The sequence below is a fragment of the Tachysurus fulvidraco genome, chromosome 21 (assembly GCF_022655615.1).
Source record: "Tachysurus fulvidraco isolate hzauxx_2018 chromosome 21, HZAU_PFXX_2.0, whole genome shotgun sequence".
In the NCBI taxonomy this organism is placed as follows: Eukaryota; Metazoa; Chordata; class Actinopteri; order Siluriformes; family Bagridae; genus Tachysurus; species Tachysurus fulvidraco.
The window spans coordinates 17890524-17951471 of NC_062538.1; the positions used below are offsets into that span (position 1 = coordinate 17890524).

Genomic DNA, 60948 nt, shown 5'->3' on the forward strand with positions numbered 1-60948 from the left:
GAACAGCTGTGGACCAGATGATCTACTGTGGTGACCATGAACAGGAAAGAGCTAAATGAAGAACATTTTCCTATAACCGTCATGTTTGATTTTTTACCGTAACGACGGATACGGACATATTTCTGCACACTTTTGACACAGTTACTATCCCAAGGTTTAAGGCATGTGTTGTAGACTGACTGACGTGCGCCTTCGATCCAAATGATAGAACTTGTAGAGTTTCTAGACGATTTGTAATATAGATCATATAAATTTGGATGACATTGTGTCTAGTTTGCTACATCAAGCCATACAGAGACCAAACGGAAACGGAAGAACTGTCAGATGTCCGAGCATAGTGAAAATTACGGAGCACCATTTGATCCCAATTAATTTCGCTACACTTCGAAAATCTTTACTTTTTTAACCTTCATGACTTTTATGTTAAGAGATGTTTTTTTTTTCAAGAAAACTTAAAATGAAGTGTTCAATACTTACAAAAGAAGAGAATAGACTGGTCTCTAGAATTGAGTTCATGTAAAATATTCTTTATAACAATTAAACTTTTCCCATATATTATCTTTGTCCCAGTTACCAACCCTTGTATTTTAGATCCTTAGTCAAATCCTAATATTTTATTTATTTATGAAATAATTATTAATTACTTAAATATTATTATAATTATATATATATTTTTTTACAATCTGAGGAGAGGCTGCATTGTAACACAGTGATTTGCTTAGAAAGATGATCAACGATTTCGTTAAAATGTCAATTTTCTTCCTTCTCACAGTAGTGAAAATTGTACACAGAGAAAACAATTGAAAAGAGTGGTCAGTTTTTCATGCAGTCTCTTTTGTTTTATCCTAAAATATAACAGAGTAGAAATGAGTAACACTTAACTGAATATTTGAATATGTTGGGAAAAAAAAAAACACCAGAAGGAGGTTTTGCTATAATGAGAGAAAATAACAGTAAAGTAATTGTACAACTGATTTTACATACATGATTTAAACACACACACACACACACACACACACACACACACACACACACACACACGCACACACGCACACACACGCACACACACAGAAAATCAGAATTAAATCCTATTTAAAAAAGTGCCATTTTGTGCTTCAACTTGGAAAAAAATAAACAGACAAACAAACAAACAAACAAACAAAAAGGAACAGTTTAAGGGTCTGAAGAACTGATACATATTTTAAAATACTGGAGAATCACCGTTTTACACAGCAGTCACAGGATAAGGCCTCTGGGAATTTATGTTGAATCTTCATCAATTGTGGAGTCATTGAAGAAAAAAAAACATGTACAAAAAATTCTGCGTTCACAAACATCCGCGTTTCATTCCAGCTATAGAAACATCATCTGTTTTGTTCCCGAGACTCTCACAAACACATGCAGGAACTCGTGATGCACCTGATCTACAAAATGCCGATAGAAATTTATATATATATATATATATATATATATATATATATATATATATATATATATATATATATTTTTTTTTTTTTTTTTTAATTACATTGATAACATTATCAAGTAATTGTAAGGAATTTATATTTTAGTTCCAGAAATATTTTTATTCCATTTAAATAAAGGAAGTTGAAAAAATTCATGATGGACTACATAAACATATCTGGATAATGGAATAACAACGAATGGCTTCGTAAAATCTTCAAGAAGGAAAATATGCTTGTAGTCGATACGCAGCAGAGGTGCCAACATTTCTAACAGGACAATCGGAAGAGTCAGCTCTGTTTTAAATCTCACCTGTAAGCAACTGGTTCCTGGATTCTGGTTTGAATCATGAATTCATAAGTCAGAGTAAATAAAGTCAGCGTGAAGCGAAGATATTCTCTCCAGTAGGAAATACACATCTTTCGCACCCCGTGTCCTTTCCCCTTCAGCGTACCTGCTTTGATTTGTGTTTGTTTTCACCTAAAATAAATGCGTAAATTCTACGCTTTTGCTAGTAACCGAATCAAAACATTCAGGAAATTGATTGAGGAAAACTTTTTCAAAAAAATCTGCAAAATTTTTTTAATTGCAGCTAAAATAATCCAAAGGACAATAATAACAATAATTTAAATGATAAGATATTTTTATCATCATGGTGGTAAAAACATTTTTTTTTAATCTTGTTTAACGTTTATATTTAAACACAGCTATTTTATATTTAAACATTTTATAATTCCTTTGTTTTTTGTTTTTTTTACTGTAAGCCCTGACTAAGCGTAGACTCGGCGCAGTACTCAGTGCTCGTGTAAGTGAACTGCACTTTCTCTGCATGCTCCTTTCACACTCATTGACAATTCTATGCAGACTCGTGGATTAAAGATAATGTTTATACACAAAGTCTGTGGTGTGAAAACTTACAAATATGTAATATGAACGATGTTTAACAGAACTACCTGCAATGCCTTGTTCACTGAGCGCTTTCAGCAGCCGTGTCTATGCTTTCTGTTATAATGTGGAATTGATAAAATGCATTCATATTCATATCTGGGACTAGTGTTTGAACTAGTTTATGATGAAAGTAATAAATAAAATTACTTTTAGTGAGTGCTGTTGCTATGGTAATGGTAAAACAATAGATGTTGGCACCTCTGAAGCGGGGTTTTAACGTAACATAACAGTTAACATACTTCTCCTTCCTCTTGCCGAATGCCTTCAATACCAATACTACTACTACTACTACTACTACTAATACTACTAAGCTACTTTATATTTATATACATTAGGAAAAGAAATTCAGTGACTGCACAGACTCGGATCAGTATGCAAGCTTTAAAAAAAAAAAAAAAAAAAAGTTCTTATGTATGTTTTTCGAAACTGTGCTGATCAAATTCTAACGAGTCCTCCTGAGGAGGGCCTGAGGAAATGTTCACAGATCAACATCAGATTGACCACAGGGCTTTCAAAAACTTGCTCTGATGTCACATAGCCTGTCTTTTGGGACAAGCATCACAGAAGGCCAGCCTTGGCTAACCATTGTATTGTCCTTTGTATTGTATAACGTTTGTCACCGCATCACAGATGCAGGTTTAGAGTTCAGGAGTGTGTCCATGATTAGGCACTGATCCAGAAACCCTTCCTCCAAACCAAGGAGTGAGGAATATCGTTTCTATACATCGTGTGGAAAAAATGGACAAGATACCTTTAAATACGTTTGGTCATGTTTAGGGAGGACGGCAATGCCTGGAGTGTCCAGCAGGGGGAAGGTGAAGATTAACTGACAGGCATATTACAGTGTTGTCATCTACGTCATGCTGGTGTTGAAGCTGGAGTTGGTACTGCTACAGCTTTCTTCATATGTAGGAGGTGGTTCTGAGTATGACAGAGAAGATAAAAGGAAATACTTTTATAAAAGTCAGAAATGTTTACTAGCTGGAAAAGTATTTCTTGTTATTGCTCATTTATTTGGGCGATTGGAGAAATGGCTTCAGGATTAGACGAATCAATACGAACTACTCGGGAGACTGCCTTTCACTGATGTGCATGATTCTCTTAAGTGCAATCTGAGCAGTAGATTTAGCAGAAGCGGTTTGGTCATGTCGTTTGTGAGATGTTATTCGGGCTGACTCGAACAGGAACAAAGTAACTGTCTAATTTGTTCAGATCGTCATTAGCCTAAGATGCATGACATCATAAAGCAACAGGCATGAAATCAACAAATATCAACATATACATTACTAAATAATCCGTCTGTTTTTGTTTTGTTATCTAAATAATTTTTATCTATTTAAATTATATCTATTTCATATCTGGGACGTAATTTGCATTAAAAATAAATCACAAAAATGAACTTTTAGTGAAGGCTGTTGCTATAGTAACGGTTTAACCGTTAATTTCGTTGGGTTTTAAATGTAGCAAGGTGCCAATGAGCCGAAACGGTTTTAAGTTTTTTTTGTCTATGTTTGTCTGTTTAGTATATTTATTTATTCATTAATGTTTATAACTTCCATGTATGTGGTTAACTAAACGATAAAAAATAAAGTTTAAAATGTAAATTTATATAAACATTAAGCCCTATTTATCCCTATTGAGTAGGTAAGTTCCTAAAAAAAATGACAAAGTTGATTAAAACACCATCTCATTGTGTAAAATGTTAATTAAGATGATGTCCTTGTGTAAAACGAACCACCTGCAAATAAAGGCTACTGTTTGATGCGCAATTGTGTTTTCACTGTGTAAATCAGATCAGCAGGTCGTGGTGTTGTCACTCACCGTGCGGATATTCCCAGCTGCTATAATCTGGAGGCAGAATGAGAGGGCAGTTTGTGGGCACAGGTGTGGCATTTCCGTCAGTGAAAAAGGGAATGGTGGCTCCCGTGGAGACACAGAAAAGCGGCGCCGAGCTTTCGGCTGACTGGCCTGGCTGACCCTGAGGAAGAGCTTGGGCCGGGGCGTGACTAAAGGCACCAGGCGACATGGCGATGGCCTGGCCCGAGTAGTCCTGCTGGGAGTGACTCTTGGTAGGAATTTCCTCGCTGCTTAGAGCTCCTGCACCCTGCACCTCATCCTCGTCGTCCTCAGCCGGAGGCGCGCTCGGTACCACCGGTCCAGGGCTGACGCTCGGTGCGGCGGCCATCGCAGCTCCGTGCTGAAGGGGGTTTGGCTGAGGCGGTCTCGTAGGGGTCAGGTTAACGGCAATGTTTCCGATGTAGATGGGCAGCGTCACCACCGTCTCAGGAGACTTTAGGGAAACCTTTCAGAATAAAAGAATGATAAAATAACAATTAAGTTATAACTCGGTCAGAATATGAGGCAGGCAGGAAGTGTGTGATTTCTGGAAAAACAATTATGTGGCTGAGGAAGTTTGGCATGTCGCCTGAGAAACTTCTACAGCTGCATCATCGAGAGTGACCTGACCAACTGCATCACTGTGTGGTATTGCAGCACTACTGTCATGGACCGCAAACGTCTGCAGAGAGTGGTGAAGTGGCGCAGAAAATTATCAGGACTTCACTGCCCTATCTGCAGAGCATCTACCACCACAGAGTCCACAGGAGAGCTGCTTCCATTCTCAAAGACCCCTTTCTCAAAGATTCTCAAAGGATTGTTCACACTTCTACCCTCAGGACGGAGGTACAGAAGTGTGAAATGTAGGACCTCTAGACTGAAGAACTCTTTCTTCCCCTCTGCCATCAGACTCCTAAACAGCTGATAGGAGTTTGCAATTATGGACATAACTGCTTAACTGTTTACATGGACATAACTGTTTACATTGAACTACATTTTTTGCACATTCATTTTCTCAGAACTGCACTACCTCACCAAGAACTGCTCTACCTCACTTTATTGCCTTATTCGGCACTGCACCTCTTATTGCCTTTATTAAGAACTTTATTTCTTTTATTGCTCTTTTTTATTCTATTTTATTCATTTTTCATTCACACATTTTTATTTTTACTTTACTGTATGACATTTAGTGTGGACAGCAAAGTAAGACTTTCATTGTGCAGGGAAACATGCTTTCTGTCTGTGCATATGACAATAAACACTTTGAATTGAATTGAATGTTCTGCAGTTTGACCAATATACTGGACTTTCCCAAATAGATTCAAGCCATGTTTATATGTGCTTTCCTGAGCAGTTAAATGATTTCAAAGCTTTCGATAAAAAATAATACTTAATGCAATAGAGTACTTTATAGTTATACTGATTTGAGCATGAAACCATTCCTGAAGTGACTTTCAAGTTGTCAAGCTGTGTAAATTCACAAATCTATTTGCATATCCACATTTATTTGCACTTTTAGGTGCAACTCCCAAACTGCATAGTCATCAAGGTACACATGCAAAACTGGATCGTTTGCTCTTTCGAAAGACGAAATCATCGACAGATCCTGTGGCTCTTTACAGAAAGACAAGAATTGGCAAGAAGGCTAAAAGAAACAATAAAATGAGTTCAATTTCAATTACAAAGGGGCACGGTGGCTTAGTGGTTAGCATGTTCGCCTCACACCTCCAGGTTTGGGGGTTCGATTCCCGCCTCCGCCTTGTGTGTGTGGAGTTTGCATGTTCTCCTCGTGCCTCCGGGGTTTCCTCCGGGTACTCCGGTTTCCTCCCCCGGTCCAAAGACATGCATGGTAGGTTGATTGGCATCTCTGGAAAATTGTCCATAGTGTGTGAGTGTGTGAGTGAATGAGTGTGTGTGTGTGCCCTGCGATGGGTTGGCACTCCGTCCAGGGTGTATCCTGCCTTGATGCCCGATGACGCCTGAGATAGGCACAGGCTCCCCGCGACCCGAGAAGTTCGGATAAGCGGTAGAGAATGAGTGAGTGAGTGAGTTCAATTTCAGGTGAAACGTATTTATAGTTTATTCTTCTCACACAACTCAGATGGCCCAGACTCTCTTAAAGCGAGGTGTGAGGAAGAGTTGAACTTACCTGGACAAAGTACTCGACATCTATGAGGCTGCAGCCAGCGAGGGCAGACTGAGGGAGAGGAGGAACGATGATCTGCTCTTTCCACTCTGCATGTTTCCCCGCTTTGACACCTGCCCCCTCTACCTCCGCTATGGTCCTCAAATCGAACAACGGCCTTTTCATCTTATAGGTCACTTTCTGTATAGGACAAAGCCAATCAGATAGGACAAGAAGCTGCACACTGATGTAAAGGCCATCTTCGATACAACATCCTCAAGACAAAACTATATCTACCTGTATGAGACTAGCCAGGATGTAGCCTGTGTCTTTGCCTGATTTGTTGTGGATCTCGGTGGAGAGTTTGATGATCTGGCCTGGAGTGTATCCTCTCAGGTCGCTGTGAGCCTTCAGCATGAGGGTTCCCGTCTTCACCAGGAAGTACGTGAACTTCTTAGTTGTGACAGCGCAGCTTGGTTGCTGGCAGAAGACAGCATCAGAAAACAGGACTGTGACTCAAAATAAACATTCCTTGTGCCTTTGACAGTGTATAATTATTATGTACAGGCTTGCATAAATATTCCCTCCCTTTGAACGTTTCCATATTTTGTAGTCTAGTGATTGTTCGGTTGCTTCAAGCTTCTTCGCTTTTGTACTGGTCATGACATACTACCGATAGTGCTGTTAAAATGAAGATTGTTCGCTGCAAACTCACAAGAGAATAAACTATGGTGAGCCATCAGTGGAACATGACAGAAAAGCGACAATAGTGTTTAGCATGTTAGTGAAACTTATGAAGCACGGAATGTGTCGCTGTAGTTCCTACTAATCAATCACAGGCTTTGCTGCAAACCATGTTTAAGAACAAATTTTGGCCGTCTGCCTTATGCATAAAACAGACAGTTCCTCTAGGATTTTCAGCTATTTATTTATTTTTGATAAATTTTGCTGCAGAATTAAAAAATTTGTGATGCAACTTGCTGAGTTTTTTTTTTTCTGCTTTTTTAAACTTGAATTGGTGAAATTGGAAGCACATTGGAAGGATTTTTCTTCTAAGCTCCTACAAGTGAAGACACATATATAATTACTTCTTGCAATAACTCACGTACATACTCACGTTCGACGCACGTGTATCAAAGACACCACTAGCTACATCCTGGCTAGTGATTTAATGGAACGATCCCATCAATGAGCAAAGACTTTTCATGACATTCCTTTGCTCTACCAGCCAAACGTTATCTCGGCGTGGAAAATTTAGGATCGCTAGTTTCAGTTGTTAGCCTCATCAAAATAAATAAATAAATGCATGCGATGACGCTTTACACCCTTACTGGATGCTCGAAGTTTGCTTTAAATAACCAATGCCTGATTGATATGTCCTGAGAATGTTCCTGGTTCCTCAGGATGTTTTGTTCCGGTATTCCAACAAGTGCTGTACTTATATTAAAATCACATAAATTGTTGAATGACTTCTAACGGCGAAGGATTAGAGCTGATTTAGACGATTAACACCAATGAGGGTTAATAGTTTTGCAAGCCAAACCCGATGTAGTAAATGCTTTAGAATTATACAGATAGGCTATAGCATGACGATTGTAGCAGAATAAAGGGTATAGGGGGTGAATACTTATGCAAGCCACTCTGTAATTTAAGAACCAGATGTGCGTCATGTAAAAAAGGAGCTTCTTATCTGTATGTATAGATCAAAGAGGTGACAGCTGTGCATACTAGTTATAACAAGAAGACTTAAGTTAAGACTTCTCACCTCTATATCAGGCAACTCATTGAGGTTCAAGACATTGAGTAGGTAAAAGGGTTTCTGAGACTTGTAGTCCTTAGAGAAGCGTGGCGTGTCTATTACAGCCCTGATTCTGTAAACGACCTTCCCGAACGGACCCTCGAATGAAGTTGGAGCGTGTGCTAAGAAGGGTACAGTTATTTAATTAGGACATAATTTGAAAAAATAATAAGATAAAACACAAACTCAATAATAAAAAAAAAATAACATTCTGACTTTCTCCTGTAAAAGCTATGTGTATAAATTAATCCCATATGAATATAGTCACTTAATACAGACATCTGCTGCCTAGGTCTATTTACTGGATTCATGAATTAAAAGAGATGGTTGCTGTTGAAGACTAGGCTCAGACTAGGACTAATTAGCCAGAGCTCTAAATAGCACTGTCACTGGATGAGATCTGTGTGATTTAAAAGCTTGTTCCTCTAGCATGGCAGGACAGTGACTAGCAGGGGCTCATTTAGTAGGGCTAATAATGGAAGCGGATGACAGAGACAGACAAGAAGACGAAAAGCAAAAAATCACAATAAGAGACACTGAACGGTGAGACACATCATACTTAATCCTGGATTCCTTTCTTTCTTTCTTTCTTTCTTTCTTTCTTTCTTTCTTTCTTTCTTTCTTTCTTTTTGCAGAGAAATTAAAGAAGAGTACAATGATGAAATGCCTTTTGTGCGAATACGAACAACATTAAAGGAAAGAAAGAAAGAAAGAAAGAAAGAAAGAAAGACAATGTTCACATGGCTTCCTATCTAGATTAGATTTATCATCATTTATAGGACTGACAAAATCTTTATATCAATTTTCAATACAAACCAAATACATACCAAATATATCAAATGTAATTAGATTCTAAGGTTGAAAAATATTGGAAATGCTCCCAAAATTAAGTTAGAACTTGTAGCAAATGCCTCAAAATACACAAGTCGCTTCAAGTTACTTGTCAGTACATTTTAGATATGAGAGAGGGGGAGGGGGGGAGAGAGAGAGCTGTATTGACAAGAAAGAAAGAAAGAGAAAGATAGAGAACCATGCAGAAAAGAGAGAGTGAGAAAGAGATAAAGAGAGAGAGAGAGAAACTGTGCTGACAAGAAAGAATGAAAGAAAGAAAGAACTGTGCAGAAAAGAGAGAGTGAGAAAGAGATAAACAGAGGGAGAGATAGATAGAGAGAGATAGAAACTGAGAGAGAGAGAGGTGTTGCCAAGAAAGAAAGAAAGAAAGAAAGAAAGAAAGAAAGAAAGAAAGAACTGTGCAGAAAAGAGAGAGTGAGAAAGAGATAAACAGAGGGAGAGATAGATAGAGAGAGAGATAGAAACTGAGAGAGAGAGAGAGAGAGAGAGAGGTGTTGCCAAGAAAGAAAGAAAGAAAGAAAGAAAGAAAGAAAGAAAGAAAGAAAGAAAGAAAGAGAACTGCAGAAAAGTGAGAGTGAGAAAGAGAGAGATATAGAGACAGGGAGGGAGAGAGAGAGAGAGAGAGAGAGAGAGAGAGGGAGAGAAAGACAAACCACGCTAAATGAACCAAATGATCTTCAATTCAGTTATGTTGTGTCCCCTTTACCTACTGATCAACTCTAATGACTAAAGTCCTACTAGCTTAAATCAATACAATCCATTCAATACACTTGAGCTTAGCAAAGGAAAGAAAGAGAAGCATATAGATACTTATAGCCATGGCATTTACCCTTTTCCCCCAAAATGCCTGATGCCCCGATGCCCAAAGCAAACCCTATAGAAAGGGCTATTGTTGGAACTGTAACCTAAGTGCTGATAATGAGCTAGACACAGAGTGGCCCGTCAGCCAGAATCACCATCAAGCCTTCACTGTGGCCAAACATCGCTCTCTGATACAGTCTGAATGTTTAGGGTTAGCTTTATCAGACCTCCAGAGGTCACACAAGAATAGAACAAGTGATAGAACAAGCGATAGAACGTTTCCAATGCCATGTCAATCATAAGAATAATCTTCTAATTTCGGCATTATGGTATAGAAATTCTTGAAATGTCTTTTCGATTAATCGGAAAATTCTACATTACAGTTCACACTCGTTCGGCCGTCCTACTGGAACATATTCACCCCTCTGAGATATATGGTATGGTCCACAAGTCATAACAGAAAGCTGCTTCATCTACAGTACATTTCCTGAAGATCCCGAGAAGAAGAAAAGCAAGTCCTTTTTTAGTCTTCTTTCTTTCGGCATATACAGTGATGTCGACTGATGAGGTCTCTTTGAAAAGACAACCCTGTTATTAATCCTGTTATTTATTTAGAAAGTAAATTATTCATTTCAGAAATGCCTGAAGAAATGAGGAAGTAAATCATTAAAATGTTCTTAATGCCCATAAGTGTTACATATTTAAGACTAACATATTGGCATTTTAATGGTTAAATTTTAATTTATTTGTTTTTGATAAGATGCATTAATTAATAAAAAAATTATTAAAAAAGTATTAATTAATAAAAAAAAAAGTATTGCTTCATGAGTTGCTTTCAGGTATCGCAGTAACTCAAACAACAATGAAATCAATAACACTGATTATTCTAAAAGAGCGATTTATCAAGATTCAAGTTCAAGATTTGGCTCACGCATGTCCATACTAATTTCTCCTAAAACCTTTCTGAATTTGTCAAAATTATACCAACACTCGGACAGCAGAGGGCAGAAAATGACATCAACAAACACTATCATCTTCCAGAATTGTAGAAGCTCAGATTTATTGTTATTGCCCTGCTCTGATACACTCAATGGGCTTGTTATTGGTATACTGTAAAATCACAGGAAGTGACTAACCATTAATAACACAGGGTGTGTTTAAAATCTGCCCATGATTCCAAAAATACTAAATGACTATCTACAGAGCAAAGGTAACCAAATTAGATAATGGGTGAGATTGGATTTACTGGAACGCCGAAACGTAATCTTTCTGGAAAGCACATAGAAACGACTATTACGTCAACAGCATAGCACTTAATCAACTTCCGTCTGACGAACGAACATGTTAGCAAACACAGAGTCTAAAGGTTGAAGGAAGAAATATGATAAAAAATAAAATAAATAAACATTATTAGATGTTATTAGTAGTAATATTAACTATAGTCTTAGAACAAATGGATTTTGTAGGTGAAAAAAAAATATATATATAAACATACTATGAACTCTTTAAATATATATAAACTGGTCCAAAATGTTTTTTTGTATTTAGTTTGGACTACTGTCAGTCATTTTTATAGACACGCCCACAAAGTCAAACGCGATAACGATTTCATAATGATCTGATATTTTCTTTAAAAATGACTAAAATGAAAATATAAGAAAGTATTTAATCAGTACAAATACTTGAGTATAAATAGCATAAAAATTCTGTAAATTAAAATTCCAAGATTTAGTTATTTGAAACCAAAGATATATAAGAATATCCATTTTTTTTTACATGCTCATATTAGTCCATAGTGATATTTTGATAATATTTTATTTTAATTATTTTGATGTAATTGTATTTTTCTGTAGTAAAATTGTATTTTGTCATTCACATCTATATATTTTTTTAAGATGCTCTTCACATCAAATGCAACTCAATGTGCTTTATAAGTAAAGTAAGACAATAAAAGAGAAAATGATCAAAAAGTATGAATAAATAAGAGAGTTTAGAAACAGCAGGGGGGGGGAAAGAAAGTCAAATTAGAGATTAAATTGTGTATTATAAAAATTATAAAACAAATAAAATTATATTGTATATATAGAAAGAGAGAGAGAAAGAGAGAGAGAGAGAGAGAGAGAGAGAGAGAGAGAGAGAGAGAGAGAGAGAGAGATTATTCAATTTTTAGGTGCACGAAAGCATATGGTTGTTTGCCACTTGATACTTTACACATAATTGGCCACTAATGTTGTGTAATGCGTTGTTCCCAGGACTGGTGTAATTTAATGCTCTCAAAAGCATGTGTCATAAAGGTCATAAAGGTCTAACTCGTCTGATATCCGTCAAATGACAGAACAAACTCAAGAAGAACAAGTTTCTTTGTGTCTATCACTGTCTTTATACCTAAACTTTCTCGTTTGGACACATTTGTCTTCGTTGTACCTAAGGAAGGTTTTGTTTATCCAGGAAATAATGCTCGATATAAAGTTGGCTATGGAAAGCTCTTTAGTGTTTGTATAGTAATGTTAATGATTTAATGTTTAGTAAATGATGTAATGTTAAGGGTGCAGAATGTTTCAAAAATGCTTCAGAAAACTGAGTCAGGCCGACTAACAAAACAAACATGTAGCCAATTAGCAGAAAGGGGTGTGTCTTCTCAATATGCGGCGGAGAGAGTGTTATGTGCGCACGTCTGACATTAGCCTCTGCCGTTACCTCTGCCTCGGGTTCTAGGGGTTGAACGTAATCTTCCGCGTGAAACGGAGTTAAACCTTTCACGCTACAACACACATTACTAAAAAAAACACATGTGACCTGTATTACCATAGTATTCCTCATTGAGTTCATTTACTGATAAAAATATCCCCTCGGCCAGCTGCCCCAGCAGGTTCCGCCTTAATAGTTGCCTGGGTTACATATGTATGTGTGAGGCGGAGCTATCAAAACAGGGGTGGGACCCATTTGGGCCAGGGGCGTGTTTGTTTTGGTGATTTCAAATGTCAACATTGGCTTTCAGAGATCGTGCACCTCGCCTTTAAAGATTGAACCCAGTGTAATGAAACCAGGATGTAAAAAGAAAACAGAAGAGGGCCGAGTACGGATCCCTGTGGAACACCACGTACGGAATATCATGTAATTTGGTAGCATAATCTAAGCAGAATGATAAGATTTTTTAATCTTTGATGCAGTGTTGTCTCTAATAAGGAGAATAAATCAGCAGATATGTTTGTCCCCTACATTAGCATTCAGGAACAAACATTCTGAACTAATGTGATAATTGGTGCATTCACTGGACTTCCACTAAAATGTCAGAATTCAGAATTCCAAATATTAAAATAACTGGCTAAACTGCCAAATATCCCCTGCTATACAAAAAGAATTATAGTGACAAACTCCCATCATGGCTGCTGGAACGAGTAATCAAAAACAGGAAGAAGTTTTCCAGGATACTGTTTGAGGATAAGAGATGCAACCTTCCTTTCCTTCCTAGACTCACAGCATACATCTGAGCTTACACCCAGACTATGATAAGCCACTTAATGTTCAAACACCCATTCTCAAGAGACCACTAGTACTCTTGAGCTTCCTAATATACTCCAACTTATTAAACAGGATGGAAAGCAAAGGAATGGGATGTTTCCCTACTAACAGACCACTAATAAATAACTTTAGACACGCTGATGCTGTAAACTGTCATTAAATCATTACCCAAATTTACAAATCGTGTGAACATCCACTAGCATCATTTGCTCTAAGGGCTAATTAACACCAACAGGTCTATCCATCTAATTCAGTTATAGCACAATTAGCATAATTAACAGTGTGACACTTGAGCTTACTTGGTATAAGAAACTGAAAAGGGAAGCAGTGCTCTCCGGCTGGAAGGGTTCCTGCAAAACAAGAGAAGAAGTGCGGTTTAAACGGAATTATATTTTTCTTTTTTTTTCCCCGCAAAATGTTTCTATTAAAGAACTATTTAAAAGCGAGGCAGAGTCCAGTCCAAACGACATAATCTGGGGTTTAGCATTAATTTAATAAACATACAAACAGGGAAATTGGTTTATAATTATAAATTATAAAATACACTGAGAATCAAATTGATTACATTTATAATTACTTTTTATTATTATTTATTTATTTAATTTTTTTCTCACTTGACGGATACAAATTCATCAACTCACCAACATCTCTTTTTTCTTTCTTGAAGTTAATGATGTTATAAATAAATGACCCCCAAAACCTCCTTAGCACTCAGAAGTAAGAATTAAGCAGTGCTTAATTAAAGTTCTTAAAAAAAAGTTCCTACAAGTGAAGCTGCCACCCTTAGGCCCTTAAGCACGGTCCTTAACCCTCATTGCTAAAGAGTCACTATATCATAGCTGACACTGTGACACTATGACCCCAACCTCCAAAGTAATGTATATTTGACAAAATAAAGGCTTCTTTTCTATACTGAGAACTGACTTGGTTTTGCATTAATTTCTGCAATCAGAAAAGAGCAAAATGCAGGAGGAAGTGTCAGTCTGGTTAAAATGCTTAAATCTAATTGGTCATTTTATAATTAATTGCTATTTTCAAAACTGCAATCCTGCTCACTGTGTGTGTGTGTGGTTCATGCCATGTATTATACTAACACATGCTCTCGACTTCAACAGGAAGTTCAGGTCAAGAGATAAGACAATGACTATTCAAGTGAAAAATGACTAACTTCTCCATCTAGCCCTGACATGTTACCTATCCTATAAAACTTTCTAAAAGCTTTCTGTTTCTAAGAAGCAACATGTATGTGATGTGTTTTAGGTGTATGAAATCCCAGCTGTGCGGAGCAGCTCAGGATTTCAAAACGATCACTGCGGCTTAAGAATTACGGCGTATTTCTCTTATTGTTTACATGAAGCTGCCTCACAGACAGGAAGAGGTCTGTTAGAGGAAATGATGAAAAGGAGCGGCTCTGAAAGCACAGTTGCTGCAATCTGCTGGCTCTTAAAACCCCAGAGCAAAGTAGAAGAATATGTTTTAAGTATTTGTTAGTATGAAAAAGACAGACATTGTTGTTCCTATCAGTCTGTCAGCTGTGACTGTTTAGGTTATCTCAAAATCAGGGGAATTTAAACTATTAAAAGACAACAGTGTGTACTCCAAGCATTTAAACAATCAGATAATAGAGATAAGGTCTAAATAAGACAAACAGAGTATCAGAGAATCCTCCAGAATGCTGACGGTGTGCTTCTTGAGCTATGTTTCAGTTTTCTTGCCATGAAAATACGGCATTCTGGATTGGCGTTTGTATACAAAAATTCACCAATGCATATGTGCGTCATATCATACAATCTTCACTCTCATTGGCAGTCGCTGTATCAAGTCACCCCAAATTTTTCGCAAGTCACCAGCTTTCATTAAAAACGAATGATCTACAGTCCAAACAAATCATTACCCAGGGTTCAGAGTAGAAAGTGACAAAGCGATCGGTGTCTGTTCATTTTCTATGTAAATAAAATAATAGAATATAAATAATAATTTTTAAAAAAGCATTTCTTTATACTAATTTAAAATTTTAATTATTGAAAGTTCAATAATTTGCCATTGGAGGGACACTGTTCTTGTTTGTCAGATCCCACCAGCAAATTTTATGACGTCATCAATTGATAATGAGTTAAAATCATGACTAACTGGTAACCACTTTAATAATAGCACCTTCTCCAGTTTAACCAGTCCAGCTCAAATAAAGCTCTACCTGTAACACTCCCTACCAATCGTTTTTTCCAATACTTCCGCTGAAGCACTGGAAAATCCAGTTCAGTGAGCTGATAAGATCTTTGTCAAAACAAGCCTATTAGTTAATGCCTTTCAGAGTGTATTACCTTGTGTAAGGAATCAAACATGACAGGGCGTGCCTGTCCGGGATCTATCAGAAGTTTATGATGTTCTAATGACAGCATATAACGAAGGGTTTTCGTTTCTTCTAACATACCATAGCATCATTTCCTCTCTTTCAAATGTAATGACAAATTACGTGAAGCGTCCTTCATACAGATCCCTGTGTATGAGGGTGTTAATGAAAACACTGAAAAACTATGTACGGAAAATACAGCCGCTCAACCATCACTCAATTCTAATCAGAATTACGACATCAGTGATGTATAACAATTTATTACCACAGACATGCTGGCATCTCCTATCTAATTATCAAGTATTAAATTCCACTACTAGAACATTTTTTTATGTACTGCTCTTAAACCCATGATAAGGTCATTCTAAACCTTGGTTTTAACCCACAGTAGAGGAACATTTCATATTTATAATATAGAAGCCGGTTTAGCACCACATTTTACCCATGTTTTGGAAGTCCTGCATGTACAATGTAAAATAATGTGGTGTAAGAACGTTACAACTAAAAGCTAAGCAACAGACATCCAATTATGTGCCTCATAAGACATGAAAATCAGGACATAGCAATACTTAAAACAAAGGGCTCGGTAGGTAGTGCCAGAGGGGCGCTAAGGCGTTGAACTACAGATCAGACGGTTGTGAGTTTAAACCTCAATTGTACCAAGCTACCACTGCTGGGCCCCTGAGCCAGGCGCTTAACCTTTAATTGCTCAGTTGTACAAAATGAGATAAAAATGTATGTCGCTCTGTATAAGAGCATTTGCCAAATTCTACAAAAGAACATCCACTCAAGACACTTAATTAGCTTTGACTTTATTGTAGCATTCAGAGTCATCCTGAATGGTCACCCAGGTTGGGTTTCTTTTTGAATCTGGTTTTCCTTGCTGTCTCCTTAGGGATGGAAATCTACACCGAGTTCTCTGTAAGGCTGCTTTGTGACAATGTCTATTACTAAAAGTGCTATAGAAATAAAACTGAATATATCTCTTGTGAAATAAAGCGTAATTCAGGATGTAAAACTCCAAGATGTTAAAATGTTTTGCATTGATAATTCAGTCCACAGAACATACAGGTTTCCTGTTTGATGATACATGCAGTCAAGCAAAAATACACGTACAACACTCTTTCATCCTCCAACCTCCCACAGGTTACTGTCAAGGTGTCAAAGAAGCAATGAGTCATCTGTTTCACAGACAGGAAGAGTCAAAACTTTTGCTTTTAGGTATACCAACAGGCAGGAAGTAACTACTACAGGTTTTTTTTCCAGACATGAGTGCTCAAACACTTCAAACCACATCACTGAATGTCATTTCTTCCAAGATACGTCTTTCACTCTCATAGCTCATTTCTTTAGTCATTTCTTTCTGAAGCTATACTAAATGTATATGTTTTAGATTATTTTCTTTCTTCATCAAATGTATTCTTTGCTTTCCATGTAACGTACAGTCATAAAGAGGGGTTAATTTTTTTTTTGATATCACTGGAGCAGGCAGTTTTGTTAATATCTGGCAACCCTGCACGCAAAGTTTTAATTAGCCAGGTTTCATTTTATTTTCACAAATTTTAAGTTTTTAACTAATTTCAAAATAGAAAACTAAAGCTACAGTTTCAGGCAATGCTTATTTATTTTATTTCTTTTTGGAAAATAACCAGACTACTTTCTCAATATAAATATAAAGAAGCTTTGTGCAAAAGTTTGCACAAATTCTCAGTTAGATTCTCAGTTAGGTTCTGTCTGAAAAAGAAATTGTTTAAAAAAAAAAAAAAGCAAACTAAATAGTTTCAATTTCTAGACCTGGTTTAACTGCAATTTTAATGTTACTTTTCATCCTTAGCATCTCTTCCCACAGCAAACGTACACTTCTAGGCAGTTGATGGATGCTTCCAACCAAACAAAAGCCACACCTGAGTCTTTTAAAAGCCAAGATCAACTGATTAAACAGGTGGAATTAGATGTGTCTCCTGCTGAATTGGAATGAAATCCTGTACCCACACAGGTCCTTTGGGGATAAGATTAGCAACCCCTGATCTAGCTTCTTGGATTTTAGTCTGTCTCACTTGTAAGTTGCTTTGGATGTTTAAAAAAAAATCGCCTCCCAAATCAAAAAGTGTAAATGTATTTATACACCTTTAGAAATATATTTACTGAGAACAATGGTGATGTAGAAATGGAAAAATAATTAAAAACCATACACATTTATGTATATTTATGTATATGTATATACATTATTTTTCACTTATATTTACATATTTATATTTTATATAGTTTCTTTTTATATAGTTTCTACTTTTTTATTTATCTACCTACTTTTGGTTATATTTTCCAATCCCAAATTGCATTCTTTATGTTTGAATAAAAGCATTTGAATACCTTATGTTTGAAAACAAGCATTTCACTGCATGTCGTACTCTGTATGTATGTGTATGTGACAATTAATATTTGATTTGATTTGATTTGTTCATTACTTATTTTACCTGCTGTATGTATCATGCGGTAATACACTAGAGAAGAGGGAAATCTAATCAACTCAATTCAAATTTATTTGTATAGCGCTTTTAACAATGGACATTGTCTCAAAGCAACTTAACAGAACAGAAGAAACATTGCAAAAAATACTAAAAGGTTAACATTGTAGAAAGATTTATAAAAGATTCAAGATTAATATTGTACTTATATTTAAATGTGTTTGTATTTATCCCCAACGAACAAGCCTGAGGTGACTGAGGTGACGGTAATGAAAAACTCCCTTAGATGAAAGAGGAAGAAACCTTGAGAGGAACCAGACTCAAAAGTGATCCTCATCCTCATTTGGGTGACAGTGGAGGGTGTGATCATAAACTGTTATAACACCGGAGATTGTTATTATGAATAATGTCCTTTCTACAATCATATACAGTCTGACAATTTTGTATTGATAAGGAGGTTGTTGTCCTTCTTTTCGATAAAACATGAGACCATCACCTTACCTTTGTCAGCCACAGAGAGCATGCTGCTCACATACTGCTCCTCCACCATCCATGTGGTGTCGTTCATCTTGCTGGAGATGCCACAGGAGCCAACACAGTTCACCTTGATGGCTGAAGAGAAGAGATGAGAAAATGAGTCACGGTCATTAGTCGAGCTAGAATCAAACAGTCAAAATCCTCAATAACTATTAATCAATGCTCCACTTCAGTAAATGTAACTATAAGTGGATACAAATGACAAACGGATCATAAAAATGTAATCGTTAGGCAAATTTAAGATGAATAAAACATATCAGAGTGAGAAAATATCAGAGCGCAATAATCAACCACCTGTTGGGATTAATTTATTGTGTTCTTACTCAGAAGGATCATTCACAGAACAGGAGCCATTTAGACCATTACAGCTATTTGATTTCTATTTAATAAACTTGACAGTGTTCTTCAAATCCAACTAGTTACTCCATCTGGAAGCATATATTTAAACACCGGTTGTTCAAGCTGAGAATCTTGAGAAAGAAATAAAGTATCACGCCCTGTGAAACCTTTCACATGGTGAAATTTACTATGTTATAGAATTCTGAACACTACTTTCCAGAAAATTAAATATATTTCTCTGTTTTTATGTATTGCACCCATTTTTATATCCGGGTTAGAACCAATGACAAAAAGAGAACTGAAATTTTGCTATAAAACAACATGTGTAATAAAATCCTACTTTGCTTTAGATTTCTTAGGACAGGATGATTGTTTTTTTAATAACTTTTAATATAAACATTTCATGTTCTTTTGAGGAAGTATATTTTTTTATTTTATTGAAGCTGAAAAATGTGTTTTTGTTCTGTTTACTGGAAATCAGCCACTGTGACATCTGATGGGATTTCCCAGACTGCCACACAAATATGCATATGCAAAATTATTCCATGGTATTGAAAGATAACAGTGTGCCACATTCCTCCACTCGCTTGCTGATTCATAATATGGTTTGCAAACACTGGTTTTTAATTCTGAGGCAACGTAGTTCATTCAGTCAATAGTAAAAATATATATATATATATATTATTTAATTGTCCGGTAAATAAAGTAGGTAGAGTCGAGTTTACCCAAGGATTTTAAAAAGGTTAGAGTAAACAATCTGAAAAGAAAAGCAAAAAGAATGAAGAGAGAGGGAAAAAGGGAGTTCTGCTTACTGGCCGTACTGTGTGTATGATGTCAAGCCTAATCACCTCATGGCTGTGGCACAAAGTCATTGCTCTTTTTCTCTCTGTCTAGCAAGCCTGAAGTACCCTCCTTCCCCATCCTCTCCCCCCAACATTCCCAGAGCATCATGTTTCGCATCCACACACAAAGAAGCACTGAAATACCCAGAGGAGAAAAGAAAAACAGATAGCTTCCACATATACAGGTGCTTTTCATTCTGCTTTCTAATTGAAATCCAAGCTCTTTTAGTTTAAACTCCACAAGACTATTGTGGCTAAAACGTGTGGAAAAATGGAGAAGACGCATTCCACCAGATCGGGTTAAACACAGAGAACCGATCATTTCCGATGACACACATTCAATCCGTCATACGGATGTGGAATTTTAAGACTTGTGGTGAGTCTAGACAATGGTAACACACACAAACACCAGTGGCAGATGGTGGAGCTTGCTGGCACAGAGGCTTCTCCAGGTCCGCGCTGCAGGAATAATTGCAAGATGCTCTAAAGAAGAAAAGTCACTCCGGGGTCCTCAGAGTTTCATTCTGCTTGGGGTATATAAAACACTAAATTAACAGTTGGACCATCTGTGGCTTGCCAGCTGAGCCAGTAGGAAAAGATAAAACTGAAACAACTGGAGGTATTACCTCGGTTAACATTTTGTCTAGAAAGAAACTGTGCCTGTTTGCAAAGGAAGCTCCAATCTTGGATCACATGAAGAGATTGGGGACAATAATAAAGACACACGGGTTAGACAGGCAAACAGATTAAAAAATTAATGTCTTCTGTTGATGTAAGAACATTTGAGAGACAAACAAACACATTTTTGTATATGTATGTTTAGTCATCTGTTTGTCTTTTATTAGTATTTATGTTCATTGAATGTTTGTGTGTATTTGTATGTTTCTTTGTTTATTCATCTGTGTATCTGTCATTTTTTTGTTGTCAATTGTTTTGATGTATCGCACCCATTTTTATATCCGGGTTAGAACCAATGACAAAAAGAGAACTGAAATTTTTGCTATGGAACTTGGCTATAAAACAACATGTGTAATAATGCTTTGCAATACTTTGCTTTAGATTTCTTAGGACAGGATGATTGTTTTTTTTAATCACTTTTAATATAAACATTTCGTGTTCTTTTGAGGAAGTATAGTATAAAAGAGAACTGTTAGCTTGTGTTCTTAACGTCTAATATTTGATCATTTTGTTTTGTCTGTCTGTCTTTTTTAGTTTGTCTGTTTATCTCATTGTTGTTGTTATTTGTCTGTCTGTCTGATTGTCTGTCCTTTTGCTTAATGCATGGGGGTTTTAATAAGCAAAATAAATTTGTCTGTTTTCATGGCAAAGTAAGTCAAGTTTCAAGGTAGGGAAAAAAAATATTTTTAGTAAAATCTTATTTTAAAGTAAACTTTTTAAACAGATCATTTTGACATAAACGGAACAAACTAATTAACTGAAGTATTACTTATTTTACCTTCAATGAATTTCAGCTCAAAAGGTCATTCTGGGAAATGGTTGGAGAGTGGATAGCAGTACTGTACACCATGACCGTGTGACTATAACCAGACCTTTCGTTCAGATAAGCAAAAATAGTCATGTCTTTAGGGAGGGGGTATAAACAGAAACTGGGGTATTCCTGTTGTCTGTTACATTGCAACTCTTTAATACAGAAACAATGAGTACTCACCAATGTAACACAAATTCGACGATGCCTCTAACACACACTGTTCTGACTGTATTATTAGATTGTGGACTGGAATACTTAGTGTCTTTCTAACCAAAGGTTTGATATGAACAAGACTGACATGAAATCAAGTGGATACAAAACTGAAGACATTCCACTCTATTCTGAACTCCCAACGGTTTCCATGAAATATTTCCCTTCTCAGGCCTCGAATTTACAGTCCATTGTTTCTGTCTGTGTAGAAAACACAACTTTTACACAACACATTGTACTTCACAAATAACATTCTTGCCCATGTGTTAAGCCTATTTTACAACAAAACCACCAAGTAAACCAACTAAAACTGACCAAATTTCTAGAAACATCCAACAAATTTAATGAACCATACCACCAAGATAAATTTATTTTCCTATTTAAATTCTAAAGTTTTATTCCTCTTCTACCAAAACAGTTTGATAATTTTTCTCAGTTTTTCTTTTAATAGCTACCTTTAATGCTGCGGCACATCCGTTAAACACGTTTTACGAAAAAACAAAACAAAACAGGGTTTCTTCCTCTTTTTGTCTCGGGGAGTTTTTCCTTGCCACCATCACTTCTGACTTTCTCATTAGTGATAAATATACAATTAAATATAACATTTTATCAATTATATTTTAATTAATATTAATATAATAATATTAATATTAAATTTTAAATTAAATTAATTTAATTACATTTTTGAAAAAAAAAAAATTCCTGTTATTACGTATGTTATAGCAGCTACAAACAAACATTTCTCTCTGTCTAGACATTTATAAGACAAAAAATGCAGCTTGTAATGTTAGAGAGAATCTGCAAAATAAACATTATATTGTGATATCATGATACATTTGATATTGATATAAGGCAGCTGATTCAATGTTTTCTGCTGTTTTGAATCTTTATAAAAATTTTCTTCTTTTGTGTTATTAAAAATCAAATTTACGTTTTCACACATTAAAACTTATTAAACAAATGATTTATAGCTTTATTTTTAAATGAAAACTGTTTATCAAACACATCACAATAAACACCGATTGTTCATTTAAATCTTTCTGATTTCATTTGTGTCCAACTAAACATGTATATTTATACTGTGGTATACATTTTGTAATGCATATTATCTTGGTCATATATATAACGAACTATTGCCCAAGGCATGTTTTATTTATAAAACTAACCAACACTGTCCCACCATTTAACAGTTTACTGCACGAGTTATTTGGTAGGCAATAAAGGCTAACCACAACCCAAGGAAAGAAAATCCTAAACAAAAGAGAGGCAGTTGGAATCTCCCTGGCAACTGGCAGGCATCCTGCGGCCAATCAGACATCTGTTGTAAAGCCATTTAGACAGAATTTGACCCCTGTGACTAGAGCGCCATTCAACAATGAGTCAGCATGCAGGCGAGGCCAGATCTGATGGCCCTGGTGTGGAACGATACTAATATCTCCTTGTTCACAGACTTGCTGAGGGAAGTTTCATCCATACAGAGTGAAACTGGAGCTACACTCCAAGTATAATAAGGGTGGATCCAAAATCCAAAGGCAACATAGGTTGGCTTTGTCCTCAAGCCAACACAGAGAAGGAAGAGGTCGAGTAAAACAATAGGAAAATTGTTCACCCTAAGGACAGTATTTCAGCTGATGTGGTGGAAGAAGGAGAAAGAGGAGGAATCCCCCCCACTCTCGTGTTCTAACATTAACAGAAGACATTAAAGCGTATCATTACCCACGTGCAGTGACGGAATACAACATTTGTTTCCAAGCCATATCTTTTGTAAGCTGCAAAACCTGATACAGTAAAAAAGAACTTCCCTACATTTGACTCCATAAACTACTGATTTAACAAATGAGGTGATACATTTTTTCTCATTACTACAAACAGAAGAATGAAAACGACACAACCTTGGAGCCACGTTAAAGGGATAAGTAAAAGAAAAGGAAAGGTAATGAAGTAATGAAGCATGTAAATAAAACAATATAGGATCCCAATAACCTACATATAGGTGACACGCAATAAGTCTTTGTTCTTTAAAGGTGGGGTCTCCGTTGTTTGAAAGCCAATGTTGACATTTGAAATCACCAAAACAAACACGCCCTTAACCCAAATGGGTCCAACCCCTGTTTTGATAGCTCCGCCCCACACATACACTAGACAAGTATAACCCAGACAAGTATTATGGTGGAACCTATTTTGGCAGCTGACCGAGGGTATATTTTTATCAATAAATGAGCTCAATGAGTAATACTATGGTAATACAAATGTGTTTTTGTAGTACTGTGTGTTGTACTGTGAAAGGTTTATCTCCGTTTCACCCGGAAGACATTCAGTCCAGCACTTTAAAGCTGATCCTATATTAACACGGGTCCTACTTCTTGCCTTATCGTAAGCCTTTCTTTGCTTCCTTTCTTTGTTCTTATCCGCCATGTCAATGTTAAAACCATTTTCTGCCAATGTCACACATGAGCACTGAACACTCTCTCCGCCCATATTGACAAGACACGCCCCTTTCTGCTCACTGGCTACACGTTAGTTTTGTTTTTGTTTTGTTTGGCGGCCCAAAGCAGTTTTCTCAAACAACGGAGACCCCACCTTTAAGCTTAGTCAAATGTAAGTCTTTAGAATAGGTCATTGGTTCAAACTCTAAAAGAAAATATGATTTTTGGCCACAAGTCTATGCTAATTGCAAAAAGTACGAAGTCACCTAGCAACCAAGGCAATTTCATTAACATCAGAATCAATGTACATGTAAGTCATGAATTATACAAGAGTTTGAGATCCAGCTCAATGATTTGGCATTTCAAATTTGCCTATATTACCTATAACTCTTGGATATTTCTCTCCAGTAGTCTGTGTTGGCCATAAAATTCCACTTCCTAGTTATATCATCTATTACAGTAGTGACGTCATCTGCAGACATTGAACATTTTTGTCTTGAAAATTCTTCAGATGAAGATGAAAATAGGTGAAAAGGAAGAAGGGATGCAAATTTTACCAAAAGCTCCTTTAACAATAACGTACATAAATCGATATCACAATAGACAGATGACCAACTATAAATTGTATGTAGCTAATTTGGGATCTATTTCTGCTAGCAGATTAAAGACACACAGAACGTTTTCGCCATGCATTGTCCACACTGAACTAATGTAAAAAAGCAATATTGCATTCTCAATACTCAATAGAAGTATTGGTCTTGCTCATGTGATATTGAATAAATATAATCCTGGCACCTTCTAAGTATGACTTACGTTGCGTTATTATATTAGTCTGTATACAATGTCTTACACATTCCAATATCTACACCATGAGTGTCATCAAACTGTACAGAAACAAGCAAACAAACCATACGTATCAATTGTACTTTGCATCAGATCAGACTTGTGGATCCTAGATGAAGAAGTAAAAACTATTACTTTTAGTTTATGGTGTGGTTCATGGTCAGCTGTTCCAAGAAATTCCAATAGTCTGTTTACAATGGTTTGCCCTCAGAGCAGGTTCAGATCCACTGAAACACTTAACAGATTGTATCACACCAACTACAGACTTTCAAATGAAATGGAGAAGGAAGTGTCCCATGAGGGACTTCTCTGCTTTTGTCTCTTAAACTACATATTCCAGTGAGCTGACACTGACCTAGCAAATGTTTTCTTTGCCTGCACCACAAACGATAATTGCCGTAATCTGAAGTATCTAAGCGGCCTGAAAGTTTTTTTTTTTAGTTTTTTTTTTTTAAGGTCACAGTCAGAAACAGTTGGCAAAATTAAGTTCACAGGTCTACAATGTCCCTATCTTTTAACCACAAAACCTCATATCGTTTGCTGGAATCATTTTGAGGAATCACCTGAGGCTTGACATCACCAGTGTTTGTAGGAAAATTATAACAGAATAGTATAAACCTGTAGAATTAGTTTCTTAAGGTTCATCATATCTGGTATTTCAAGGAAACATGGCATGAACATACTAGGGCAAAAACACTCTTATCATAGCATCAGTAAGATCTTGTGATTATACTTATAATGCACTGTTGAAGCCTAAAAGTTTCATTGCTGAGATCTTGATAGTTAGGATTAACCTTGCTCAACTGGCATGCCAACATTGATCACAATGCTACCAAGAAGTGCTGTGTACTGCAGCCAGTAATTAGTGGGAAGAAGAAAAAACATTCACAGAAGCTCAGGGTTCTGTTTACAGAAGCTGTGTGTGTGTGTGTCATGTGTATGTGTGTGTGTGTGTATGTGTGTGTGTGTGTGTGTGAGATAGTTAGTGCTGATTTTCACATGGCCATTAAACTCAAACAGAAGTAAAGAACAATATTGTAAAAAATATAGCACTCCCAATTCTGGCTTGGGAAAATTTTCTCGGGAAAACTTTGTTTAATTTATGCACAAGTATCGGGTTATTACATTTCAATTATTTGATTATTAAATTATCAAAATAATCAATAGTTGGTAGGGGTGTAGCGATTCACTGTCATCACAATTTGGTTTGTTTCATGATACTGGATTGATGATTCAATTCAATATGAAAGGCATGGCTAGAAAGGCTTTTTGAATCAAACAATGCAAAGCAATGTGCATTTTTGTATAAAACAAAATAAATAATGTGACTGAAAAGCAAAACTGTATGTTAAAATGTAGAACTACTGTAAATGTATACATGTTCCCAAAATTTGATTCAATAAACCCAGTCTCAGAGCAAAATGATCAATCCAAATATAAGAAACGCTGAAAAAAAGCTCCAAAGTCGGCTAAAATGGCCAACTTCCAACTGCCAATGAGGCATGAGGCTGGTGTTGTTAAAAAGCTAATAAGCCCTAAGAATATAACATATTATTTGGGTTAGTCACTGTGATCCATCTATTGGAAACTTCTTAATCTCGATGAAAAAACATAATCATGTGACCACCACAGTTTCTATATATTTTAAAGTTGTGGGTTGCAGAGATTGGGTCCTTTGTTTTATTTATTTATTTATTTTAAAAAAGGACAACTTCATGAAATGCCTAATTAATACAATACTACAGGAACTGGATATTTCCACTGTGCTCATTTTTACGTTGTGTCATGATGCATTCTTAGACTCACACAAGTTGCACCAACAAGTATTTATAATCTTCCACTGTGACCATATAAGAACATGTACTTAATCACCCTGAATCATCCTTGCTGGAACAGTCATACAACCATCAGTAGAACCATCAGTCTATTAATCAAATACCAAGAGAAGGTCCCACTCTCCTGTAACAACTAAATAATTACAAGTTCCCTTTTTTTAGTTCATCCAAACAACTATAGAGATTTGTTTTCTTAACAAGTCAAGTAAGTTTCTAGAAAACCAAACCATGGGACTTTGTACTACGCTTCTCTGATTTACAAGCTAATTAATTTATTAATTGTCCACTCCTGTCAAGAGCAATTAGATAATATATTTTTTGGACATTTCTGGCTATCTACATATCCATCAACATATATAGAAAAGTGTTTTCTGCAATCACAGCACTGGTGATTTACTGACCTTAGATTCCACCATTCCACCTGACCTCCATTTTACCCACTTTAGATAAGAAAGTGAAATTGAATTCATATCTCAAATCCACGCTGGCATTTTTTATGACCAGATTTCCATGTTATTAAAAGGTCTAAACTGAAACAGAATGGCTACATCCCTGCATAAAACCACTTCAAAACACCATCAGCTGTGAGAGAAATGGAAATCACAGAAAAGCCCAATTGCGCCTAGACTTTATATTTCAAAGAAGAGTTGGAATTTTTTTTTTCTGTGACCGTCAGCACATCTGCTTTTATTAAACCAAGCCAGATTAACAAAGCAAAATGAGTTGCAGAAGCTGAATGTGACCCTGACAGGAATCTTTCATTCACTCCCTTACTGTTGCTTTCTCTGTCATCTTTTATTAAAGAGGATTTTTTTTTCTTTTCCATATATGTGAAGGTGTATAAAGGTAAAGTATCTCAATAGATCCATATTAAAAATACTAAATCAAACGTTTGGAGGAAGGATGGTTATAATTCATTAACTATAGCTTTTTAAACACAGAATTTTCATACAATCTTAAGTAAATCTTTTAGCAATTTATTAGACTATGTTTATTTGAATAGAAAATTTGCACTGGTAATTTAGTAAGCATCACTCACTCTCATTTCATTCATCGTGTCAGCTGAGTCATTATGTTTCACCCGATGACTAACATTATGTGAGACAAAAACAAACCGGATCTTTTTATAGGAAACTGAGAAAATCGTTCAGATCATGCAACAGTTATGGACAGAATATTAATAGGTTTATATGAAGAATGTTAAAGGTTAAAATCAAGGATATTTTGCATGTAGGTTTTAAAAAGGTTCTAATTGAGGCAAGTCAATTTTGTTTTTGTACATGCTTGTATGCTTTTGTCCAGATCCAAAATCACATATAGATACCACGCTGTTCTCTTATTTCCAGGTTCCTGCTTTCATCATCTGTCATATATCTCTGAGTATGAAGAAAGGCTTGTTATTGAACCTTGAGACTTTATATTTGACCTGGTTATTAACCTTTAAATATTCCAACTATACATATCGCTTTGTGTAGATATTGTATATATTCTGTATACTCCAGGTCACTGGGTTGACTTGCATATTTTTTGTCTCTTTTGTCAATTTTGTGTATCAGCCAGCTAGAGTTACTAGCTAGAGCACTTTAAATGCAACAGTCTGGATTTTAGTTCAATGAGCGAATACCTCCTTATCAGCTCTGACAGAAATCTTTCAAATGATTATCCACTGTTCACTAAACCATTCCAGGTTATAACCTTGCCAGATCCGTGTGGCCAAAAAAGAAATCAAAAGGCTCTTTATTCTGTGCAGTTCAGTATCTGTGAGAGTACCTGCTCACAAAAGCTGGGAATCATGGCTGGGAAATTCCCATACATCTGTTGTGGTCGTGACTTGAAGACTATTGGCATGGCAACGGTTCTAATCATGACCCATGTGAAAGTGACCTTGGTTAAATGCCACACTGAAACCTTCTTTCTGACTGAGATTTGCTTCTAGAGATCCTACCTGAGGAAAAGAGTATCAACTTCTATATGCTTAAGCCTAATGCTTTGCATTGAGTTATTAGTATCAGATTATTGTGAGACTAAAAAGAGCTGAAAGTAAACTTCACCCAGAAACACGTTCAGTGTGTTTACATTGAAATATCTGCAATGTGCTTATTGAGTCTGTTGTAATTTTGTGGTTGGTGCTGCATTTTTTTTGTTGGCATTGCTAGTGCCGAGATTTGGGTTGACTATGAGTTAATAAGCATGATATATGCATTAGGCTAAAAGCTGAAGCTTTGAAACCCTACTTGTTTGAGCAAAGTACTGTATATGAATAAGGAGATGAGAAACTAAAACACAAGACACCTGAACAGACTAAAGCGCTGCAGCATCACTGTCTTATGAAGGAATGAAATTTAGTCCCGCTGGTGTAACCATTTATGTGACAAGCAGTAGACCAAAAGTCATGGAAAGAACTTTTAATTAAAAAATGTTAACTCAGGGTTGAATGAAATCTTGATTATGATAATATGCAGGTTAACAGTTAATAAGCAAATCATCCTGGATCTAATGAACACAAAGGCTTATAAAAGTTCACTAATCAGAAGTATGGCTGACTGTAAGCTGTGGTGAGGTTGGTCGACCACAGAATGTGTAACATTCCAGCCTTCCCCCTCTTTTTTTTACGTTCTTTGTATAGTGCTTAGCTTTCAGGTTCATGAAAGGTCTATGGGCAAATTAAAGACAATGGGTCAAGACAATTTCATACACATTCTTGTTTCAGGGCTTGGTAGTCAATGCAACTAGCATTTCAGATCAATTCCGACGGTTGGACAAATCACTAATCTGGTATCCTGGGACAAACAAAATACACGTCTGGACTATCTGTCTCTTTATTTACAGCTGCCCAAAGACATAAAGGCGAAGACCTAATTTGGTTGCTGATATAGCCAGCATATATATTTTCTATCCAACAACACCATGGAAAATGAAAATGCCACATTAAAATTCATCACAATTAAATGCATCACAACAAAAAAATATTTTCTGACACATATTTATGACACATTACAAACACAAAATACTTCCTAAACTACACACATTAACCAAAGGCGAATCAGCTGAACCAATTATTAACTTCTAGTTACAACAGCAAAATACCGAACAGTGCAAAACTGTCATACAGAGCTAATAGCATGACAAGCAAAGAGATTGTCAAGGCCAGAGTCAATAAAAACATCTCATATTTCTGTATAATAATGCACTTAGCGTGTCATACTCTGGGGTTCAATTACATTACAGAAAATATCTTTTAACCTAGATAATTAGGTTTCCGAGTAAGCTAACCATGGGACTGACTGAGAAACACACTTGTGGGCTAGTTAATGAATGTATGATTTGTTCACTGATGCATTATCAGTTTAGGACTGTTGTATTAATTAGCTGGAATCCCAGTGGTTCTCAGACCAGGGGTCTATAAAGCACAGTCAGGGGTCTGTAATGTTTTTTCTTTTGTAGAGGAAATAACAAGCCATCATTATCAGAGTTAAGGTATTCATTATTGAGTTCTTATAGTTACCTGTATGTTTCTTAATGGGTTGAATCCAAACCTCAAAAAAAAACTATAAATATCAAAATCAAATATTCCCCTTTTCCTATAATTTGATTTCAGAAATAAATAAATAAATAAATAAATAAATAAATAAATAAATAAATAGCTAGCCAGAATTTTGCTGCACATATTTCCATAATATGCTTTAACATCTGATTAACTGGATTATCGTATGATTTATTTTGTTTCAACTGCTGTTCAATTAAATGATCAAAAAGAATGAATTCAAGAAACTTAAAAACTTTTCAAACTTTTATGAGTTGAATGGCATGTTTTAACACTTTAAGTGAACACAGCTGTTATTCATAATGACTAAATGTAAAGGCATCAAAATGATCATGTATCACTCCACAGTCTCTGGCTCTGAGGATCAGCGAGACAAAGCCTTAGACCAAGAGAGTGAAAGAAAAGCAGTGTGTAGGAGTCTGGGCATTTTGCCAGGCCTGTAGCACCATACTGAAATCCCCCGTAGAGTGCAGCTGGTGGATTGGCAGAGCTGCCAGGAGGCACAGTGCAGTAAAGTCAGGTCAATAGGTGCCAGCGCTTTTGGCATGAGCTTGTACAGACTCCAAGCTGACGCACAGATATGACGAATGCTACAATACAAAATGACTAAACAAGAAGAAAATCTGATAACAATATGATCACAGTTCAGTAGAGAGCTCAGAGAATTTACCTTTAAATTTAGATTGATAACTATGGAATAAAAACACTGTCAATAATAATTGTACGTAATTCAAAGCATTTGTGTGTAAATTTTAATTTAGTTGTGCATAATTTAAAACTATTGTACGTAATTATGTTTTTTGCAGAGTTGGATCCCAAAATCTACGGCCATGACAGTTTACAGATACGAGATTTTGTGTGTTTGTTCAAATACAACTCCAAAATGTACGACTATGACAGTTTACACACACAACACTTGTTTTCACAACATCTCTTTTTTACACACGAAAACGGTCTGCGAAAAACAACTGTCAAAAATACGTCATCACGTTCACAGGCATTACTATCCGAGGTAAGATGAATCGATTCCACGAAGTGGGCATGCGCCCCGCCCTCTTCTAAACCACTGGCGCCGAAATGGCGGGTTAGTTACTAATAACAGAGAGAATTTTGTGCTAACACTTTAAAATAATGCTTTTTATTTTATTTCTTGACTTTTATAAGGCATTTGATACTGTTGAACATACTTTTTTATTTGAAATTTTAGATTTTTTAGGTTTTGGGAGTAATTTTTGTAAAATAATTAAGATGTTTTATACTGACATATAGTTCTGTATCCCTGAATCCTAGTATAACTCCTAGGTTTGAAGTGCTCCGCGGTATTAGGCAGGGATGCCTGATTTCTCCCAAACTGTTTATTCTAGCCACTCAATCACTTATATTGCTCATTAATCATAACCCCCATTTGCAAGGGATCTCAATATTTGACAAGGAATTTAAAATTAGTCAATTTGCAGACGACACAGCAATCCTTTTAAAGAATACATTTATGGTTGATGTTGCCCTAAATTCAGTCTCGATTTTCTCTAAAGCTTCAGGATTTACCCTTAATATTAAAAAATGTGAGCTACTTCCCATTCACTCATCAACGGACTCTATCATCTCTTCAATTGAGGTTAAAGACGAAGTGAAATATTTAGGAATAGTTTTATCTAAAAATGCTATTAGAAGAGAAGACGTTAAATTTTCTAACCAGTTAATAGATATGAGGAAATCTTTGAGCCGCTGAAGTCACTCTGTCTAAATCGGAGGGTATTTCCAAAATAATCTATCCATGCCACTCCCTGTATGTTTCTACAGTTAATGTTAAGAAAGCTAATTCGAACGTTTTCCAATTTCTGTGGAAAAACAAAACTCATTATATTAAGAAATCACAGCTGGTTAAAGACTATGATATGGGTGGTATTAAAGCATTGGATTCTGAAGCAATGTTTGGGACATTCAAGATTAACTGGTTGAAAACATATCACAACCAGATTCTATGTGGTTTCACATACCTAGAAATCTATTTAAACAAGTAGGAGGGCTTGGTTTTCTTTTGCATTGTGATTTTGAGGTGACCAAAATTCCTGTTATGTTGTCAAAATTCAAGTTCTTCAATATTGGAAAATTATATTTACCCATAACTTTTCTCCTCATGGATCTACCTTATGGAACAATAGGGTCATAATAATCAATAGGAAATCCCTGTTCAGGTATGATTGGTATGAAAAGGGAATTGTTTTTGTGAATGATAGATGACAAGGGTATCCTTTTGGATTACAAAGCCTTCCTAGACAAATATAATTTGAACAGTACATATAGAAAATACAATATGATCTGTAAAGCAATACCTGCACCGTTATTACAGTTAATTCAAAACACATTGTTAAATGCAAGTACAAGACCCTTACCAACAATACCAAACTTAGTTATTAATGATTGCACTTTATTTCACAATAAATGTAATAATAAATGTATTAGTGATGCTTTGAAATCTATACAGTATTATTTGGTTACAACAGAGGAGTGTGTATACAGATTCTAAACATGGATACATTGTCCATAAAAAAAAAATCACATTTTAATATCATTAAATGGCCCATTTCCCCAAAAATGAAAGAGACCCACTTTAAAATGATCTATAAGATATATCCAGTCACTGACATTCTTAAAAGAAGATTTAAATTTGATGTAGACCCTTGTGTTTTTTGTGAGGTGGCTGATGAGACTCTGGAACACATGTTCTTTTTTTGCCCCGTATCTAACAGCTTCTGGTCCGAGATACACAATTGGCACCTAAGATGGATAATATCCCTACTTTCAACCTGTCACACATACTCTTTTATATGAACAATACAGATTCATCAGTATCTGATTTACTCAATATGATTATTATGATGGGTAAATATCAAATTCATTGCAGTAAGTGGAGGTGTTCTAAGCCTTCTTTTGTTTGGTTTATGAATGACTTTAAACTGTTTTTTTCCTCACTGAAAAAGATCAAATCTACTAAAATTGCAAGGAAAATGTATAGTGATATATCTAGGAAACTACTATTTTGATGAGTCTCTCCTTGTTCTAGATATTTGCTTTCTACCTTCTTTAGCTTTTTGATTTGTGTATTTAAGCCCACAAAATACACGATTGTGTATTCATTTCCCCAACGAGAGTTTTGTATGTTGGTGCTTTTTGTTAATAAAAAAAACCCCAAAACTTTAAAATAATGGTCTGTTGGTGACGAGTGACTATGCAGGAAGTAATAGGTAGCACTGAGCTTAATACTACTTAATACTACGGGGCGCATGCGCACTTTGTGGAATCGATTCATCTTCCCTCAGATAGTAATGCCTGTGAACGTGATGACGTATTTTTGACAGTTTCGCAGATCGTTTTTGTGTGTGAAATAGAGGTGTTGTGAAAACAAGCGTTGTGTGTGTAAACTGTCATAGTCGTACATTTTGGAGTTGTATTTGAACAAACACACAAAATCTCGTATCTGTAAACTGTCGTGGCCGAAGGTTTAGGGATCCAACTCCGCAAAATTTAAATTTACACACAAATGCTTTGAATTACGTACGATTATTATTGACAGTGTTTTTATTCCATAGATATCCACCAAAAAACTGAAAAAGACAAAAAAAAAACAACACAACAAAATCTGTTGACTGTACTTAGTTAACTGGCTAGTTAGATATCCTGTTGAAGTAATCAGGTAACTGTTTTGTGTGTGTTTCTTTTTCTTTCTAATGTAATCACATTTTGAACACAGTATATTTAAATGTAGCTCTTTTCTTTACTATAAAATTGTTTTTAGGGCATTTTAAGAGTAGCAGCATTTAGGAATGACCTTGTTAGCCAAGATAGCAATCTCCCTGAGGTACAAATGGATTTCCTGTGGTAAAAATAGCATTTCCTGACAAAAATGTTTGTTTATTTATTTATTTATTTATTTATTTATTTATTTATTTATTTAAGGACTGTTAACACATTACATATTTTACAATTTCTAGGTTCTACTGTGAATTAACACCTTTTGCACATAGAGGGCTAAGCTGGTGAAAATAAAGTGGGAAATCTCTAAATAAAGAGTTAGCTGAGTTTTTTGCTACAAGTGTATTTGGTAGATCTGATATGATCACAGACAAAATCCTCAGCCAGGGTGTGCTCAGTTTTATCCAGAAAGGGTAAGTGTGGTGGGTGCAGGTTTGTATCCCAACCAAGCAGAGGCCATACCTGAGTCTATTGAAATCCAAGATCAACCGATTAAACAGGTTGCTTCAAGTGTGGCTAGATTGGAGATTAGACACCCCTGCTCTAAGTGATCCTCTAATGAACGTATATGCTCGGTGCATGTCTCTGATTTCCTTATGAATAATTACTTATGACATATTACTATAGCCAGATCTCTATATTAATTCTGACCATCGGAGAATCGAACATAAAGCTGAATAAACCTTCTAAAATGAACGAATATAAAAGGAAGTCTCGCCATGATAAGGAATCTCAGTCCCTCTCGTTTTTCTCAAAATGATCATCAGCAGCAAACATCAAATTACTCTAAATTCAGCACCAACTGGATTAATCGAAATGTATCTTCATATCCATCGTCATTATAACTGACCCTAATATAGAAGTGAAAACAATAATGCAGAGTCAGCCATGGTGCATGTATCCAGTGGTAGATTGCTGAGCAGGAACATTGCAGCATGGATGTAGCTCAGCACAGCTAAGAAATATGTGATGACACACTCGATCCATCATTCACTGCAGTGGTAGCTGACGCTCTAGGTAGCTCTGTGTAGCACTGCAGTGTGCTGCAAGGTGCAAATAGCATTTAGATGGCTTGTATCCTCACTATGCTGAAGGAGCAGTTTTCTATACCTAAACCATTGACTTTATACACTTTTTTTTTGCCTCACTATAAGGTTTCTGACAATCTATGCTAAAAAGTTTGGTTCACTTGAAATACTTGGACACTTTGCCATCATCTTTTAAATGTCATCTTTATTAAAAATATATATACGCTCTAAAGTGTTCCTTTTCAATCATTATGGAAATTACAATAATGATTGCATCAAATGTGGCTTCGGTCATTTGGATCCACACAACGTGGAAGTTTGCTAAATAAAATAAAATGATTACTGCAGACTAAGATAGATAACTATTTTTATTAAAGACAACTAAAATATATTTAAAAAAAGATACGGTTTTCTTTAATACAAATCCGCAAGTTTCCACTAGACAGCAGTAGAAAATGGGGCAAGGAGCCGATTCCCAGCGACACACAGGGCTTGGGCACGGCTGAAGCGCATGTCTGGCAACAGTAAAAGTGGTTTCACCTTTCATGATCAAGCCTCTTGAGGCAGCGGTTAATGAAAAAAGGGCTCCACTTGAGAGACGACAACAAACGGTCTCATGGGTTTTTCTGCTCTTTACTTAAAAGTGTTTTATCCATTATCAGATACTGTTAAAAAAACTGAGAATATATATATATATATATATATATATATATATATATATATATATATATATATATATATATATATATATATTTCACATACACCATTACATACATGTCATTTACTTAACAAATGCAGTAGGATGAAATAAGAATAAGGGAAGTATCCTTGTATCGGTTTCATCTCTACACTGTATGTAAATGGCCTACCTGCACTGTGTGCATTGAATGTGACTGTATTTGTTGGTTTGCTTTACCATCAGAAGCACAGTGACTATTCTCTCTTCATATCAGTTATAAAATAGCCTGCACCATCGTAATCGTATGTATGATGACGCATACACTTTGAAGCCTTTATTCCGTTTGCTAGAATGTGCTTTACAAGTGTTCTTACATATTTGATGAGCGCCATTGCCATTTTTCTTTGGGAGCTCTTGCAGAACTGAAACCAGTACAAGTGTGGCGAATGAACCAGAAACACCAGTGCAACGTTAAGAAGAATGTGAAATCGGTTACAATTTCTCTCCTTAACTACAATATTAAAATATCTTAAGATATACTAGTAAATCTAATATGGATTAATCTAGTCTTAGCACAAGGTTATTTACTGTTTCAATAATAGATAGTTGAGCTAGTCAAGAGGTCTCCTAGTGATGATACAGTCTGGAAGATTCGATGTGCTTCAAGTTTGGACAGTTGAGGATTGTACTGACTAATGAAGTTTGAGATATATTTTTCTATCGAAAAACTACCTGTCATACACTCTCACACTCATAATGAAACATGGCATCGCTAAAACGTATTAAGATACTAAATATCAAAATTTCAAAGTGAGAAGAATTTCCATCACTTTGCAATCATATGCTATGGCGTATGTGATAATAAAATTATCTACACTATTCATCTTGGGAGTCAGTCTTGAATTGCCTGAAAAAAGACCCTGCATCATCAATAATGAAGCACAGTGTATCTGAAAGGTCTAAGGCTGGCTGGAGTCATTTCACTCCACGACCTTAGCTAGTCTGTTAGTAAGTCGATACACAGTCTGTCTAGTGTCCTGTAAATACAGGACCATTTTTCAACGAAAGAACGTCATCGCAAACAGCCAGGACCAGACACTGACACAAAGCACACACTCACAGAGGAAAAAACATCCTCACAGACTCAACAAAACAGACAGGATTATAATATGAGCTCTTAAGATGTAACTTGAGTGTATGGTTAATACTTCCACAATACTGATAATACATTCATGTAGGCCATTATATTCTAATTCCCTGGTACATCTCTGCCAAAAAAATCATACATTTATGCTATCAAATGCTAGCAATAAAACAATTATTCATTCTTACATTTAATTGTCTTTTGTCCATTTTTTCGGACATAAACCAGATGTCTTTATAGGTTTATGCATATTTTTTCTGAAGAAAAATAAACACAACAGGGTACATTGAATGCAAATTACCTGAAAGTACTATGAGTACAAATGAATATACTCAAACCTGCACAACCGTCTGTTGTATATCCTCACATACACACACACCTTGTGCACCTTTTATTATTTTATTAAATTGATTGAAGCTGCTTCTAGTTTTTCTATTTTTCTAAATATAATTATGTTCATAAATATGAGGAACACATTTTCAGTTATTATCATGTAATACATAATAAAGTAAAAATGAGGGGGAAAAAATCAATGAGAATAAAATGTTAACACATTGGGGGAAAGTCTTTTTAAAACAGCATTTAAGAGCTTTACTAAACATAGATTTTTAATCTGTTGTGGTAACCTTTCATTTCAACAACAGCATCCAATCAAAAATGATAAAAAAAATGTAAAATAATAATAATAATTAAAAAAAAACATTAGGTAGCCAAAAATCTGATTTTCTGATTGAAGTAATATTTTAAGGAAACTAAAATTAATGTTGTGGTTTTTGAGGACAAAGCTGAAAAATAACAGCAACGCTGAACTTGTTTATTCTGCACCTGTAAGAGCAGGAAGAAGTATGTTAATGGATTTGCTGTTTACACCTGCTGTGTTTGATCCTTTTAGTGCTTGAGTGTGTGTGTGTGTGTGTGTGTGTGTGTGTGTGTGTGTGTGTGTGTGTGTGTGTGTGTGTGTGTGTGTGTGTGTGTGTGAATGAGTGAGTGAGTGAGTGTGTGTGAGTGAGTGAGTGAGTGAGTGAGTGAGTGAGTGAGTGAGTGTGTGAGAGTGAGTGTGTGTGTCTGTGTGTGTGTGTGTGTGTGTGTGTGTGTATGTGAGGATATACAACAGTCTGTTGTGTCATTAAAGATTTAAAGATTGCATTCAGAATCAGAAAAAAATAAATAGTTAAATTGTTTATTGAGGCTAGGCAACTTGCTCCAGAATGATAAGGTTTTTCACGTGCACACAAACTACAAGCTGTACAGTTCTCGAGCTGCACTGCAATAACAATTACATCACACTTTTATATTCAGTTCCAACATCTGATATAAATAAAGAAATAAAAAAAAACATGAAGATTGCAAGATGCATCAAAAATGTTTCAATATCACACTAGTGTATAATCCAAAAGGGCTAGATATCTAGTTTCTAGATAAATAATAGTGAAAAAAGTGAGATCGGGGAAACATGAGTCACACATTTGCAGATACCACTGCATAATTGCCGTGGTCGGAAGCAGCTTTGTCTCCACCCAATTCCCAGATTTCTTTCCACAACTCACAACATCTGGACTTAAGATTTAAAGATCAGCCCTCTGTTTTAGATTTTTATGCTCAGTGTTCCACAATTAAAATGACATGATAAGCAAAAAAAGAAGTTTTTCTTTGTCATGTTAGTGTTTCTACAGTAAAAGCATGAGCCTAATGATAAATGAAATAAGAAATGTTTATTAGAAAAAGAAAACTGTAGAATTGTTGCCAAGGTTTGATTCTTTACCATTTATAGAAGGAATCTTCAGTGTGACCATGTAGGGAATTTCAGTAAGTGTTCAGAATCCTCGGAACAGACGACTTTGCGCTTTCTTTGCAGCGTATCTAATTAACTTTTAGCATGAGGTAAAAGAGAAGCTGTTCATGGAACAAAAGGTTTATACTTGTTCAAATATAAGAGATAACAGAAAGTAATAATGCATTTATTGCATCACTGCAATCACAAATATTCCAACCGAAGTGAAATAACACGTTTTGACAAATGTTAATGATTCGTATTAACTATATTTAAGATTCTGTGTCTGTATGTTAACTGATCTAAATCCAGCACTGTTAGAAACTAATTTAAAGTGGAATAGAGGGAACCATCACCTGTATTTTAGTATATTGGGGCAATTGGTCTCTTTCTGCACTGTGGGACATATAAACAATTCTCATACTGTTTTTCATTGTACATCATGTATGATGATCTAGTGTTCTTTTTTCTCATTTTTTCTCTTTGCGATTTGGATTTGTCTGCACTGCAGATTGCTCTATTGGTATATCGGGTTATTGTGCCTGTGTTTCTTTAATAAATCTCTGCACATCTTTTCCATTCCATCTGATCCTGCCTCATCATTATAACATTGTTAATAGTGCAAGCGGCCATATTGATTTGACGTCACGCAGTAAACAAGTGACTGGTTGAAATTTTGAGTTGAGGTGGCATTTTTGGGCAGACTTGACAAATTATAGGGACGTCATAAGTTGCAATAACTTGTCTCAAGGCCATTCTACAATGTTTGCATGTAACTATAAACTGTATTGTTTATTAATAAATTAAAAATTGTGAGTGCTGGCAAGTCGTGGTGGGAAACGAGTTGAAAACAATTCTTTTGGTATAAACAGTTTTGGTCTAGGAAAATCATTCACTTTGCTCTGCTTTGTATCTGCATGGGACATCACATATGAGCTGGAAAGAATGAGGACAGTGTTATGTAAGCATTAAGTGCCTCCACAGACAGTGAATCAAATGAGTGATACAGTGCATATTAGGTGAAAAAGTGTGACAGATCTCCTTCTAAGCCCTATAAACACACACACACACACACACACACACACACACACACACACACACACACACACACACACACACACTCACTTCCTCTTGAGCAACTCTCTCTGCAGCTGCTGCCTAGCCTACAGTAAGGATGTGTAATTGAGAAGTGCTCTATGTACACCATTACATACAAGGTCAATTTGGGCCTTGGGCTTTGTTCATTTTGAGAATGAATATTGTTATAAGAACGGTGTTACATGAAAAGCTACCAATACTCCACTCAGGAAGAGTTAACAATCTAGATGAGACATGGCCACGGCCTTTTCCACTGGAAAATTTCCATCGCCTTTTCTTTTATTAATTGCCACCGGTGTAGACATGTCTGTATGTGAGACATGTCTGCATGTATAGATGCTGGAAAGCCTGAAAGAAGAATAATGTCGCTGTTTCTCAGTATCTAACCTGCTTATTATAGCAGAGATTAAAAAAAAAACACTACCTCATTTCAGTCTACTATGTGTGTGCAGATAAACAGAATAAAAACTCACTTCTAACTGACATTTAGCTTGTTAGAGAATAGCTTGTTAACCGTCTCATGAACTTTCTAATCAAAGATATTTGCAAAACCAAGCTAAATATTTAGCAATTGTGTCTGCCACCCAAAGGGGTGCAGAAGAAGCTAATTTTCTAGCAATCGTGTTTAAAACTTTTCACGACAACACTAATAATCATAATCATACTTTATTGCTATAAATAAAATTGCAGTAAATTAGTTTTTTTTTTAGTGTTTGGTCCAATAAGCCAGTTTGTCAATGTCAATTTTGTTCTTTTTTGCATTAAAATAAATGGTGAGAAACACAATAAAACAACTGACTAAATGAAACATAATACATTCTAACCATTTCCAATAACAACATTAGTAACAGGATAACATAAAACATGCTAGCAGCATTAACTGGCACTGCTACTTTGAAGTAAACAACAGCATGAAGCATTAAGTAAACAACACAACTAAGAGTCTGACTGGAACCAAATTCCTTGTGTGTCAACACGATAAATCTGATTCTGATTCTGATGACTTACTCATCATATATCACAATGTGCACAATCAGCACTCAAAGGTTAACACTGCTAGCTTAAAATAAACAGTACTAGCAACTGCCAGCAATGCTACTTTAGCAAAAATGCTAATGTTTTTCAAAATAACAGCAAGTCCCACAGCTACACCACTTGAACTAAAGCAATCTGCCAACTATTATTTTATTAAAAGTATGTCATTGTTAAAGCTACGTTTGTGTATATGTGGAAATTCAATTCGATTCATTTTATTTGTATAGCATATTGAACAATTCACATTGTCTCAAAGCAGCTTTAAAAAGTATAGAAACAGAATTAAAAAAAAAGAGTCAGTCCATGAAACGAGTCATTTTCTTTTACTACTAATGCCATAGCAGCTACAAACAGTTGTTCCATGACCTGCATCTTTTATTCTTTCATATCAATTTAAGGACATTAAAGTGCTGTTACACAGAAAAAAAAACAGAAAGCATTAATTACTGTGATGCAAAACGTACTGAGAAGTACCAAAGGCCCGCTTATAGAAAGCTGGTGTTATAAGAAATGAAGTCACACTTATAGTCATTAATCAGAGAATTTAAGAACTTTGTGGTATTATACTGTGACTTTTTCCGGTTAAAAAAAGGGTAGAGCCTGTGGAATATTCAGATCAGGTTGCGCCTTGGCTTCTCCATTTACACTGTCTTCCTGATGGAAAACAAACGCATTACAGAGACTTATTGTGAATGAGTGAGGCTAACAGTCAAACCATCCATGCCCTGTTAAGGACAGAAAATCCATATCAAAAATAATAAATGTTCCACTGTGTCTAATATAAAAGACGACCTCAATCACAAAGACAAAGCAGTACTCAAGCAGCACAGAAAATAAAATGTTAATACCAAAATGTCGACAATACTGCTACTTTACTCAGCATGTTATTCATATATTTAATGCCCATTACTGAATATTAATGCAATTTTTTTTCTTGCTCTGCTGACAAAAAGATTTATGCATGTACAAACCCAGTGCTGGTTAGACTGGGGTTATTTCCCCATTTTCAAAGTTCACCATCTACGACAAAGGGTTGGTTAAGCACGAGTGAGCAATCATGCAAGATATGCACTAAAGAGATAATCGGATGATTTAAGTTCTACCTAACATACAAAAGGCTTGAAATATAAGCTGACCTTTTGTTGGACGTTAATTCCCTTCACCAGGTAATTGTGAAAATCGTCAGTTCCCCTAAATCAATAATCTACATTGTAATCTATTGCTTTCTTTCTAAACTACATAATAATTTTAGTTAAACAAAACAGACTAAATTTAATATCTGGAGCTTAGTTTTTCCACTGCCCCACCCATTCGAATGATGTCGGGTCGTTTTCTGATGAAATGTGCGGATGTCAAATAAGAATACATTCTCACTTCTCTATCATTTTTTTCCAAAATGACAATTGTTGTTTTATACAACACATTAATTCTTTTTTAAAATAAACTAAAGGGAAAAAGGGAAATGTAATAAGCAGAAGGTTAAGCTCCTCTTGATCTTAGTTTTCAGACAGTTAATGTACACCATACCACATCAAACCACTAAAAATTCACGTTAATCAAAAGAAGGGCACAAAGCCCTTGTGCTTTTACAAGCCCTTTTACAAAAGTAAGCACAAGCTCAAATGAAACGACACTATCGACTGTGAATATCTACCAAAGTATAAAATACTAGGCTCACACTGCTAGCTAAAAAAAAACTAAATTAACAATAGGTTAACACTTTAACTGGAACGGAAGCTAGCACTGACAGCTTAAAGTAAATAAACCAAATAGCAAGCTAACACTGATAACAGGCTAACACTATGACAGTATCTCAAAACAAACACCACTAGCAACTAAGTAAGTTTTGGCTAGTTTACTGAATACTTAGATACTTGGGTATGAACAAGAGGTTTAAATCATCCTGAGCAAATGATACCATTTACATTTATATCTTCAAACAAGTTTCAAAATAAATCTATAAATCACTGTCCATGATGAAGTTTTTATTTGATATAGAGAAGAATACAAACTTGAAATAAATGTATTTAGACAATGGGCGTAAAAATTTATACTTTGAAAAATTTATATGTAATAACAGTTTTAGATTTTCATCTTCAAAAATAGAAAGACTCCGGAAAAATTGAATGAATGCTCTTTGGTTGTATTAATGCTCCATGGATTCAGGCTTATTGGGGTGAGAACTGGGAACAGTTACAGTATATCACAGCACAAGATGACTTGCTAACTTGCACATTTGAAAGAAGCAACCGTCCATAGCTTGTGGCTGTTTTGTGCATGTCATCAGGTTTACACACGTTTTAACAAACAATTCAGGGTTTAAGATAGTTAGTTGGTAATGTTGGCAGTTCCTTAATGGAAAATACCAAGATTCTGTTAGAAGCCACGGGTTATAAATTCCTGTCTTAAGACGTCAGAGTGATACAGAGCTTGATGATGTGCCAGAGCAAACACACCTGAATCAACTCACCAACTAAGAAACATGCTCAGATGTGATATAACAGGGAAATCATCAAACTGGCCAGGTCAGCACCTACCTAAAACCGTAACAAACAATCATCCAAGCGTTTTAGCTGTAGACAAACAAGTAGAGAATCATATATCCAACACACAGCTCACAATGCTGCTGAATTCTGAAACCGATTGAATGGAAGACGTTCACGATCGAGAAGATCCGCTTTCCTAAAAACGTGTCAAGGTGTATTTTTATCTTGCTAACTTTAAATTAGAGAAAAAAGAGAGACCGAAAAACAAGTGGCTGGAACTAACTCTTTTCCTAATGCTGTTCCACAACATAAAACCTAACCATAAACTAGGAAAGTAATTGCGGACAAACTGCTGGAAATTGGAAATTAATCAACTTTTGGATGGTAACAGTGGCTGTGCATTGTGTGCAGCTGTATCTCTGACTTTTTTTTTTTTTTTTCTAAATTATGGTGCTGAGTGTTTTCTTCTTTACCACAAACACACTTCCTTTTCCTTCTATCACCAAGTTCAAAACAGAAGTATATAAACGTGTCAAAATCAGATCCCTGAAGGCCACACAAGACGAGCTGAACATTTTTAATCATGTTTTTACTGTTAAAACACCAGAATCCCTTAAAACCTGACCAATTCATGGTCTTGTGTAAGCACTGACAATCCTGATATGAGGACTGGATGAAAATATCCTTATAATAAACCCAGTTTAAAAAGCACTCCAGCATGTGAGGTCTGTGCCAGTCATCAGTGACCGTCTGAACCGATCACCGAGCGCGTACTGACACGCACGGAGCAGCTCACCCTTGTACTGCAGCGAGTTGGCGGTGATGATCCTCAGCGTTCCTGAGATGGTCTCTCCGGGGCTGTACACCACTTTGTTGTGGCTGAACGTGATCTCGAATTCCTGCAGCTTGCCCATCGTCTCGGTGCCGCTCAGCTCGCGAGGCAAAGCGCGTGAGATTCGGCTTAATCCGTGCGGTTGACGGCGGAGTCTCGCGTGACGTCGCACCTGCAGCGTTCCCACCTCTCTCTCTCTCTCTCTCTCTCTCTCTCACACACACACACACACTCTCTCTCACTCTCTCTCACGCCGTCTCTCCCCACCCCAGGTCGGAAGACTAGGACGTGACGTCATCGCTGAGTATAGGGAAGCGCGTGCAGTTCAGGCCTTTTTAATTTACCTATGCAGCATTATTTGTATATATATATATATATATATATATATATATATATATATATATATATATATATATATATATATATATGTATATATATATATATATGTATATATATATATACGTGTATATATATATATATATATATATATATATATATATATGTATATATATATATATATATATATATATATATATATACACACACACACACACACAAATATATATATATATTACTGTATAGAGTTCATGTATGCATACACTCAAGGTTGCCCTCTTACTATAGTTCAGAACTTTTATTTTCTACCAGGGACCTTTAATAAATTAACTAAGACTGAAATATTTTACTATAATCAATGTTTACAATAATATCATATAATATCACATAATTTGGTAACAGTGAAGCAGTATAGTCTTTAATTGTGTATACATTGTTTGTACGTGTATTTCTGAGATACACTAAGCCTATACATATAGCAAAACAAAAGTCCTATTATATTATGGCCAATATGTATTAAAAGATCAAAGAAATTCTTATATCATGCTAAATTAGATCATAAAATACAAATTGTGACTGAATGCCTGCTTATGAACTTTAAAATCGTTTTAAGTATGAGCTGCACATTTATCTGAACAAAATAATAAAAAGAAATCTGATTACTGGATCACATATTTTCACATATAAAAAACCTGAACCATAGTAATGATTGGACACATGCTCTACATGGCTGTAGCGTTAAACTAATTTTAAATTAAAAACATCTGTTTGTGGTCCTCAAGATTCAGTGCTTGCATTTGCTGCCCCCTGGTGAAATCTGTTATGAAATGAAGTGATCAGTTACCTCTAATATATAATTCTTTATTTATTTATTTATTTATTTATTTATTTATTTATTTATTTATTTATTTATTAGTGATTTTTTAAAATCTACATTTTGCCCCTTATGTGATATTTTGAATAGCAATTCTAAATTGTACTTCAAATAATCCACAGTTATATGTCTGAGTGTCTGAGTTCTGAAAATTGACGTGTGCAGTTGTGGTTATTAAATCCATCAAGACACCATGAACAAAATCCAACCATGTTAACAAACTGGAGTCAATAAACAACATAAGCATTCGTGTCCATCATTTGATAAAATTACAATTCATACTGCACGATGATGATGAGACATGAGACTTCCACTAACATCCACACCTGCAGAAGCTTGTTGAGCATAATGATGTATTCGTGCACAAAGCGAGCTCCATGGGTATATGGTTTGAGAAGGTTGGAGTGGAAGAACTCGAGTGTCCTGCACAAAACCCTGATTCTGATTCAACTCCACTGAACACCTTTGGGAACAGTAAAATACTCCTATCAGCCTATATATAATCATATTAAGTCATTGGATGACATTTTTTCACCATTTTGCTCTTGTATCTATATTTATGCATTTCATTGCCCTGACTGGTTGTTTGGTTAACTATCTTATCTGAATGACCAGGTGTACAGTTTTGCTCAATAAAGTGGTCAGGGAGTATAGATAGGGGATGTGGTAGCTTAGTGGTTAAGGTGTTGGACCCCTGCTCAGAAGTTTGTGAGTTTGACTCCCTGGTTCATCAAGCATCCACTGCTGGGCCCTTGAGCAATCCCCTTAACCCTCAGTTGTATAAAATGTGTGTCACTCTGTATAAAGGTTTCTGCCAAATGACACAAATGGAAATGAAATTAATGGAATTTGGAAATTGCCTGAGAGGGCATCACTACATTTTGGTGACTGCAAAAAATGTACGCTTTATATTGACACTATGCAATTTCTCTGTCATAATTAAGGTTTTTCAAAAGCATGTTTTAAATAGCACAAATCTATTTTCTAACATATTCATTAATTAAATTCAATATAGCCATATGTATTAGTGGTATTTGGAGTGTTTTACTCCAAATCATTAATATCCAGGTCACTCAGGAGATCTTCCTCCTCATCCTCCATTAGGCAGGTTTGAGCAATAGCACCAGTCACAGCATATGGGTCACAGTTGGCACTAGGTCGGCGATCCTCCAAGTATCCACGCTTTTCCTGGCTAACTTGCAGGGGAATGCGGATGCTGACTCCATGACTATCCACAGCAGCTGAAAACTCATGCATGTTGGAGGTAATGTTTAAGCCAGTAAGTCTCCTCTGGTTGTCCTGCCCACCATTAGGATCTGAGATTCGGATGTACTGGACATGATGTGCACGTAATTTTTCTATGATCATCTCGATATGTCTAATATAGTGGAGAAAAGCACAATGACAAACATAAGGGCATAATGTTACATGAATACAACTGTTTGTGCATCCATGTATAAAAATGCACTCACTCCAGCCCTCCATCTGCTCTAGTGGCCACAGTGCTGACGTTAGTGTGGCAGCCAGCTCCATTCCAGTTCCCTGGGATGGGTTTGGGGTCCAGAGAGACGATTACACCAAAGTCTTCACACACTCTGTGCAATGATCTCCTGCTACAATTCCTTCACATGGACCAACTTGGAACTCCCACTGAACAGTGACAGGCAAAAATGTTTAGCAACATGTAGCTTTGAACCAGTGGTGTAGTTGGGGCCATACGCACGTATACGGAGTATTCTTACTTTTTCCCCAGGGCTGTTTGCATATAACGACTTCTATGGCTTAATATTAGCGTATACCAGGGGTATTCAATTAAAATTCAAAGAGGTCCAGTTACTAAAATTTCCTCCCAGCAAAGATCTGAATCTTATATTGTCACTTAAAATAGTGTACCCTCATGTTAATAAAATCAACAACGCACACACATTTCTATATAAATTATTGTTAAATTTCAAGTGTTTTCAAAGTCTGAACTTGTATGACACTTGAATGGAAAACAATACTGTGGTTGTCTTTACTACATGTCATGTAAGAGACAATAGACCCTAAATTTCTTCTGAATAAAATAAATAAAAAGTGCAAACACAGCTTTGAGCAGCCTGTACTTAGGGCCTATATTTCAAGTAATGTAAAACATTCAGAATCTTTTGAATAAAATCTTTTGAACAATTTCCACCGGCACCCTGTAGATCAACAGTGACATTGTCGGTCATTGTTAATCTAGGACGATTTGCATGTTTCAGTTTGCCGTGCTTTATAAGATGCCCTTCCTAGCACAACCCTCTCTATTTATCCGGGCTTGGGACCGGCACAAAAATCACTGGCTTGCAACCCCTGTGGCTAGAATTAGAGGTATGACTAAATGACTAAATGACTTAAAATACTGACATTAACTCTGACCTACTTAAAATAATGTGGATATTATGAATAAAGTAATGAAGATTATCGTAGGGCACGGTGGCTTAGTGGTTAGCACGTTCGCCTCACACCTCCAGGGTTGGGGGTTTGATTTCCGCCTCCGCCTTGTGTGTGTGGAGTTTGCATGTTCTCCCCGTGCCTCGGGGGTTTCCTTTGAGTACTCCGGTTTCCTCCCCCTGGTCCAAAGACATGCATGGTAGGTTGATTGGCATCTCTGGAAAAATTGTCCATAGTGTGTGATTGTGTGAGCGAATGAGAGTGTGTGTGTGCCCTGCGATGGGTTGGCAGTCTGTCCAGAGTGTATCCTGCCTTGATGCCCAATGACACCCGAGATAGGCACAGGCTCCCCGTGACCCGAGGTAGTTCATTTATTTACTTTTGTATTAACCTATATGTGAGAAGAAGAGAGAGTGTAATGTTTATTGAAAGTCTTTTTTTCCATGAAATGCTTGCTTTTTACAACATCTCTTGGGTATTGGGTGAAGTCTGTTGTGAAATGAATTGATGAATGAACTTTGCAGACTAGAGAATATAATTTAATAGATATTATGCATGTGTATTTCATTCGTTTGTATGATTGTTATGCCTGTTGTGGTGGTAAGAAAACATATCAACAGGTTTGTGTGCATGTGTGCTTATGCAAAACAGCTCATTACCCGGAAATGATTTTTTTAAAAAAAAGTGTTTTAATAAAACCTTTATTTATTTAAGGTTTTTAAAAGTATGTTTTAAATAGCATGAATCTATTTTCTAAAAATGCAGTATTTATGTTCAATGTTTGCTAAATTTGTATACTATATGTTAGATATTCTTTTAAAATGTGAATTAGTGGTATATTTGAGTGTTTTAGAACAAATTGTTAATATCCAGGTTCCTCCTCATCCTCCATTAGGCAGGTCTGAGCAATAGCACCAGTCACAGCATATGGGTCACAGTTGGCGGCAGGCCGGCGATCCTCCAAGTATCCACGCTTGTCCTGGCTAACTTGCAGTGGAATGCGGATGCTGACATCATGACTATCCACAGCAGCTGAAAACTCATGGATGTTGGAGGTACTGTTTAAGCCTGTGAGTCTCCTCTGGTTGTCCTGCCCACCATGAGGATCTGAGATTCGGATGTACTGGACATGACGTGTGTGTAATTTTTCTATGATCTTCTCGATATGTCTAATATAGTGGAGAAAAGCACAATAACAAGCATAAGGGATTAATGTTATATGAATACAACTGTTTGTCTATCCATGCATAAAAATGCACTCACTCCAGCCCTCCTTCTGCTCTAGTGGCCACAGTGCTGAAGTTAGAGTGGCAGCCAGCTCCATTCCAGTTCCCTGGGATGGGTTTGGGGTCCAGAGAGGCGATTACACCAAAGTCTTCACACACTCTGTGCAATAGGAAGCGTGCCATCCACAAGTGATCTCCTGCTACAATTCCTTCACATGGACCAACCTGGAACTCCCACTGAACAATGACAGGCAAAAATGTTTAGCAACATGTAGCTTTGAACCAGTGGTGTAGTTGGGGCCATACGCACGTATACGGAGTATTCTTACTTTTTCCCCAGGGCTGCTTGCATATAACGACTTCTATGGCTTAATATTAGCGTATACCAGGGGTATTCAATTAAAATTCAAAGAGGTCCAGTAACTAAAATTTCCTCCCAGCAAAGATCCGAATCTTATATTGTCACTTAAAATAGTGTACCCTCGTGTTAATAAAATCAACAACGCACACACATTTCTATATAAATTATTGTTAAATTTCAAGTGTTTTCAAAGTCTGAACTTGTATGACACTTGAATGGAAAACAATCCTGTAGTTGTCTTTACTACATGTCATGTAAGAGACAATAGACCCTAAATTTCTTCTGAATAAAATAAATAAAAAGTGCAAACACAGCTTTGAGCAGCCTGTACTTAGGGCCTATATTTCCATCCATCCATCCATTTTCTACCGCTTATCCGGGGCCGGGTCGCGGGGGCAGCAGTCTAAGCAGGGATGCCCAGACTTCCCTCTCCCCAGACACTTCCTCCAGCTCTTCCGGGGGAATACCGAGGCGTTCCCAGGCCAGCCGAGAGACATAGTCCCTCCAGCGTGTCCTAGGTCTTCCCCGGGGACTCCTCCCGGTTGGACATGCCCGGAACACCTCCCCAGGGAGGCGTCCAGGAGGCATCCGAAACAGATGCCCGAGCCACCTCAGCTGACCCCTCTCAATGTGGAGGAGCAGCGGCTCTACTCTGAGCTCCTCCCGAGTGACTGAGCTCCTCACCCTATCTCTAAGGGTGCGCCCAGCCACTCTGCGGAGGAAACTCATTTCGGCCGCCTGTATCCGGGATCTTGTCCTTTCGGTCATGACCCAAAGCTCATGGCCATAGGTGAGGGTAGGAACGTAGATCGACTGGTAAATAGAGAGCTTCGCCTTGCGACTCAGCTCTTTCTTCACCACAACAGATCGGTATATCGACCGCATCACTGCGGAAGATACACCGATCCGCCTGTCGACCTCCCGCTCCATCCTTCCCTCACTCGTGAACAGGACCCCAAGATACTTAAACTCCTCCACTTGAGGCAGGAACTCTCCACCAACCTGAAGAGGGCAAGCCACCCTTTTCCGGCTGAGAACCATGGCCTCGGACTTGGAGGTGCTGATTCTCATCCCCGCCGCTTCACACTCGGCTGCAAACCGTCCCAGTGCATGCTGAAGGTCCTGATTTGAAGAAGCCAACAGGACAACATCATCTGCAAAAAGCAGAGACGAAATCCTGTGGTCCCCAAACCTGACTCCCTCCGGCCCCCGACTGCGCCTAGAAATCCTGTCCATATAAATAATGAACAGGACCGGTGACAAAGGGCAGCCCTGCCGGAGTCCAACATGCACCGGGAACAAGTCTGACTTACACCCGGCAATGCGAACCAAACTCCTGCTCCGGTCATATAGGGACCGGACAGCCCTTAACAGAGGGCCCCGGACCCCATACTCCCAGAGCACCCCCCATAGGCCATCACGAGGGACACAGTCAAATGCCTTCTCCAGATCCACAAAACACATGTGGACTGGTTGGGCAAACTCCCATGAACCCTCCAGCAACCTGGTGAGGGTATAGAGATGGTCCAGTGTTCCATGACCAGGACAAAACCCGCATTGTTCCTCCTGAATCCAAGGTTCGACTATCGGCCGAATTCTCCTCTCCAGTACCCTGGCATAGACTTTTCCGGGGAGGCTGAGGAGTGTGATCCCCCTATAGTTGGAACACACCCTCCGGTCCCCCTTCTTAAACAGAGGGACCACCACCCCAGTCTGCCAGTCCAGAGGCACTGTCCCCAACCGCCACGTGATGTTGCAGAGGCGTGTCAGCCAAGACAGCCCCACAACATCCAGAGACTTAAGGTACTCAGGGCGGATCTCATCCACCCCCGGTGCCTTGCCACTGAGGAGCTTCTCAACTACATCAGTGACCTCAGCTTGGGGGATCGACGAGTCCACAACCGAGCCCTCCACCTCTGCTTCCTCAATGGAAGACATGTTGGTGGGGTTGAGGAGATCCTCGAAGTACTCCTTCCACCGTCCGAGGATGTCACCAGTCGAAGTCAGCAGATTCTGTAAACAGTGTGAGCAGGGCACTGCTTCCCCCTCCTGAGACGCCGGACGGTTTGCCAGAATTTCTTCGAGGCCAACCGATAGTCCTTCTCCATGGCCTCACCGAACTCCTCCCAGACCCGAGTTTTTGCCTCTGCAACCACCCGGGCTGAAGCTCGCTTGGCCCTCCGGTAACTATCAGCTGCCTCCGGAGTCCCCCGAGCCAACCAGGCTCGATAGGACTCCTTCTTCAGCTTGACGGCATGCCTTACTTCCGGGGTCCACCACCGGGTTCGGGGATTGCCACCACGACAGGCACTGGAGGCCTTACGGCCACAGCTCCGTGCGGCTGCATCAACAATGGAGGTGGAGAACATGGTCCACTCGGACTCAATGTCTCCAACCTCCCTCGGGATCTGGTTGAAGCTCTGCCGGAGGTGAGAGTTGAAGATCTCTCTGACAGGAGACTCTACCAAACGTTCCCAATGGACCCTCACAGTACGTTTGGGTCTGCCAAGTCTGTCCAACTTCCTCCCCTGCCATCGGACCCAACTCACCACCAGGTGGTGATCAGTTGACAGCTCCGCCCCTCTCTTTACCCGAGTGTCCAAGACATACGGCCGGAGGTCAGATGAAACAACCACAAAGTCGATCATCGACTTCCGACCTAGGGTGTCCTGGTGCCATGTGTACTGATGGACACCCTTATGCTTGAACATGGTGTTTGTTATGGATAAACTGTGACTAGCACAGAAGTCCAATAACAGAACACCACTCGGGTTCAGTTCGGGGGGGCCGTTCCTCCCAATCACGCCCCTCCAGGTGTCACTGTCGCTGCCCACTTGAGCGTTGAAGTCCCCCAGTAGAATGACGGAGTCCCCAGTCAGACTTTCTAGCACCCCTTCCAGAGACGCCAAGAAGGTCGGGTACTCTACACTGCCATTTGGCCCATAAGCACAAATAACAGTGAGAGACCTCTCCCCGACCCTCTCGTTCACCGGGGTGAACTCCAACACATGGCTGCTGAGCTGGGGGGCTATGAGCAAGCCCACACCAGCCCGCCGCCTCTCACCGTGGGCAACTCCAGAGTAGTAGAGAGTCCAGCCTCTCTCGAGGAGTTGGGTTCCAGAGCCCAAGCTGTGCGTGGAGGCGAGCCCAACTATCTCTAGTCGGTATCTCTCAACCTCCCGCACCAGCTCAGGCTCCTTCCCCCCCAGCGAGGTGACATTCCATGTCCCTAGAGTCAGATTCCGTGTTCGGAGATTGGGTCGCCGAGGCTCCCGCCTTCGACTGCCACCCAATCCACATTGCACCAGCCCCTTACGGTTTCTCCTGCAGGTGGTGGGCCCACAGGAGATCGGCCCCACGTCGCTCCTTCGGGCTGAGCCCGGCCGGGCCCCGTGGGGTAAGACCCGGCCACCAGGCGCTCGCATGCGAGCCCCAACCCCGGGCCTGGCTCCAGGGTGGGGCCCCGGTTGCGCCATACCGGGCGACGTCACGGACCTTGTTATTATTTTCTTCATAAAGGGTTTTTGAACCGCTCTTTGTCTGGCCTGTCACCTAGGACCTGTTTGCCTTGGGAGACCCTACCAGGGGCAGAAAGCCCCAGACAACATAGCTCCTAGGATCATTCAGGCACGCAAACCCCTCCACCACAATAAGGTGGCGGTTCAAGGAGGGGGGCCTATATTTCAAGTAATGTAAAACATTCAGAATCTTTTGAATAAAATAAAAGTGCTTTTAATCTTTAAGAAAAAAATTAAACAAAAGACTTTTGAGCTTCCCCCTTTTTTAAACATTAACTACATTAATTACACATGAACCTTAGGCAAAAGGACATTTCAAGTAAAATAGAACAAAGCAGGATTTACTGAATTAAAGAAAAGTGCAGAGCTTTGAGCAGCTCCCTTTTTCCTCTCTCCTTTACCTCTCCTTACTCCCTTTCCATCTTCCGTTCCTAGTGAGAGAAATGGGCATGTAACTGTCCTGTCAGCAGTTTGAATCCTAATTGTCTTGCCAGCGTAATTAGGTGCATTACTGCCACCTTCTGCTCTGGAGTATGGAAGAGAAACAATCTGTTTTTGGCTTGGCTTTTGATGACGCTCCTGTCGTAACTAGATTAACTTTGCATGAACGAAAGATTTATCTTTTTATTAATATCAAAAAGCTTATAGAATCTTATAATATTAGATTATAATAAGGAGATGCTTAATATGATAATATTAGAATATTAACGGGTCCGCCATTTGGTGATGCCCGGCGTATACCCTCGGTATACCCACTTGTTTTGCTGCTTAACACGCCCATAATTTACCCTTGTCTTTTCTTCCCCTTTAACAGCATCGCATTTTTTAACTCGCTAAACTTCGTTGTAATTGGTTTATTTTTATTTGAATTCCTCCCCCTTTCCCCACCCCCGACTGCTGTCACATAAGACGTGTTTACAGGGAGGAGAGTTTACTTCATCAAAAGAAGCTGGTGTCGTGCTGAAGCAGATTTAAGTAAAGTTGGCCGCATATTCACAGATTCCCGAGTCAATAACTCCTGAGCGAAACGCTCTTATTACACAAATAACACCTCTTTTCTATGATAGTAATGTAGAGAGGCAGCTACAACCCAATTTTCCTCAAAATCAGCTTTCCGCCACGGCTGAAAAAATACACAAATCTCTATGGGATGCAGTTCAATAGACGATTCATCAGAAAAATCAAACTTATGCCACTTTTCCACAGTCCATGTTACAATAGATAGAAAAAATGTTTGGGACATACTCTAACTGAACAAGGGGGGCACGGTGGCTTAGTGGTTAGCACATTTGCCTCACACCTCCAGGGTTGGGGGTTTGATTCCCGCCTCCACCTTGTGTGTGTGGAGTTTGCATGTTCTCCCCGTGCCTCGGGGGTTTCCTTCGGGTACTCCAGTTTCAAGTAATTCAATAACAGATTTACACAATACAAAGTTTTTATGTTATATAGTTATTACGAGATCTATCCTTGAAAGGTTATACTATTCTGTGTGTTGTTTTTGCTTTTCTTGTTTTGGCAGAGTGGCAGGGAACAGGGGGTTTAAGAGGTGGGCGGGGGTAGTAGTGTACCACTTTTTTTTTGAGGACTACACCACTGCTTTGAACCATTCAAAAGGCTAGATTCATATCTGGTGATTTAAAAATGTCAAAAAAGATGGAAAAAAGACAAGAAAATTACAAGGGTTACCTACTGCTTCCACCAAGATAATGCAGTATGGAGCCAATGCACATTGCTCTATCCCATAATTTCAAAAGCCTTCTTTTTCTTTTTTACTTTCTTTGTTCTTTTTTTTTACCATTTTGGACACAACTTTATATTTTGATTAAATTGATATTTAGATGGGACAATCTTCAGACATGGGTATACACATACACTTAATTTTATGAGCTCTTCATTCAGATTTTTCTTGAGAAGAAACATCTGAGACATTCAACAGCAAATAAACACCTTTAAATAATGGCACTTGACTTTCAAGTCCTTGTTATAACTTATAAAATTGCTTTCCCTCAGATGAGCTAAAATAATTCAAGAAACATCATCAGAATTACATGTAAATGAGACCTGTCTCCATTTTGCCGCACAGTTCTAAATAGTACTTGTGTCTGTAGTTACTGAGTTCTGAATATTGAGGTGTGCAGTTGTGGTTATTAAATCTTCACCTCATATCAGAATGCATCCCACAATGAATGAAATAAATGGAATTTGGTAATTACCTGAGAGGGCATCGACTCAGCATTGGTACCACAAATTTTGATGCCTGCATAAATGCATGCTTTATAGTGACACTCTGCAATGTCTCTGCCATAAGCTCTATCTGCACCCACTCCACAATTATATGGTCCTGATAGACGGATAAAGAAAAACAGCTGTTAGAATTAATAGGACAAGTCGTATCCTTTTATCTTGCATAATAAAATAGCCAAACATCTAATCCATTCTGTGTACTCTATAATATCTATAAATTCAGTAAAAAAAGACTGAATTTACTACCCTGTGGTTTGGGGTAACTGTTTGATGGCCAGGAGTATGGACGTCCATCTATCCCCAGCAGAGTATACTCCTGCTCCATCCCAAACCACGGTATGGAATCCTTCACCTTCTCCATGATTTTCTTACAGGCATGCCGATGGTTAGTGTCTACAAATGAAATCAAAATACAGCTTTTAAATCAATTTTAAATGAATAAAATCTACTAATCCATTAGTCAAATGAGCTTTTTTTGACTTTACCTGCAGGTTTGCGGTTGATCTTGAGGACTTCACATAGCACCAGTTTATTGGGGTCCAGAATAAAAGGGTCTCTGAATATACATACAGGAACCAGGATCATGGTGTTGAGAGTCACAGGGTGGTTTATGCTAAGGAACACACAGTTCCACTCTGGAATATCTAGCACAAGAAAAGCAAAGATCTCAAGCGAAAATTAAAAATTCCTTACCATGATACAGTTACTGATCATATACCAAGAAAATATCTATATTTTTTGAAGTAAAGCCCCAAATTCCTTATTTCAAATAGACAATTCCTTAAAATGTGAAGTTTTATGTATAAGAAAGAATCACAAAAATAGTCCATCTACAAGGGTTAAATTAATAAATGTAATAAATATTAGATAATATAGTGTACGTAGGAAATTACATGAGTTTGATTTGATGATCCATTTTTAAATGTAAAGTTTTTATTTCCCTTCATTTTAGAAATTTGAAATATGAAAGTATTTGGTCAACATGTGAACTGCATTTAAAATGTAGAAATTTCCAAAATAAACACATGAAACTCATGGAATTTTTATTCTGTTATCCCATTTTCCCATAATGCCATTCAGATTGAACAACTAGACCAAACGCACATTGTCCAAATGACCGAACTACAATTTTAGACATTTTGGTTTTGTTTTGTTCTAAACAAATCTCAGTTAGAGCAAAATTTCAGTCTAGGTGCTTATGATACCCTCAATGCTGCTGGGTTCAGACTCCAAGGTTCGCGTTTTGCACCGAAGGCTCTCCCCAGATTCATCGATCCAAACATAGGTGACCTGACAGAGACCTCCCTGAGGAAGGCTGAGGTAGTGGGAGCTCCGCACCTTATTTAGTTGCGAGCTAATAGACAAGGCGTATGTCATGTCAGCCCCTGTAATAGTTTAGGTAGAACAAAAATGAAGAAAGAACAGAGATACTTTAAAAACAGAACAGTGGAAACAATGAGCAAGATAAGTAATGCAGATCACTGTTCGTGCCATGCAGTCCAAAACAAATTAGAGTTATTATTGCCAGCTTGAAGTTTTTAAACTTCATTTTTAAAATGTTTTCCAACGAGAAGGTGTCTTATATTATGTGAAGCATTAATCATTAAAATGATACCGTATTAAGACAAGTCTGTTAATATAATGCTGTTGTTTATAAAAAGAAATAATAAACAGTTTCTAAACAATCAGTTTCCAAAATTCATCAGTGGTGTAGTATAGTATAATTTAATAGTTTACCATCTAAATGGTGCTTGAAAATAATTAGATAAATTACATAGAACTGTACAAAAAATATTTAAGCATGTTCATGAATAAATGTCTGAAAATAAGCACATTCTCTTCTCACAAAGGAGACTTACTTTAGGAGAATTGCTTGTCCCTCTGGTTAGCTGTACGCAAATGAAACTACAAAACCTGAATCCTAAATTTAAAAGTCGGTTGGCTGTGATGTAAAAAAAAAAGGCCACACCTACTGCTAGGTCACTCCTACTTTATTAAGCAACTTGGACAACTTATTCAAAGCCAATCCAAAGGTTTTTTCTTGTAAATATGTGTAAGATTCAGTCCTTACTTTGACCAAAAACCTGGCCTGTTTTGTGTATTATGTTAGCTAATTTAAAAAAAAAAAAAAAAAAGTTGAGACATCTTCATTTACATAACACAAAGAAAGAAAGAACAGAACACTATAAGAAATGATTTATGGGGTTAATCAGTAAAGCTTAAAAGGAAGAACATTTTCAACATAAAAAATGAAGTTTGTTACAGTACATGTACCGTACATTGTCACACGACACTAAAACTAAAATTACAGCATATCCTAAGCTAATTCATCGACCTAATTCATCATATAAATAATGGACCCTGTTATCCTGCATATTGTAATTTTTGGAGTTTGTGTGAGACTGCAAAGTTGCTTCAAACAGAGCTGAATTTGCATGGATTAGAACAAAAGATTTGCTATTAAAATTCATTATAGATATTGTTTTATCAAAATTTTGTGCTAGAAAAAACTACCAAAAAAAACACAAAGTTGAGACAAGTTAGAATATCTTGAGTTATGAAATTTGCCCACTTAATATCACCAAAACATTGTAATAAAATTTAAGTTGTTTTAACTTAATTAAGCTTTTAGAGGTTAAATCAAAACATATTGGTTGTACTAAACAAATTGGGTTAGTCTATCTATAAAAGTTTTATGATATTTACTAAACAATGAATGAGTTTAAATTACTTAAAAAGATGCATGCAAATTGTTACCTTATTTTTTTTTTAGTTAAGCCAGTGTAATATTCATTCATTCATTTTCTACCGCTTATCCGAACTTCTTGGGTCACGGGGAGCCTGTGCCTATCCCAGGCGTCATCGGGCATCGAGGCAGGATACACCCTGGACGGAGTGCCAACTCATCGCAGGGCACACACACACTCTCATTCACTCATGCAATCACACACTATGGACAATTTTCCAGAGATGACAATCAACCTACCATGCATGTCTTTGGACCGAGGGACGAATCCGGAGTACCCAGAAGAAAATCCCCGAGGCATAAGGAGAACATGCAAAACACACACAATGCGGAGGCGGGAATCAAACCCCCAACCCTGGAGGTGTGAGGTAAACGTGCTAACCACTAAACCACTGTGCCCCCCAACACTGAACATTTTGTTACACTTTTATTAAATATAAATGTAATATATTATATGTAATAATTAAATATAATGATGTATTAACAATGTCTGGTGGAAGACACTGCAAGAAATACAGGATTAGATGATATAGTTAAAATCTTCATTCATTTATACATCATGTATTGTGAAATGTCACTTTTCCAATCGGACACTTAGCACAAGAGATTTGACTTGATCCATGCGGCTGATGGTGGAGTCTCATGTCACGACGCTCCCACAGCGTAGGGAATTGTGTGCAGTGCAGGCCTTCCTAATATGTCTTTGCAGCATTATTTATTCCTGTAGGTACTTTTATTCTGCAAATGTATAATCCAAGTGTTATTAAAATAAACAATGGCTCATATATCAGTTGGGTTAAGTGCAAATGTTGGATTCTAATGAAGTACAGTAGGTGTGCTCTGTTTTTGCAAAAAAAAAAAAAAAAAAAAAAAATGGCGAAACAAAATACCAAGGTCTTTCCTGTAATAAACTGATAAAAGAATATACACTATTATATGCCGCTAGTGTTCAGATTGTTAAAATCATGCAAAATCATTTTAACAACCAGTTTTGTTAATTATGTCTTCAGGGTATACAAACTTTTCAAAAATTTGCAGTTTGAATTTGCACTCTATGTTGTCCAAACTCTCATGTTTCGTGGAGGGAATTAGGACTGGCAAGCCACAGGGAGAAAACTTTATTTCTATTTCAATGCGGAGAGGAAGGATAGGGAAATGAATCAACAACAAACACCTGGATATTTTTTCTTGTGAAATTTTTTTGGATGAAAGAGACTGCCCAAAAAAGAGATCAGTTTTAAAATAAATTTCACAGTGTGACTATGGTTAGACTTGCAAAGACAAAGACTGGCTCAGTGAAACAAACTGAAAATTGAGATTGGTATGACGGAACCTTTCATATCTGAAATTTATTCTTCGTTTAACTAATGTGTTTTTGATCTGTTTTTGTAATCTATAGTCAAATGATCTAAATCAGTTGTTTTTTTCTAAATTGAAGAGAATTGATTGTATTATAAATTCATATTGACAGTACAAATTGTCTTGAGGTCTTCTTGTCTTCTTTTATTTTATTTATTTATTTTTGTATTAACCTATACAGGAGAAGAAGAGGCTGTCGGGGAGCACCCTGCTTCTTCTCCTGTGCACGCCCCGCCTGCTCGGAGCTCATCGCCAACGTACTGATTTCGTACTTGCTCCTCATTACACTGGCCTATATAAGCACCACATTCGCTCCACTCCAGCATCCGTTATTGTTTTCTGTTTCCAGTGTGTTTACTCTGCCTGCCTTTTCATTAAACCCTGTTTTGCTGGTGCCTCTGCTTCCGCCTCCTTCACTTCGCCTGACAGAATAACGGATCGAAAGACAAAAGAGAGAACAAAGGACAGGATCTGCCGGGCTCTAACCTCGCGATGTATCAACAACCCAGCACCGCTTCCGATTCGGTTCGGGACCTCATTGCTGCGCTCCGAGCCGCTTTCCCTTCCTCCGCTGCTCAACAAACCCCCCCGCTTCCACCAGCAGCCCCATGGCACTTCCGGTTGCCTTTTCCGGAGCAGCTTCCGAATGCGGTTTCCAGCTCCAGGTGAATCTATATATTGAGATGCACCCACAGCGATGCCCCACCGAACGATCCAAAGTAGCGTTCTTCATTTCCCTCCTCTCCGGGAGAGCGCTGGCTTGGGTACAATCGCCGTGGGACGCCGCTAGCCTGGCTACGCAATCTTATGCTGGGTTCACCGCGATGCCCCACCGAACGATCCAAAGTAGCGTTCTTCATTTCCCTCCTCTCCGGGAGAGCGCTGGCTTGGGTACAATCGCCGTGGGACGCCGCTAGCCTGGCTACGCAATCTTATGCTGGGTTCACCGCGCACTTCCTGGAAGTGTTTTGCGCCTCTTCCGGCGTCCTCACCACGGCCGACCAGCTGCTCAGCTTACGTCAGGGAACGACAGCATTTCGGATTACAGCCGTCATTTCCGCACCCTGGCGGCATCTAATGGCTGGAACGAGTCAGCTCAGTGTTTATCGACAGGGATTAAATCCTGAGATCAAGCAGGGCATGGCGGTGCATGAGGATACAGTGGGGCTGGAGAGCTTTATCCAGAAATCCATCGAGCTCTCTCAGCGCCTGGCAGCCTGTCATCCCGCTCCCACTCCTACTCAACCGGGAGTGCTGCAAGGCGCAACGGCCGCCCCCGATGCCGACCCTATGCAGCTGGGCTCCCAGAGACTGTCCCGGAGAGAAAGAGACCGCCGCCTGGCCATGGCAAGGTGCCTGTACTGCGGATCGCCGGGACACTCCGTCACTCGGTGCCCCACACGCCCCGTTCCCCACTGACATCTCACTCTTATCCAAGCTCACTGTGTCTCTTCTAACCCCCGCTCTATCTATCTCTGTACGTGCCCTAAGGCCCAGGCCTGCCTTGACCACTTACGCCTCCCCCGAGAGAGGGGCTCCCAGGACTTAGAGGTACAAACCATTCAGGGACGCCCGCTGGGAAAGGGGTGGGTGCACACCGGTAGTGACGCTCCAAGTGGGGCTATTCCATCGAGAGGAGATCCGGTTCCTGGTCCTGGAGTGTTCCACTGTCAGTGTGATCCTGGGGAGGCCATGGTTACAAAAGCACGCACCGAGGTGCTCCTGGGATCCCTGTGACGTCCTGGAGTGGAGTCTCCACTGTAAGGAGCACTGTCTCTCCCAGCTTCCGACGCGGGTCCAGGGGGCTATGATCGGCG

General features: G+C 37.7%; 2 protein-coding genes and 1 pseudogene across 2 annotated transcripts; all 3 read right to left on the reverse strand.

The window, feature by feature from the left end:
* Positions 1-3060: 3060 nt before the first annotated feature.
* arrdc1b (arrestin domain containing 1b) lies at positions 3061-44282 on the reverse strand. The gene is made up of 8 exons (XM_027142415.2): positions 44017-44282; positions 18663-18773; positions 13646-13696; positions 8139-8293; positions 6671-6853; positions 6398-6574; positions 4234-4714; positions 3061-3333 (listed from the first exon to the last, which is right to left on the reverse strand). Exons 1-8 carry the CDS (start codon positions 44132-44134, stop codon positions 3266-3268), a joined length of 1344 nt encoding a protein of 447 aa, XP_026998216.1. The 5' UTR covers positions 44135-44282; the 3' UTR covers positions 3061-3265.
* A 1413-nt stretch (positions 44283-45695) lies between these two features.
* On the reverse strand, positions 45696-47465 carry LOC113640072 (annotated as a pseudogene).
* A 669-nt stretch (positions 47466-48134) lies between these two features.
* LOC113640079 (glutamine synthetase-like) lies at positions 48135-57032 on the reverse strand. Its single transcript, XM_027142423.2, has 7 exons — positions 56886-57032; positions 56232-56411; positions 55512-55670; positions 55273-55419; positions 54996-55123; positions 48941-49140; positions 48135-48846 (listed from the first exon to the last, which is right to left on the reverse strand). The coding sequence occupies exons 2-7, from the start codon at positions 56401-56403 to the stop codon at positions 48540-48542; spliced, it is 1113 nt and encodes a 370-aa protein (XP_026998224.2). The 5' UTR covers positions 56404-56411; positions 56886-57032; the 3' UTR covers positions 48135-48539.
* Positions 57033-60948: the final 3916 nt, after the last annotated feature.

Bases quoted from the DNA above. Each gene is read 5' to 3' on its own strand.
- LOC113640079 (XM_027142423.2), bottom strand. From the start codon at position 56,403: ATGACATACGCCTTGTCTATTAGCTCGCAACTAAATAAGGTGCGGAGC. The intron at 55,671-56,231 runs GTATCATAAGCA...TTCTTGTGCTAG, and splicing joins TGAACCCAGCAGCATTGAGG to ATATTCCAGAGTGGAACTGT. The intron at 49,141-54,995 runs GTAATTACCAAA...GTCATTGTTCAG, and splicing joins CTGAGTCGATGCCCTCTCAG to TGGGAGTTCCAGGTTGGTCC.
- arrdc1b (XM_027142415.2), bottom strand. From the start codon at position 44,134: ATGGGCAAGCTGCAGGAATTCGAGATCACGTTCAGCCACAACAAAGTG. The intron at 13,697-18,662 runs GTAAGGTGATGG...CTTGTTTTGCAG, and splicing joins GCTCTCTGTGGCTGACAAAG to GAACCCTTCCAGCCGGAGAG. The intron at 6,854-8,138 runs GTGAGAAGTCTT...GTCTTCTGCCAG, and splicing joins ATGAGTTGCCTGATATAGAG to CAACCAAGCTGCGCTGTCAC.